The sequence below is a fragment of the Theobroma umbraticum genome, unplaced genomic scaffold (genome assembly GCF_002168275.2).
Source record: "Theobroma umbraticum cultivar Fairchild unplaced genomic scaffold, ASM216827v3 scaffold_86.0, whole genome shotgun sequence".
NCBI classification, from domain to species: Eukaryota; Viridiplantae; Streptophyta; class Magnoliopsida; order Malvales; family Malvaceae; genus Theobroma; species Theobroma umbraticum.
This window is the reverse complement of record NW_018397263.1, coordinates 3,090,563-3,160,921: the sequence shown is the minus strand read 5'-3', so window position 1 is coordinate 3,160,921 and position 70,359 is coordinate 3,090,563. Positions and strand designations below refer to the sequence as shown.

Sequence of the window (70,359 nt, the reverse complement as noted above, 5' to 3'; positions counted from 1 at the left end):
TTTATATTGAATGTCAATACAAAATGATATATAATTTTGATTTGAAAATGATTAAAATCAGTGCTACCAAAAGAATAGCAAGTTGTGAACCTGTGTACGCGCTCGACAACCATTTGTTTTTGTAAGCTTATATATCGTCGTGTACTGTTTTGGATTTTTCGGAAAAATGGTTCATTAATTGTTGCCTTGTGTTTTACTTGTTCTTCGGACGTTTTTTGAAAAGTAATTGTTCTTCAGACTTTTTTTGAAAAGTACTTGTTCTTCAGACTTGTATGCAAAAACTACGGCCAGCAGAGTACGTAGGTAACTGTGTTGTGTCGATCAAGATATTATGATGTTGCTTTCTTAGGGACCATTAAAAGGAAAAAGAAAAAGAAAAATTGTGGAAAAAAAATGCAAATTAAATAGATGTAGAATTCAAAAGAAGTGTGTTTGACGCAGAAAAGACCAGTTCTGGCTTCCAAATTTTTGGCATTAGACTCATTCCACTATGTATATACCCCAGAAAATCAAGGCGTTAATTAAGAACTAATTACCAGAGACATATATTGAACTTTTACGGTTGACAGTGAAACTGGTGTAAAAGTCATTAAAATTGTGGGTATTGAGGAGAACATGTCTTTTTGACCAAGATTAAAGGTGGTAGTAATGATTATTCTCTGAAGGAAGTAGAAGGAAGAATATACAATGGAGAAAACCCAAAGTGGTAGATCAAATTTCGTAACTGAAAAGAATTAAATAAAGTTAAGAAATCATAGTGACCAAGATTAGAAAGGGACCCTACTGACGATGAGCTGCACGCAAGAAGTCAGAGCCATGAGGCAGGAAGGGAAGTGGAGAGGGAGAGAGGCAGCTTCATATATCACCAAAGGTAGGGCCTAGCTAATAGGATATTAAGAAGAGAAAGTTAATGCCATTGTTTTCAATGGTGAGGAAACGAAGGATGGCGTTCTCCTAGTCCCTACCTTCCTTATGATTTGACTGACTATTTGTCAACGGTTTTTGTTTACATAATGGAACCAGTCAGTTCCTGGGATTCATATAGCCGAAACCAGTTTCCCTAAAACTTGCTTCTGTTTAAGTCCCTTGATTCTTTCCTCCTATAAATAGATTAGACACCAAAGCCCTTCTTCATATCCCTGACCACTTGCTTAATTTCATTCTCCTACTTGCAAATCTCACTGTTCTATCCTTTCTTTTTCAGGTTTTTCACCAAAACGGTAAGGTGGGTAGTCAGCTCTTCTTATTGAAGACTATCTCTCTTCATTTCTTTCATAAAACATGCAGACATTAGCATAATAAACTTTATATATAGTAATTGGTTTTTTCTCGTAAATGTTTTCAACAGGAAGTTGTGTATTCATGTCTCCCCCTGCAATGGCAATGACTGAGGATGATGCAAGGGAAACCGAGTTCCAGAAAGGAGTGAAGCATCTTTTTGAAAATGGAGTTAGCAAACTTCCTAAAAAGTACGTACTGCCTGTATCTGATCGACCCAATGTAGATAATGAGAAGCCAAATGCGGCTAGGTCTAGTCTTAAATTGCCCATAATCGATTTTGCTGAATTGGAAGGCCCAAACCGCTCCCAAGTCCTCAATTCCCTCTCCTCTGCTTGTGAAGAATATGGATTTTTTCAGGTAGCTAGCTAGGCCTCAAGATATAATGAATTGTAAAGAACAAAAAAAAGGGAATTCAGAATTGTAATATAAGCAGTTTCTTCTTTTCGATGCTTTAATGCAGGTGATAAACCATGGCATCCCCATTGAAGTTATAAGAAGCATGATCGATGTGAGCACCAGGTTCTTTGGGCTCCCATACGAGGAAAGAGCAAAGTACATGACCTCCGATATGGCCTCACCTGTTCGATATGGAACTAGCTTAAACCAGAGCAAAGATGCTGTGTTCTGTTGGAGAGACTTCTTAAAGCTTGTCTGCCATCCATTGTCGGATGTTCTCCCTCATTGGCCCTCCTCTCCCATGGACTTCAGGTAAAGGAAAATAACCTCAGCTTTGTTTAACAATAAGGCCTGTTTCTAGCCACATTATTTGCCTACACTATTTCTTTACACTATTAAAATATAAGGCATTTTAATGACTTGTTCATCAATATGACATTAAATTAATTGTCCCATTTTTATATTTTAACAGGGAATTGGCGGCTACCTACGCAAAAGAAACCAAGTACTTGTTTCTAAGGATCACGGAGGCCATCCTAGAGAGCCTTGGCCTGTGGGGTGCCACACAGGAAACGACTCCAGAAGATGATGAAATTATAAAGCAGTTCCATGATGGAAGCCAGCTAATGGTGGTTAACTGTTTCCCTCCCTGCCCTGAGCCTGACCTTACCTTAGGAATGCCCCCACATTCGGATTACGGATTCCTGACCCTTCTTCTCCAGGATGAAGTTGAAGGTCTACAAATTCAATACAAAGGAAAATGGATCACTATTGAACCAAGGGCCAATTCATTTGTCGTAAACGTTGGTGATCACCTGGAGGTGAGTTGATTTTTAAGTTTGGGGTGGAATTTTAATGCCATGTATTGTCCTCTAAATGATACTGCGTGCAAAATTAACCAAAAGCCGAGACCGATTGCTGATCTTGACCTTTGCTTTCTTTTGTTATTATATTAGATATTTAGCAACGGGAGATACAAAAGTGTGCTGCACAGAGTTTTTGTGAATCCAGCTAAGCCTCGCCTATCGGTGGCTTCATTGCATAGTCTGCCTTTCAATTGCATGGTTGGACCGTCGCCTAAACTGGTCGACGAAGCAAACCCAAGGCGCTATAAGGACACAGATTTTGCCACTTTTCTTGAATACATCTCATCTTGCGAGCCCAAGAAGAAGAATTTCTTGGAGTCCAGGAAATTGACATGAAGATTCGGAAGGCGGAACCCATATATATATATATATATTTATATAGAAATGTTTTGTGTTGACTTATGTATAACATCTATTATAGATGTAGACAGCATTAGTTGGAATACTTGTAATTGTTTTTAATATTCCTTCTTTTTTTTCCCCTAGGTCAACAATAAAAAAAATAAAACCCACAAATCTTAGCTTACCTCTTCTCCTACGTTATAAAGCTACGTTCCCAAGACAAAGACAAATAGGCAGTTGTGAAAAACGTAGTATTAATCATGATAAACTGTATTCGAGAAGCATAGATAGTGAAAGCTTTAATTAGCTCAATTCTTCTGTTTTCTTTCTCTTTTTTTATTTCCCCCTTTTATTAGGATAAAATGAAAGCTTGATTCACCATAGATAGATAAGCAAAGCAACCCTTTGGAGACATAAGCCAAGTAAGTAGCCTAATCGTAAGCACTATTTCCCTTAAACGAGGAAGACTTGAATTCAAATCCACTTGAGTTAACTTAAAGGAGGGAGTGGAGGATATTGTCGGTGAACAATTTATTTGGATACATTAATTATTATCGCTGAAAGTGATTCACTCCACACAAGTTGGCTTGTTTGTATATATTTCTTGTTAATCACATTTTTTTTGACATAATATTTAAAAAGTTTTTAAATTATTTAAAAAATATAAATAAGTTGTTATTTTTTATTATGTTTAATTAAATTTTTATAATTTTATTTTAAACTAAACAAGTATTTGTTATTAATGATTAATTAATTTTTATTAATTAAAATATTATTTATCATTTTATATCATAATGTTGACTTGATATATCATAATACATGATGATATGATATAATGACATGATTATGTATTTTTCACTCATCACGTTAGTGTTACATGAATATAAAAATGATAAATAACATTTTGGTTAATGACAATTAATCAATTGTCAACTCAAAATAAAAGTATAAAGATTTAATTAAACATAATAAAAGAATAAAATTTAATTTAAATTTTCTTAAATAGTTCAAAATTTTTTTGAGTAATAATTTTTTTTCTTATAATTTCCTTTAATTCAAATTAAATGTGTCAAATGCAAACCTTATACTTAATTTTGTTGATTAACTACATACACATTAAAGAGTTCAAGAGGAAGATCCAAACCTTATATCTTTTTTTGCTTATAATTTCCTTTAATTCAAATTAAATATCAATTGTAAAATTAATATAAAAAATATTATTAATTTCGTTGATTACTTTTTTGATATGCATATTGAAAAAGTTCACCTTTTACAAATATATATATGCTCAAAAAAAAAAAGAGATAATAACGACTAAACTAAGCTTCATTATTAAATTTTGTGGATTACATGCATGTGTTTTCTCTAAACACTCTACATCTCACGAAATCAAAGCCAAAACATTTTATATGTTAGTTGGTATTCGAGGAGAGAAAGTAAAAACCCCCATCTACCACATTTGGGTCGAAATCTAATGTATAAGAAATTAGGAGAAGACTAGATTAACTTCACTGTGTATATAGTCTAAACCTTAGACCGGGACCACTTAAATAGAGATGTTATCTCTGCACGTGGTGGAACTCATCGTATAAGAAATCTATAATCCAATTAGATTATGCAAACCAAATACAATTGTTAATTCAATTAGCATGCATGAAAACATAATAATATAGCATTTTAAATTGTTTCCAAATCTTCCGCCGTTATAAATTTCATACCTTTGTATGTAAAGTAAGTTCCGAATACAGCCCCCCTTCAACCTTTGAAATGGTTATCTTATCATATTAAATATTAAATAAATCTTTTGTTTTGCCACACAATACACATGAAAAATTATGTTCCAAAGACTACGCTTGGCAGCGTCAGTGTAAAATTATAGAAAAATGTTGAGAGGAATGGATTCTAGCCGCCAGCTGTTCCAATCATGCAGGAGAAGGGGTGGAAGTGGTGATGGTTTGTAAGGACGGAGTTAATTAACTTTTATTCGTAATCAAAGTTGAAAAAAAAAATAAAAGTTAATTTTTTTTAAAATTAATATATTAAATTTAATTAATAATTAAAATATTTATAATAAATAATAATTTTATATAATGAGTAAATTAAAAAATAAAAAAATTATGTTCGATGATGCTTTTTGAATTTAAATTCGTGAATTATTGATTTTATATTGAAATGGTTAATAATATTTTTTTAATATAAATAATTAAATTATTTATAAAAAACTCATTATTCATTTAATTGTAGAGTTTTATTTTCACAATTTTTATTACTGAAAAAGATTTCTCTATAGTTACTTTGTAATTTTCATAATGATGGTGAGTGGTTTTTGTCTTTTCTTGTTATAGCTTAAAGGCTGATAAATCTCTTCTAAATAATAAAATGTGTTTTAGTGATTAGTTAAAAAAAGTAAAATAAAAAAAACAATAGAGAAAAGAAAGAGAGAAAGAAAGAAAAGTGAATAAATTTAAAAATTAAAATAAAATTGAGTAAGAGTTGTGAAGTTATTTTATTATTTTTTATTTATATTAATTATTAAATTAAATTTATTTTATTAAAATTATTAAAAATATAATAAATAAATAATTTTAAAAATTTCGAAGCTACGATTCATAAATTCATTACCCTCCATCTCTGATTCAAAAATATAATAAATAAAAAATTTTAAAATTGAAGGGGCCCTTACTACCCTCGGGCCCTACTGAGACGGGGTTCTACATGATTTGTTAGTGTACGCCAACCTGTTTTTCCTTGACTTTGGACCCGTGAGAGAGAACTGACTTGGCTTTTGCGTTTACCGACATGTTAGTCGTAGCTGCCATTGACTTGGACATTCCCAGCTGCAGATTCAGTCTCAAGTCTTTTACGATGGGCTTTTTCACTTCACAGCTATTTATTAATACGTGTTTTCCACGTTGATATTTATTTATTTATTTATTTATAAATAATAATTATATATAAGTACAAGTGTTTTTCAAATATGAATAGTTAAAATTTTATAATAACAATACATGAATCCAATGAATATTGCTAATAAATAAGCTTGCAAATTGTTGGAAAATGAATGTAAGAAGTTGCATAAAGATTTTTTTTTTATGCATAAGTTGAATCCAATTTAAAATGGGAAAAGATGGAATATCGATCTTTGCCATAACATTACAATCAATACACAGGTGACAATATAAGAAAAAAATTGATTAAATAGAATCTATCTTGTAATGCCACTCATATACAGCAGCCGAAGAACGAGAGGGATTATGGCAGTTGTAAAATGTCAAAGTACCTCCTGTTCCTTATTGTGTCTACCTTGGCTAGACCATCTGCAAGTGAGTTGGCCTCCCTTCATTAGGGTGTGTTAGAATTTTAGATTGGAACATCTCCTTTTTGCTGCTTCAAGCTGGTTGGAGAAGAGGCACAACCTCCATGGTACACTCTGGTGGTTTCCAACCCAAGCAATGGCATTCTTTGAATCACTTTTCTACAATGAGTGCATGGGAGTTTGCACATTCAGAGGATAGGAAGAAAAACGAGACCCTCTTTTTATGGCAACGAGTTTTTGCATAGTTTAATTCTTCAATCCCAATGTTAATGGCAAGAACTCCTGGAATGCGACAAGTATGATCATGTAAGGCTCCTCCAACCGTAGCTGGAACCTGGTTTTCCAAGAGCCGAACCATCCAAGTTGAGCTTGAGAGAGCCATACGGGGGACCGGGGACATGACCAGTTTTCACCTACTCTTTGGATCGTGAGATGTGGATGCATGTGTTGTCCCTTTGGAAGTCCGCAATAGACAAGTAACTGACATGAAGACCACTTCCCTTCATACCATATGGCCAGGCGGGTTTTGATATAGCGTCTAGTAGTTCCAACTGATCAAAGAGTACTTTATTATTGAAAACCATGCTATTATATATGTTGGAGCCACAAGGACTAGATAATCACTTAAAACAGCAATTGTCATTTTCTAGCTGAGCTAGTTTTCGGTACAGCGTTTTGCTAAACATTAAAGAAGGACTAAGTGTCTTTGGGGCTGACCCATTGAACTCCCCAGTGGCTACGTTAGTGCATCGCATCCAAATTTTCCTTGAGAGGGGGTTGGAGCAAAAGATGATAAATCATTTTTGGACTTTCCTTGCAAATGGTACACAGAGAGGCTTCCACGTTCAAAAGACCTCACTTGGCAAGCTCGGTTTTAACTGTTATTTTACCTTTGGCTGCTTGTGTTCAGAAAAATTAATTATATTCAATTTTTGGTAGAGCTATAAGTTAGACCATATCAGTTTCCAAACATAGTTTGGTGTGTGAGTGAACTCAAGGAAAGTAAAACCTAAAATTGCAAGTCTACCGTTGCTGCCTGGCAGCCAATCTTTGCTTGGAAACCCCCTTTCGCTAATTGTTTCCTCTAAAAATCCTCTCAAACCAAAAAGAAATTGTTAGCCTAATTAAAACCCTATTCTCCCTTCCTATTTTTGTCACCTTTTCCTTTATGTTTTTTTTTTTGGATTTTATTTTTTCTGTATTTTTGTAATTGCTATTGCATTTATATTTTTGGGGTTTGAATTTTTTTTTTCCTTTTTTTACTTTGCTTGTGTGGGTTTTGATTGAGTTGAGATTTAGTGATTGGTTGTGGTTTGGGATTTTTTCGGCTACTGTTTTAGTCTTGATGGATTTTTTTGGTGATGATGGAGATATGGGATAATCTAGTATTGGTATGACTTTTTGAGCAGTGGGTACTTGGTTTTGGAACCTAGGGTCCCAAGGGTGTGGGAAATGATGGTTTCTAAGGAGCCAATTGGGGGAGGCTTCATCTAGTCACGGTTTTTTTTATTTTTTTTGTGGTAATTTGGACATAAGTTCATCTATTTTGATTATAATGATTCTTTTAACTGTTTTGACAGCATAATTTAAAAATGAGTTGACATATTTAATGAAATGATACTAAATTCGATAAGATTATGTTACTCTACTTGCTGAAATATTGTGATTTTTTATCCCTTCATTTACATTTTGAAGATGATTAAATATAACATCTTTAGACTTCAGGGAGTTGAGAGATCAATTTAAAAAAGTTACTTTAGTATCATGACATTACTAGTTATGTCGAAACTCTTATTAAACACTTAAGTTTACATTTTATTTAATTTATCATTTTTGAGATTTTAGATGAGTTGTAATAACTTATACATACGAACATGATTTAAGCAAATTGTCAATATGACTTTAATTGAGGATTTTTATATGAATAGTATATAGAAAAATTTTGTATTAGTTTGGACCATTGCTTCATAATGATATGATCGTGTTATGTTTGGGTTATGAGACTTGATACATTAGCCATTGATAATATTTTCAATGACATATAACAAGTCAAGCGTGTGGTCAATGACAGAGTCAAGATTTTGTGTTTAAGGGAGGCAAAGATAATGTTTATAAACATTTATACTAAAAGTTCAACATTTGACAAAAATATAAAGTAACTCAGATAAAATAAATTCATGTGAAAATCACATAAATAACTTCAATTATGTGTTAAGTACAAAATAAAGAATTAAAGGAAAAAAGATTCAAACTATACTCTTTAAGTAGAGAGATCATAAACTAATCAATGTGCCAAATGTTCATATATTAAATATTTATATATATATATATATATATATATACATGTTTAATAAATATGCAAAGAAAGCTAAGTTGGTATTCTCGAAGAGTCTAGTTAAATAAAAAAGTGGATCACATGAGATAAATCTTTGCCGTTGTCAATCCAAATTAAAACAAGATTAAAATCTCATAATGAAAATTACTAAATTACTGAATTACTAAAATAGTTATACTACGTAATAAGCACCCGTAATTAATATTATAATACGAACCCTAAAAGTTAAAACTCCACGTTAACACAGACGAGTCTTTTGTGGTATTAGGAATTATATTACAACAATAATTGTACTTCTCATAATAATAGATAAAATAATTAATTTATGTCCAAGTAATTAATCCACGTCCAGCACTCCAAGTCCTCTTTGTAATAAGACCCTGTTCCCATGGCAAGGATTCGGTAGGTTTTTAGATTCAGTCGCTAATCACTATACATGGATTTCATTCAATCATTATATACATATATATCTTAAAGATGGCTTTTTCATCCACATGCAGGTAGAGAAGGCTTCCATGGAATTGAAGGACATGGAAACTGTTGAGAGTAAAGATTTTCCTCCTGACCTCATATCTCAACGGCACCCTTTGCTTACTATATCTCATGGAAAACAACACCAAAAGAAAACATTTTTCAGTATATCACGTGATCGGCATTACCCTGGAATCATGCCCGAGGTTGAAAACAAATTAATATGCACCTCTTCTTTTGGATGGTTAGTTTTGAAGGAGGACTCCCATGAGTGTTGCCTTCTAAATCTTGAATCCAGGGAAAAAATTCAGCTTCCTCCTCTAGACATGAATAGCTCCTTTTGCATTCTCACAGCATCACCTAGTGATTGCAATTGTTACATTGTCTTCATCCGAGGATAAAATTATCTTCAAATTTTGTCGTCCGGGTGATCAAGAATTTTCTTCACAGACCTTTGAAGACATTCCTTGTTGTTTGTCAAGTGTTGCATTCTTTGGAGGAAAGATTATTTGCTCATTATATCCGGAATCGTCTTTGCTTACAGCTGAGATTGTAGGACCAACTCTTCAATTTTCAGACTTGATCACGAAAGAAGTTCCGCCATTGTTTTCGGTTCCTAAATTGTTTTCTCAAAGTCATCTGGTAGACTTTTCAGGAGAGATGCTGCTTGTTTACAGGTTTCGTTTTATCAGTGGATCATGTTGGGACATGGGTTTTAGAGTTTTCAAACTTGACTTCTCTAAAAGGGCGTTGGAGGAGGTGATCAGCATAGGAGAAAATGCCATCTTTCTTGATGAAGATCATGGCATATGTTGTCCAGCCACTGATCAATCTGAAATAAGGTCAAACGCAATATACTACACTGAACGTGGGCAAATATACCTATATGTCTTCGACTTGGAAGACAGAAGCATCACAACGTATTTGCCTCGTCGCGATGGAAGGAAACCCTACCCTCTCTTTAACTGAGTTATCTTGCCTGGAAAAGATTAGTTGTAGGATTTTAAAGTCTTGTTTATTTTCCTCTTGGGCATCCAGGCTTTGTTATTACTTGATGCTTATGTGCATCTGTTGACAGTTATTGTATGATTTCACCAAGTGGAGAGATAAAATTTTGATCGTCCTTATATTTACTTTCTCTTTTTATTTTGTGCCTTACTTAGATATGATATGCTCTGCTTTTACGCTATGTTCTGTTTCGGTTTCGAATGACCTCTATTGAGAGAACAAACTATATGCTTTCTGAAAAAAATGCGTTTGCTTGTAATTGCAGCAAACATAAATTAGAAAATTAACATTAATTTCATTCACAACCCAAAAATCATTATATTTCTTTCCCCTATGGTGCATTACCATAACATGAAATGATTCAATACTAAACAAATTTACAACTCACTTAGAAGAAGTTGGTGAACTAATATCAAATTTAGACCTCCGTTCGCTGAGTTTCATGTACAAACCCTGCAACAAAAAGCTCCTTGTCAACAAATCTATGTGATGAGTTCATATGCTTAAGAAACAGGTAGTTTATCAGGAGAATTACATTTGTTGTATGTATTGTGGCTCCGGTGGTCATACTAATGTTTTGATCAGGAACCAGCTCAAAATTCAGGTGTTGAAGAAAAATTGCAAGAGCCACAATAGCTTCCAGTAAAGCAAACTGATCACCAACACACTTACGAGGCCCTCCGCTAAACGGAATGAACCTGGGGAACACGTTTTAATATATTATCAGCATATTGATACAATAGACTAATGTAAAGCAAATGAGAAGAGGACACCAGGGAACTGAACTAGTAGAAATTTTGAGTACCTGTAATCTGTATTTGTTTCATTAGGGACTGGGCTTCCCAAGTCAAACCTTTCAGGCGCAAACTCTTCAGCTCTCTCCCAGACCTGGGAAAGAAAGAGAGAGAAGTGACACACTAAGTATAACATAGCAATATGCAGCTATTGATGCCAAAGAAAATGGAAGATTTTAATAATAAATCTCCCTGATTTACAGGCGAACATATTGACTGGATTAGAAATTTTAAAACTCAAAATGTTTACAATTTGAAGGAAACAAAAATTTTTACAAGATCAATATGCACTCTACGAATTGAACAAAAAGAGAGGGCAGGTACACTTTGAGATGTAGGATGCGAATTAGGGGAAATGAGGAATTTCACATCATGGAGCAAACCTGTTTCCTTCTAGCAAGTTGTGAAGGTGAAAATTTACTGAATTTCAAATTTACCCAAAATAAATTAAGTAATTTGCATCCTTCAGTCAAGCAAAACTTCATGAAATTAAAAAGCAACCGGCACATCTAACTAGGAAAAAATATTACAAAATGCAGAACATAAGCTAGAACCTGTGAAGAATGATGTATATTATATACTGAAATCATTATGTCTTGACCAGCTTTAACTTTATAGTTTCCAGGAAGAATGTCATCAACTTGAGCTCTTCTTATCAAGACCTAAGAGTACATCAGAAAAAATTAAGCCAATTAGTAAAGAAGATCTAATAGTAAAAAAGTTACTAGGTCAGTCTTTATTGTCTGTTTGGTATCAAATTAATTTACTTTAAAGGAAGCTAAAGTACAGGTTAAAACTTACAGGAGGGTGTGGGTATAGACGCAATGACTCAGTTATGCATCTAGTTAGAAACTTGAGATCCTTTATGTCTTCATAGGCAGGAGGCCTTCCCTTCAAGACTCTGTCAACTTCTTCTTGTGCTTTGAGCAATATGAAGGAATCCTGCATTACAAGATGGAAGAACGAAGTAACGTTCGTCACATTCTCATTTTAGATAACATCCCTCATCAGCTATATCTATGATTTCTAAGCAAAAAATTGATAAAACATGCATAGTCATGATTCATTAAATGCTAGACGCTAAAGGCTTTCAAGATTTTTGGCAGATGCCAGGGAATGTAAAGCTTGAAAAGGTTACTAAGAAAGTTAGAACTGTTCTAGATTTTTAATTGTGATGCATTTTAATGGTAGAATGCCATTATGTTACCAATTGTTGATAGTTAAGATACAGGCCTGATACTATTTGATGACCGCAAAAGATACATCTGTCATGTGCATTGTTGTAATGTGTAATTGTGCGCTCCCAGAGACTTTTACTACAACCTAGCTGCCTCTCACATTTGCCACATACAGGATGCTAAGAACACATTGGCCTCTGGGCTTATCCAGCAGATGGGGAAAGTTAAAATAGGGAAAAAAAGCAGATGGGCCTTAAGTGAATTATGCTAAAAGCAGTTTACTGTCACTTAACATAAAACTTTAGATTTCTGGAAATGACTAGAACTGCAAAAGAAATCCTTAGTAATGTGATGCATGGGGCAATGATAGAAGTCAAAACCCCATGTTAATCTGGCTATCATAAACATTTGGCTCCCAATTTACTCTTACCAGCAAATTTCATCAATCCCTGCAAACAAAGGAATCTTCACAAAGCACAAGCAGGATATCGACGACAGAAGCCAAACATGACAAAACCATTGTTCAACTTACGAATTTCTTTTCATATTCTCTGACATTGTTATTTTGAGCTAGTTATATTTCCATTATGAAAGTACTAGCCTGGACTATAAGCAAATATGCAGTGTGACATAAACCGGGGAGAAGCAGAAGTACTTTCACACTGTAAAGGACAGAGTTTTGCTTTGCAGCTAAACTCCAAGATAGCAAATTGAACAACAAATTAAGCAGACAGAGGAAAAGTACCTTACTTAGAAGATACAGTGTCCATGTCAGTACTGAACCAGTAGTCTCATGACCTGCAACTAACATTGATAAAAGGTCATCTCGTAATTGCATGCTTGAAACCTGTAACAGATGGAAGCCATCATCATAAGACCATCAAGCAAAGTGTCCACAATAAAGGAAAAGAAGGATTGGGGTAAGATTCCTTGAAAATTTACAATTAAAGTCTTCTATATCAACAAAAAGAAAAATTGTAGTTAACAGCTAAACCACAGGCAGATCTTATACACATGAATTTGCTGTCCAATATAAAAAGGTTGTGGCCAAATAATTCCTTGAGTAGGATGCTCTCTTAATTACATAAATGTCTTATTATTATGGTTTCATAACCAAGTATTTGGAGAGTTGTACAAAAATTTATCTGATTATTATGTACATCACTCAACAAACAAGTCCAAAAAATATCATTGAAGCCCAATTTAAAATCTTATTTAATTGTATATTAAAGTAAAAGCAAGATCTAGTGAAACAGGAAGCTACCAATGATAAGCATTTTACTAAACTAAGATATGTAGGTCTCACATATCGGTCATTGTAAATGTCACACGGTATAATGTTAAATGCTAAATGCTTTACGAAGAAACTGATGTGATATCCTTTACATATGACTTATTACTCCTGCTTAAACAGGACCTCTGCAACTTGTAGTATGCTCAACATGAAAGCAAGACCACAATTCATTATCAAAAGCAAAAGAAATCAGAAATAAAGAAGTAAAGAGTAGTGTTAGACCTCTTCCCTGCTTGCAAGCAAGAAGCGAAGGATACTCGGATCAGCGTCATTTACGTATTCCTCCTCATCAATTCTTTCACCTTCCCTTTCCACAATCTCTTTGCACTTTATTATAAGTTCTTCAACAGTTCTCCTAATGACTGTAACTGCTTGTTCAGCCTTTATTTGTCTTGGAATTACCTTGCACAAAGCTCTAATCTGCAACAAACATAAATGACAGTTTGTCATCAAAACAACAAACATGAAAAGCTAAACAAGGAAATGAAGAGGAACCTACCTTCCAATAGGGTAAAATATCTGTGGATCGTAACTCTGCCTCTTTCAGTGCAGTGTAAACTGCATCAATGACAGGGCTGTCAGATGTCAATGAATCAAAATTATAATTGAATACTGACAGACCAATGACATCAAGAGTCAATTGAGAAAACTTTTCTTCCATGTTTACAGCAGTGCCATCTAATGCAAAAGGTTGCAACTTCTGTACCAATCTCTCAGCACATTTGCAAAATACCCGGTCAACCATAACAGACAAATACTTCTTGTGAAGAGATGGAACCACAGCCCTGCGCCTCACCTATTACAAATCAGATTTTTCATGCTCAAAGTGAAAGAGAAATTAAATTTAACTAGACTACACGATAAAACCAGTTTCTAATAGTTATACATAGATTGATTATTTGTAGAAGTTAATCAGGACAATGAGCCCTCACTTTGACAAAAGAAGTAGGCCGAGCAATCAACGTACAAGGGATTTCACTCCTTTTTCTTAGTATGTAATAGTTCTACACCAATTTGCTAACACTCTATTTAACAAGATCTAGATTACAATGTAAACATACTACTAACACATAACTATCAAAGCTTGCATCAAAACGCATGATGAAGGAATGATATTTAAAATATTCACCCTAGTAACAAATGTTTAAGCTGGGAAACAAAAAATCTTCTAGTTGTAACAGAGAACTTGCACAGCAAAGAAGCAATCTAAATTTTCGTAAAAAAAAAAAGAACACAATTACATTCACTCAAATAGCCAATTCTTTGCAATGCAGTAAGGGAAACAGAAATTACCGTCCAAAGAGAACCTTCAGCAATGGCAAAACCCGATCCGAAAAGAAATTCGGAGACCTCAGAGACAAGTCCTTTAGCATACTTGCCATAATTCCTCAAAACATGCTTTGCCATGGCAGGGTCACTAACCACCACAAAATTCCTAGGACCAGCAGCAAGCCGATAGATGGGTCCATACTCATTCATCCACTTAAACAAAGGCAAAAACAAGGCACCACCAAGAAGTTCAGAGACATCCTCCAACTGAGCACTGGCTATGGGTATCCCTGAATCATCGTTGGAGCCAATCGTTAAGGACTTGGTCAAAGAAGTAAGCCAATTGGGGCTGACCCAAGAGGTGGACTTCGAAGGGCTTGTCGGTTTGGGTTTGGTGGCGGGACTTTTTTCAATGGAGGATTTAACTGAGAAAGATTGAAGTGGAATATTGATGGTTAGTCTTGGAGGAGGAAGGGAAGGGAAGGTTATAGAGCTAAGAGCAACACAAGAGTGCATGGTTTGTTGGATAACTTTTAGGATGAAACACTGTCAAGTTCGTTTGAATTGAGTTCAGTTCCGTCGCTCCCTTTCAAGCTAAACAACCCAAGATGTCTGGTTTGTGGTCAATTTTAACAAAAACAAAGAACAAAAGCGTATCCAAGACAACAGCCGAGGCTTAAACAAGTCAAGAGCTTTATTAATGACAACAAAACAAAGGTTAACGAACAACTAACAAGCTTTTCTTGATTGGGTTTTAGCCTTTTCGGCGCTTGACGGCTAGGATGGATTCAACGTTCACGTTGTTGGATCAAGTTTTTAAAGAGGCCCCGTGATAATGGCTTGCCAACCCAAGCTGCAATTTCCATTTTTGGGCTTATGGCAGACTTGTGCGACAGGGATTTGTCTATGTATGGCCACAAAACAATCACAAAGGTCTTAACAAAATTTTTTCTTTTCAGTGAAAATAATTTTGGTAAACCTTTATTTTGTCCAATTTTTTAAAAAAATCTTATTTTTTTATTACATTTTTATTAATCTTTTAAAACAATATTATTTTTATTTGAAATATCTTTTATTTTGAATGAAAACTATTGAAATCGCTCGTCTCTATCATATTAGAGTTTACATGACAAACAATGAAAGGAAAATAAATTTTTTATAACAGATTAAAGAAAAAATTTATATAAGAAAGAAAATAAAATTTTCACACATGAAAATCACTTTTTTTTTAAATTTCAATTTATGATTTATTCACTTAGCAAAATAATCAATATAACAACATGAAGAAATAAAAAAATTAAAATATTATATATATAATATTTTTAATATTAAAAAATATTTTAGATGTTTTGTATAATTGATGAATGTTGATATTTTTTTGGTGTCATGGTAATAAGATGGAAAATTTTCTAACAATGAGTTATAAAGAAAAATATTTTTGACAATTTATCTAAATAATAAAAAATATTTTCAAAGGCTTTTCTAATAAAATATTTTTACAAAAAAAAATTCTAGGTCATTTTTTTATTATTAAATGTAACCACAATAACAAGTTTGGTAATGGGACAAATTTTTAAAAGGGACAAATTGGATTTATATATATATATATATATATTCAATGAAACACCTATGTTTTTAATATTGTCAAAATATCTAAGAAGTCCTTGTATTAGGGCACTTTGTTCAATTTAGTCAGATTACATAAAATAGTAATAATTTAGTCTCTCAATTTTAAAAATTACTTCAATTTAATTCATCATTCTAATAATATCTAATTTTATAATTAAAAGAGATAATGTCAACGTTGACGTAATGCTAACGTGGTATATTTTGATGACATGACATCAACGTAATATCATGGTATGTCACGTGGTACAAATATGATGATGTTGTAGTACCATATAGCATTAATATGATGATATGATAATGCTGACGTGACATTGATATGTTAGCGTGTTAATGTCACGTAATTGATTAAACAAATATTCAAAAGAAATTTGTGTCATGTTATAGGTATTAAATTGAACAAAAATATATAGTATATGGACTAAATTGAACAAAATTAAAATATTAAGAGACTAAATTAAAAAAAAAATTAAAAAATATAAATATTCAAGTAGATGATAGGTATACTTATTAATAAGACAAACAATTAAATATAATAAATTTATGATATTAAAAAATATATAAATTTTTTTATTTGATTATTTGATTTTAGAATATATATATTAATTTAATTTTTTTACAAAAATTGAGTTTGAATTCTCCCATTATAAAAAAATTTCAAGAAAAATTTCATATTTAAAACCAAATTTTTAGATGAATAACTTGTATTATATTAAAATAAAATACTATAAAAGAATTAAATAATTTTTTTCATTATATTAGTGTCATATCAGCACTAACCTCCTTAACACTAAAATTAGATTCTATTGGGAGAGAGACTAAACCAAAATTGGATGTTATTGAAAAATAACATAAATTAAAGTAATTTTTAAAATTAAAAAATTAAATTATTACAATTTTAAATAAAAAATTTTAATTGAATAAAATACCTTAATACAAATACCTTTCAGATACTTTAATTTTTTTAATATTGACAAGCCGAAGGGTGTAGCCCCCGGCAACCCTGATTTCACCTTATGCATACTATGTAAATGACCATAAATAAAGAAATTATTCACATGATATATTACTTTTCAATGCCCACATGACATGCATTAAAAGTCATTGATAGACTTCAAATAATTGCCTATGCGTGGGATAATACTATGGCAGATGTTATTCGTCCCAATAGTTTTATTTATATGATAATATTTTGTTAATTGAATATTAAATATTTATTTATTTATGAATAAATCGACGACTCATAAATTGGTAAACCACAGCTTCAATTTTGTTCAATATATAATTTTTAACAAAAGATTAAGACAAAAAGATTAAAACAAGTAGCATTGCCGTATCCAATACCCATGTTATAATACCTTATTGCATCGCCAAGTACAAGAGAAAGAGTTTGGCAGATACAAGAATAAGATAAAGACAACTTTTCATAGAGATGGAATGCATCGAACAACACTAAGTTGGGAGTGAGCAAACTTAATATCATATTGATTTCATGTTTCTCTCGCTGTCTAATGATTAGGCAGTTGAATCCTGTTTAATCAACCAACCTTTTGTTGTACTTTTGTCTCACGGCAGTTATGTCCAGCTTGTTTCGACGCCTATGAGAACTTTGGGGACCAGCCAATTATTTTGAGCCATCCCAAAGTCTTTACTTCAAAGTTGACTTTTGTACATGTGTCAGTTTCAGAGTGGTGCAAGGGTAGTTGTATGACTTTTGGTACACCATTGTGTTTCTGCGTAGGAAGGAAATAAAGTAGACGAGTATGCTTCACAACAATGACCAGCAAGCTAACAATCTCCCTTTAGGTGGTAATACAATAGAAATAGTGGCAGTGTTGTTGCTACGTTATCTCCAGATTCTCCTAATTAATTCAGAAAGAAAAGATTCAGAAAAAGCTGAGAAAACAATGTTCAGGTTGCACAAAACAAGGCCAACTACATCAGGGGAGAAGATAGATTTTAAATTCTCCAACTTCAAAGCGGTTCAGGTAATTCATACTGCCATTTTCTTTCGTTCTTTTCCCAGTTTAGTGCTTTCGTTTGAATATTAAACGAGTGGAATACTGTGTTTTTCTGGGGTTTTGTGATAGGTACCGAAAGGATGGGACAGGTTGTTTATGTCCATAATCTCTGTGGAGAATGGAAAAACCATTGCAAAGACAAGCAAAGCAGTGGTCCGAAAAGGGACTTGTCAATGGACAGAGACTCTGCCAGAATCTATATGGGTCTCACGAAACGAGGCTTCCAATGTGATGGAGGATTGTCTCTTCAAGCTTGTTGTTGCCATGGTAAATGCTGATCATAGTTTGCAAGGATCGTTTTTCTGTTCCGTGATTGAATTTTGAACATCCTTCTTCTTTTGCTGGGGTGACGCATTCTTCTGTATATTCGTTCTTGTAAGCTTGATCCGGCCATGTTTATCCCTGGAACATGTCCGATTGAATTGAGTTGAGTAATAGATGATAACATTGCAAATTGAATGTTGGATTGTAGGGATCAGCTAGATCTGGCATTCTTGGAGAGGCTACAGTGAATATGACTGACTATATAAGTTCAACTGCCATTGTTCCAGTTTCATTGCCACTGAAAAAATGTAACCATGGGACAAATTTGCAAGTGAGTATCAACCCTCTGAGTTTCTCTACTTATTTTTCTCTTCAGTACAGATGTCTTGTTTGCTTATACAGCATCTCTTCTTAATTTGTTAGAAAATCTTTTTTTTCCCCCTCATTTTTGCTTCTAATTTTGCTTTTATTTAATTTTCCCTCCTATCTTCCTTAAAAACTGGCTATAAAGAGAAATTTAAAATGTCAGCCATACAGAACAGATGATATTCGTGATTCCTTGGTCACAAAAATGAAAAAATTATGGTAACTCGTTGTACCTGGCCCGTTGTAAAGCAGTGGGGCTGCCATAGGAGTCAGGGTCCTACGAGTAAACCTTTCTTTAATGGCTAAATCAATCATTCATTATACCAATATGTTTAACTCGAAAACAATATGGTTAACATTGCATTAAGGACATATGCCAGCAGTTACAAAGATTATTTGATGAAAACTGTTGCTCACAAGTAAAAAATTTCTCCAACGCTCTTAATTAGGGAAACCTTAGCCTTTATGAATGTGACTTGTTAGTAGTTACAATTGACGTTTGGAAAGAGATGAAGTTAAACTAAATCTTAGAAAGACGATCATTATGAGTCACTTACCAAATTTACTTCATTTTTCTAGAAATGAACAGTGTCTAAATTATTTCCAAAAACACTTTCACCTACTTTCTGTTTTTGGGTACAAGGGAGGGGCAGTGGCCCTAATCAAAGCTTTCACCTACTTACTTCAAAGCAAAACAACTATTTTCATCATGCCCTGGAATGATTTCAGGTCACATTAGCTGTGGGAAGCATCCTGTCAAACATTTCAGGTGCCCTGGTCAATAGCAATGGCGTTCAGATAGAAAATCAAGCCTACACATAAAAACCAAATCAAAATTTGATTCGATCCTTGAAATAAATCTAACTTGACTTAATAATTTTATATCATTCCTTAGTAACATGAAAGCGAGAATGCAGAAGCCAAAGCACGTCGCTAATCTGAATGAGACATAAATTGAAGCGAAGTTTTTGTTTCTAACGACATTGCACCTATGGTTTTGATATGCAGGTCAAAATTCATTGTTTGACACCAAGACCAAAACTCATGTTTGTATCATCCAGTGCCCTTGGGTCAGATTTTTCTTTCTTTTCTCCTCTTAAATGTTATATTAGACCATAAAGATTTGCTATATATGGATTATTTTAGGGATGAAGAAGCAAAGCAGACAAATTCCCATGGTGAAGGAAATAACACCGACCCTAGTCATATGAGCTTTAATTCGGATGGACCAGAGAGTGTCGAATTGCCACCTAGTCAAGATATGGTCTCTGCCCCGCACCAAGGAGAACTTGAGAGCAGGGTACGTTATGGTCTCATTTTCTCCTTCTTGAATTATTACATGAACAACCAATATGATATAGACTCAATAACTTAATCCATATAACAACTTAATATAATTAGCTTTAATATATAGTTTATTTAAATATAAATTTGTTAATGGATTTGATGAACCAAAAAATATCTAGAACTTCTCAAATATGTGCTTTATGCATTATCGAGTTTAATGAGATTCATCATAAACTTTTGGTCATCAGTCCTTACATTGTTGGTGGAATAGAATTGCAGTTTTTGTCGGACAAAGTATACAAGCATTTAGGTGATTAGTCTAAACAATCGCCAAACGGGAACCATGCAGGATTCTATTCCTGACCCACAAATTATTTGTATCTAATTGATGGCTAAAACAGAAATACCTATTTTTAATTGATTGGAGCCACCAATTCTCAAAGTTTCATGTTGTTACTTGAGTGACTAAAACTATATATCTGGTCTTTTATAAATTTTCTATAGGAAGTTTAGGACATCTTTTGTAGGTTTGTCATCTTGTTTTCCTTTAAACTTACAGAATTTGTTCTTTCACTGCAGGAAGCAAGTTTCTCTACTTCAGATTCACATCACAGCTATGATTCAGCAGAGAGTTCTATAGGGAGGGAAAGTTTCACTACTGTAAGCAACTTGAGTGGTGATGCACAGAACCTGATACAAAGAGCAGATTCTACCACCTCCCAAAATAGTTTACCTCTTGGGAATTGTCATCTTGATGATCCTTCTCAATCAAATGATCCATCAATTGATTCACAAATTATGGGTTCAGAAAGCACTTTTTTGGATAATCAGCAAGAGTTTTCTGCATCATCTTTGAGAGTCACAGATTCTTCTAAGAATCTTCTTGAAGCTGCAGAAAAAACGATTGAAGAGCTTCATGCAGAAGCAAAGATGTGGCAGAGGAAGGCCGAGAAATTAATGCTTGACTTGGACGTATTAAGGAAAGAATACTCTGACCAGTCCAAGAATCAGGTAACTCTGACCATGGAGCTGTCAGCAGCAAATACAGAACGTGATGGACTAAGAAAAGAAGTTGAACAGATGAAACTGTTGTTGGAGAAGTCAATGGCGAAACACACAACCTCGGAAGATTCATCAGTTCGGGACGAAGGTGTAATCCAAATTCAGAAGGAATTGGAAAATGAAATTAGGTTCCAGAAAGAGTCCAATGATAACCTCGCTTTGCAGTTGAAGAGGAGTCAAGATGCAAATATTGAGCTTGTTTCAGTTCTTCAGGAGCTGGAAGGGACCATAGAAAAGCAAAGAATTGACATGGAGAATATTTCATCCCTGCTGTCAGAAATCAGTAAATTGGAGAATACCATCCAACTAAATACGAAGGAAAATAGGAACTTAGTGATCCAGCTGCAACAATCAAAAGAATCAGAGAAGAATTTGCAGGCCAAGGTACAACTTCTTGAAAAGGCCTTGAAGGACAAAGAAGATGACCTGGAGAGGGGAGTGGCTCAGAACAATGATGCCCTTTTGAATATTGAGGAAGAATACAGAAGTAAGTTAGCAGCTAAAGAAAGAGAAATTGTTAGTTTGAAAGTAAAGCTATCCGAGTCTCTCAAGGAAAGACATTCTTTGAAACTGGAGTCCAGAAAGGGAGGTGATGCACATCTGATCAGAGAAATTGAGGCGTTGAAAGCAAAACTAGAGGAGTTAGAAAGTGACTGCAATGAGCTGACAGATGAAAACCTCGAATTACTACTCAAGCTAAAGGAAACAAAAAACAATTTCAAAGGAGGAGTTGCATCCACTGATTTTTCATCTGATGAGCTTTCAGCTAGTGCCGGGTCTGAAATGAGTGAACACAGGTCACAAATGCTTTATCTTGAAGAGAAGCTAAAAAAGAAAATTCTCAGGGAGATTCAAAGTGATTATAATAATTATATTCAAGAACTTGAAAGTCAGAAAATGGAATTGGATGCTGAAGTAACAGAAGTAGGAAAGGAGTTAACTCAAAAATGGACTGAGACACAAACACTTGAGGCTACTATGCGGTCAATGGAAGTGGAGAATGTGGAACTGAGACGGAATCAATGTAAACTAGAAGCTGAGGTGTCTAATCTTCAAATAGAAAAGGCTCAACTAGAGGATAAACTGGATGTCCTCCAAGGAGAAAGTGATACTGCTACCAAGTGCCTGGATGATCAGCGAAATGACACGATGGTGCTGAGAAGCAGCATGGATTCTGATGTTTCCGCTGATAAAATTCTTGAGGGCCAGCCTTCAGAGCTAGAAAGAGTAAAACGTGAACTTGAAATACATTTATTAGAGCTGGAAGATGAAAATAAGCAATTGTCGTTACGCCTGTCCCTTTTGGATGCTCAACTAGAAGATTTGAAAGAGGAGAGAGATTCAACTCGAATGCAACTTGAGGATTCCGTATCACTTGCCACAGGTCTGAAAGATGAGATAGCTAGATATAGAAATGAGATGGAAGCTCAGAAAACAGATATGGAAGAAAAGCTTCAGGATATGCATGATCAGTGGTTAGCGTCTCAAGATAAGTGTGAATATCTGAGAAGAGCAAATTCAAAGTTACAAACAACTGCTGAGACACTCAGAGAAGAATGCAATGCACATCAGAAGTCAGCTGGAGAGTTGAGGAAGGAAAAGTTAAAATTGGATGAGCATTGTGCACACTTGGAGGCAAAATTAAAGGATTCAGAAAAAAACTTGACTGATTGCAGCAAAAAAATTGAAGTTTTGGAAACAAATCTTACTTTGACGATGGAAAAGTTTGCATCTAAAGAGGAAAGTCTAACTTTGGAATTGGACTCAATTCATGATAAAAACAAGAAACTTGAGGCGAAACTGAAGCTTGAAGAAAGCTCCTGGAATCAAATGTATTTGGAGAAGACGAATGAAGTTGAGAATATTCGACAAGAGGTAGAAAACCTTGCAATGCAACTCTCTGCAACGCATCATGAGAAAGAGAAAACAGCTAATGGTGCTCTACATCAAATGTCTGGTTTACATGCAGACAAAGTTAGACTGGAGTCTGCTCTTCAAGAAGCCGAATCTAAAATGAAAAGTACGGAGAATGAGTTGAAGAAATTGCAAACTGAAGATAAAACAAAAATGGAAGACCTGTTGGATGAACTTGCAGCCTCCAGAGAAAACCATGAAATACTGATGACGGAGCATGAAAAAGCTCTGAAGTTGTTGGAGAGTTACAAGTCCAGGGAAGGGAAACTTAAAACCTTTGTGAATGACGTTGAACTAAAGCTTACTGTTTCTGAATATGAACGGCAGCTATTATCAGAGCAATCTAGCAATATGAAGGTTCAGCTGCTGAAAATAGAAAATCTTCAGGAGAACATTTTGGCTCTCAGAGATGAGCGCGATGCAATTAAATCTGACAAAGAGAAACTGGAAGCTTCATTGCGAATAGTATCTGGAGAATGTAGTGATTTAAAGGCAGAGAAAAATTCCATCGTGGAGCAGATTTCTACCTTGCAAAAGGTTGTATCAGAGTTAGAAGACTATAAACATAAAAACGTAGCGTTAGAAGAAAAGCTTGTGAAGATGGAGGGTGACCTCACGGTGAAAGAGGCATTACTGATGCAGGATGCGGAGCTTAAAAATGAGCTTCACCAGATCAAGCGAGCAAACAGGCAATTTCAGCAGCAAATAGAACAGCTTCAAGAGGAAAACGATGAGCTTCTAATAAAAGCTCAAACCCTCGAAGAAAAATTGAAACTGAAAGTGGAAGAGAAACAGAAGCAGCATCAGTCCAATTCTCACAGGAACCAACATAGAAGAGAGGTAAGGAATTTAATTATGAAATCATATAATTGCTAGATTTAGAGTTTGAGTTTTTGTTACTGCATTTACATCTTGCTGATTCCTATATGAAATCGTATAATTGCTAAATTTCTTTTCGAAATGCTTCCATTCCATCTCCCCTTTTGAGCATTCTATTACCTTTTCATCTTTCAATCCAGGATAATAATTACGATTTCCATGATGGAAGTCCTCAAGCTGTTGGAGTTGATCCTGCCTCTAAGATTCAGTTGCTTGAGAATGAACTTGCGAAGGCTATGGAAGCCAATAACATGTACAAAGTTCGTCTTAATAGGTGAGAGGAAGAGGAACATGTTAAAGTCCATAATTTATCTTTGCATGAGTTCTGCTTATAAGCCTCCTTTATCTTTGGTTAACTATACATAAGATACTTTTCTTTCCTCTTTTGATGGATAATCCCACTGCCATTATCTTCCAGGTTATCAGAAGGTCGAAAAAATCAATCAAACACACCTAGAAAATCATCTATCGAAGGTGAAGTTGTCGCAAAAGAAAAATATGAACGAACAAAATCATCTCTAGAGGCAGAGCTGAGAGACATTCGCGAGCGTTATCTCCACATGAGTCTTAAATATGCAGAAGTAGAAGGTCAGCGTGAAGAACTTGTCATGAAGCTTAGAGGAGTCAAGAGTATGAGGAGGTGGTTCTCAGACCCTTCCAATTAAGCAATTCTTTTTCCCCTTCTAATTTGAAGCAATTTTCTTTTTCCATTTTTTCCCTGAAAAATGCTTATAAAAAATACAGTGCTAGATTCAATTTCCATGGATATTCAAGAAAGTGTGTTTTCTAGAGACAAAGAACAAAGTGCTTATCTGGGTTTGTAGCCAATAAAAATACCCCAGGGTTGGTACTTGACAGACTAATGGAAGGCAAGATTCCTAATATCTTAATGGCAAATTTTTGGTCCCTTCATGCCAGCAAAAAAATCCTGAAGCACATTCTCAGGTCCGATTTAGAACTAAATCTTGTCTCACCTGTTGGCACAAAAATAAGGCATGAACTTTAGAAATTATTGTACTATAAAAGATTAGATGATGAATAGGATCTGTGACAAAAAGTATCAAAGCAGGTAACTATAGGAAAAAGTAGGCTATTTTGTTATGGATGCCAGTCCAGATAACCAGATATACAGTCAATTGCATCGTTTCCTTTTCTGAATTGGACCTTCAATACTTCAGTTGCTTCGCAAACAGTATAAGGGGATGCACGGTCGAGGGGCTTCCATCTACCTGTGCTTAATTCATTGAGAACACCAATTCCGTTTTCGGCCGTAAGCAAAGACACAGTAACTTTATAATGCTAGTTAGTTTACAACTCCGTTGTTAACCCTGCTTTATTTGGTAAAAATAAACAGCTGCTTATATAATTTGGTACTACACCATGTACTGCATGACTCAACAAAGTGAAAATTGTCCTTCAAAGGCATTACGCCATCGAAGAAAAAGAGTACCAAAGTTCTCTGTTCCAGAGAAGAAAAGAATGATACTGCTGGTGTCACGTACAACATGAAATCTCACTCAGACTAGAAAAGGGCTGAAGGACAATAGAGAAAAAGACGTAACTCTATTAAATAGGACATTACTTTTTGTGAGGTTTTTATTTTGTGCAAATAAAACTAGAGAATGCTTTGTGATCGTGGTATAATGTGATGCTGCCTGCTAAATATAGAGTCACTGATGCTGATATTACAAGCTCTTGAAGCCAAAAGTTTCAATCAAATCCTTAATTCGGTTTTTCCTTTATTTTTTATCAAAACCCAATTCGCGGTTAGAGATTCATCTGTTGGACTGTTATTGGGCTGGCACCATGTGAGTGGTCAAAAAGTCCCAATCTTGAAACGTGACTCTCGAAGGATGGAAGGAGCTATCGCCATGTGATGGGTAGCCATCGCAATATAAAATCTAGGGGCTTGGAAAAAAATAAATAAAGGAAACAAAGAAAAGAGAGCTGTCATCATATGTAGTGCAAACTTGGGCTGGTGGCAATGGTATATCCTTTGGAAGATGCTGAAACTAGCAACCTCCATTTCACTCTTCCCACTTCTCTTTTTTGGTTTCCTTTTAATCAAAAAGTGACAACACACTTATACATAAGTCACCTTACCCTTTTATTGCCCTTACGACCAAGAAAGAAGAAACACCAAGAAAGAGAAAAAAAAATAAAACCTATATCAACCCATACAAACCTTCAGTCTCAAACCCTCTTAATTCTGCACCATCACTAGGCCACCCCTGCAAATGGCCTCAAATGCTCAAACCACCCAGGCAGGGGGGGCCAAGGCTTCTTGTTTCTTGCTGATGGTGATGCAGTTTCTTTCATTTTTCGTTTTTTGTTTCTATCACTTCCCACCAGTCTTTTCCAAGGTCAGTGGGTGTTAATGGAGATTGTTCAAACTGAATCTCCTTCCTTAAGGGCGGTTTCTGTTGTAGGGCAACTTCGATCCTTTGGCATTTCAGCTTCCTCGTCATCTCTCTTCACTTCATTATATGATTTGCAGGGCTCGAGGAAACTTTCACCAGGGCGAATCAGATTATGCTGCATCCATTTTCTTGTTATCTCATGTTGTATTTGGTACTTTGGTATCTTACCTATGTATTTGTAGGCCAGTGGCCAAAGTTTCTGTGTGCTAGCTGCAGCCTGGTTGAACGGGTCTTTTTGCAGAATAAATTTGCTTTTGAGTCATGACTCAGGAGCTTGTAAGGTCAACGGAATTCGTTCTGTGATGGAAAGGCTTGCCATAACAGCTTTGATTCTTATCCATTTTTCTTTAACAGTTATATCGAAATGACCACATCTGCCCTACTTTAGACAAATAGGATCACCCCATTTTTATGTTTTTCAACTTTTTCAGAGAGAAAGAGAGGCCAACCACGTGCTTAATATATATGAGTTGTTGGTATAATGTTACGAGTACATATTTGTTGTCAAATAGGGCAAATTAAACATCTTTGTTTAAGGGGCCTAAAGCTGATAATGATTTAGGAACAAAGCAGAAAACATCATGATAAACATACAGATGGTGAGTCATTAATGCAGTGCTTTCCAAGATTTACAAACACCTTGCGCATAACTTCACGATGGCACACGTTAATTTCTAGCTAGATGCTCCTCATGATGTACACTGCTATAAGCTTTTCAAGTGATCTGTCTCAAGCTACTTAGACAACAAAAGCTGAATCACCTCAATTTATTAATTGGTAACATTTTTCATTGCGGATTGGCTCCAGTTGTAGCAGTTTCCCATCTCATGGATGTGGACGGATGCCAGATTCAGCTTGATTAAACTTAGCAGTACTCTTGCTCTTTTGCACGCATGGGATACACTCAAATTGTTCATCTGACTCATTGTTTTGAGAGCTTTAAGTTGCACACAAGCAGATAGATGAGCTGTGTCTAGAATAACTGGTAAGGGACATAGTATCTTGGGGGAATTCATCGGTATTATCACTTAAGTGGGATACCATTTGGGAAAGATTTTTAGCACAAGTATAAGGAGTTTGCAAGCAGCCGACATCCTAACGTTTGCCTCATCTTAATCTCTATATGTGCAAGTCAGATGTGCCTTGCAACATGCCAATTCTTAATTAGGTTGAATGCCAACCTGCCCAGGAGAGAGAATATTATACTGCTGCAACTATTATCGACAAAATCTAAGAAAAGGCCGCCGATTATATATGTTAATGTTTAATTAATAAAATAAGCATGGTTGATATAATTAATTACTTTCTAATTACGTTTAAAAATTTAGCACTTGGGGTTAACTCATGATCAGTTGGTGGAGTACATGTGAGACATTAAAAAAATAGAAGTTTGACCTGCAAAACTTCCTTTTGTTTCTATTTATATTTACCACAGAGTACTAAGACTTTCAATCGTTAAGCACCTTAATATTATTGATTAGCTCTTGAATTAAGCAATACTAGAACAGTACGCTGTAAAAATATACATAGTCTTATTTGACAAATTTGATTATCATGAATTTGGTAGAGATGTATTTTTAAAAATAAATTTTATTATTTATTAGATAAATAAGTTAATATATTAATTATTGCTTTCACATAAGGTATTTTATTCATTTATCACATATATACTATAATCATAAATTATTTGGTGGCATTGTAGAAAAACTATACACTAATAATTGATAAACTATTAAGTAAGGTGTCATAATTGTTCAGTTCCTTATTTACCAAAACCTTTTCTACACCATAAATGTGACAAAATGTTTAAAACTTACACTTAAGAAAAAATATATTAAAAGATAAAACGTTTTAACTCTGCTATTGAGCAGGATTGACTCTAGGATAAAACAAGCAAAGCCCTTGCTTTAGCTCCAAATTATAAGAATATAATTAATTATGTTAAAAATATGTAAAAATTAAAATAATTAATAAAATATCTATCATCCTCTCATGCCTAATAAATATCTATTTTCTCTCATTTCACATATCTCTATTAATCCTTAACTATTTATTTATTTTTCATTAAAAATATGTAAAAGTTAAAAATAATTAATAAAATAATATATTTTCTCACTTTACTAATTATGTGCCTAACAAATTTCAATTCTTTATCACTTTTCAATTTTTACACTGCTATTAATCCTCTGCTCTTTTTCACATCTGATTTTTCTTATTTTTTTAAAAAAATGTCTCATTTGAATGTTTAGTTTTAAGTTTTAAAGATTATTGAGCTACCTCTGCTATTGAGATGGTAATTTAAAGCAAATAAGTGGATGTGGTTTATGAGATACATATATTAAACATGATCTTGTCATTAAAAAGATTTATTACGATTTATTAATTATCTTTAAACATTTTTTTAAAAAGAATTATCCTTAAGCTTGAGAGGTCAATATATTTTATTTGGTATTTATATAACTTTAATGTTGTCAACAAGTGATACTAAATTTAAAGTTTATACCCTAGTATATTGAGTGATGGACATACTAAATAAATTATATTTAGTGCTCAACAAAGAATTCACCATTCTCTATTGAAAAGGATATTCAAGCAAGTTTCATAAGATTGTTGGATTCAAAAAATCATGACACGGTTTGCATTTTAAGTGTTTTAGAATTATATTATTATTTACATTAATATTATTATATAAGAGATTTTGAAAAAATATATTTTTTAAAATGTAATAAAAAGGAAAATCATGAATTGGTATTAAATGGGTTGAATGTGATAGTGAAAATTATTTATCCATCGAGCCCTTGATGAATGTGATACGAAGAAATGACTTATTAGTAAAGAATATAATGAGACCTCATTAATAATTCTTTTCTCTAAGGTTATTTTGATGTGTTGATTTACATTATTGTAATAAGTGGCTAAATAAGGTTTTTTAATTAATTTAAGAAATTAAAATGATAATATTAGATTAAAAAATTCTAAATAAAATACTAGTCATGGGTTTTATATAAGTTTTGTTGGAATATGGATACGTCAAATGGATCCAAATCCATTAGTATATTTATATAATAGGGGTTATTACTTAATTAGTCATCAAAATTAATTAACATTAGGTATTAAAAAACTTAGAAAAAAATAGAAACGTGAATCCCTTTGGAAGCTACGCCCTTGAATCACTCGTGAAATACCTTATTTTTTTTATCAATATTAGATCCTTGACTTTTATCTTAAATAATAACTGTTGTTATTGAATTGAAAATTAAAATTTCGTATCTTAGAAACTTTAAAAATTTTGTTTTAAAATCACAAAACCTTTGCTTTTGAAAACTTATATGATAAGTTAAAAATGGTTATCCATGGAGAATTGATAATTAGAAAAATGAATCTTAAATATGTGCTTGATTGGCTACATACAAAACTAGCAATTCATATTTTAAGCGTTTTAATCATTAAAATATATAATATTAAAAATTATATGAGTAAAAATGATCACGACACGATTAATTAAATATGTTTGAAATTTTAAATATGTACACAGATACGTAAAAATGTTACATGATATGACATGATTACTGCATTTTTTAAAAATATTAGATTAAATTCTATATGACATAATTTAACACTATAAACCCATTATATATAATCAACATGATTAACTTGTTTGATTTGTTTAAGAAATAATAACTATTTAAAAAATTATTTTTATTTATAATTTATTTTTAATACTTAAATGTAAAACTAGAACTCCATTGTTTAATTTTAAAATTAATAATCATAAGATTAGTAAACAACTTATGAAAATTCAAATGATTTCCATTATCATTAACCATAATAAAATACAATTATTATGAGTTATTTGTTTTCCATAATCAAAGGAAGATAGAAGCAAAACAGGTTAAGCATGTCATGTCATACAGATTGATATGATTACATGATTAATTAAACAAATTGTATTTAAGTGACTTCATCCATGTAAGATACAAAATTATCATGTCTTGAACGTATAATTGCGTTTACGACATGAAATACAATTATCTTCAATACGAACACAGTTAACTTTGTATGTTTTAATTGTATTAACAAGTTATGTTTGAATCATTTTCAATAGCGACATATTTTTTTAATGGTATTAACTAATCATTCATGAATGAAATTGTAATTTATTTGCTTTTATTTAGTGTTTATGATAACTTTATTAAGCTTAGAAAAATGATATTTTTTTTCTACCATATATTGAAAATCAGTATTTGCTTTTATGAGGTCATGAATTTAAACTCCTGAACCTTTTACGATAATCGTATATATAGCCTACTATATGTACTCCGAAACATTACCTTTTAAAGGAGTAATTTTGGGTCATTACTAGCCAAAAATTTGGGCTTTACTAATTTAAAATGGGTAGAAGGTGCCAAATCAAATTGAATTGAAGAACCAAATTGAACTGAAGTAAGTTTAATCTTTTTGATTTGGTTAATTTGCTATTCGTTTATTTTAGTTAATTAAGTTCGATTGGTATAGTTTAATTTGTTCGGTCTTCGGTTTGAAATTTTTCCAATTGGAGCAATTGAACTAATTGAAGTGAGTAATACTAACTAACCAAAGGGAATTTTAGTATGTTTTATTATCAATTGATGTATCAACTCCATGTTTTTCATATGCAAAGTCTAAGACCAAGTATATAATATTAACTCCAAATAATTTTTATTGACAATGCCTTAATTAAAGGAAGCAATTATATTGAGTGCAGACACTATGTGTATACATTTATTTGAAGAAGATAAAAAAGCTTTAAGTTCAAAAAACAAAAGAAAATTATTCATTTTTTTGCTCAATATTATTCATTATTTATTATTCAATTAAGAAAACAAAATAAAAAAAATCTCAACAATTAAAAAACAAAAAAAAGAAAAAAATTCTCAACATAAAATGCAATAAAAAAAAGTCACATTCTCACATTTTTTTCTCTCCATTTTTATAAATTTGATTTTCAATAATCGAACTAAACTAATTGAAGAAGTTTGATTTTTGGTTTTTTAATTATTAGACCTACTTTGATTTAATTTCGATATTGTTACAGGAATAGTTTGGTTTTGAGATTTTCAAAACCGATTTCACGAACAAATGTTCGCACACCCATTTTGAATGGGTAATTGACATCAGTTTTGGGTTCAGAGATGATCGACAGCCCAAATAGAAGCCCAGAACACTGGGCCTCCAAATTAAAAAAGGTAAGAGGCCCGGACTAGACTCCACTTGAATTGATAAGGGCTAGGCAACGGGGAAATCAAGTAGGGCTAATATCGTCAATTCAGATTTCCTTTCCTACTCTCTTATTTACGTATCCTGCCATTTGCCCCCTCCCCTTAAAATCCCAATCTGACTCTCTCTCTCTCTCTCGCTAGCTGGTCGGTTTCATCTCCCAACGACAACCCGAAAAAAGGAAAAGAAAAAGCCCCAAAAATTTGAGATTCCTCTTCAAATCCAAAACGATTCAATCAAAAACCCTAAATCTGCTCAAGTCCGATCCCCTAACCCTTCATTTTTCTTTCGCCTCCCAAAATTTTCACTTTCCTTATAATCTGTCATGGCCCTTATCTGAGCCTAATCGGTAAAATCCTTCACTTCGCCGTAGAAAAATGGTCGAATTTTCGATTTTTTATTTGATTAATATATTTTTAATTTTTTTTATTTTTTTTGTTTGCAGAATTTTAGTGGATTTTGGGAGTGAAGTAAGTGAGGCATGAAGCGAGAGTTGGAATTCGGATTGGAGGGTTCACTCGGTCCAACTCGGGAGTCATTGACTCAATCTCAAACTCAGGCGAGGTCTAGTACTAGTTGTAAGAGAGTTAAAGTTACTCAAGTGAATGGTTACATTGTTTATACTCGAGTTAAAAAGTCAAGAATTAATTGCCGTGATGAATTTTCGGAAAATTTAGAAAATAAGAAGTTTGAGAACTTTAATGAGCCGATTAATGGTGTTAAAGAATGTTTAGTTGGTGAGGATCAGAAGAATAAAACTCTGATTGAAGTTAGTCATGGGAACAATAATGTAATTGAAGATGTAATTGGAAGTAGACCGGGGAATGAGAATGTAGCTGGGGAGAATGTTTTGGTTAAAAATGTGGTTGATGAGAGCTTAGTTGATCGAGATATTGGTGAAGGCGGTCCATTTGTAGAGGCTTCAATTGAGGAGAGCCGTGTTATTGGAGAAAATGCCATTGTAGGGAACCTTGTAGTTGAGGAAATTGGAAGAGATGGTAGGCTTGTTCTTCAAGCTAGGCTTGGTGAAGGGTCCAGTTATAATTCGGCAATGGTCATGTCTAAAGATGAGCGAAGCAATGAGCTGGGAACGTGTCTGGTTAAGGAAGGAGGTCTTGGGGAGGCTTCCATGCAGATTGTTGACAGTAGCGAAGGGAAGACTGATTTTCTCTTGAAGACCCTGCGGCGGTCTAAACGATCATTATTGAGACCTAAGGTTGAACCACTAGACAGTTTGGAGTGCGAACAGCACACTGTTGAAAATGTGTCAGTTTCAAGTTTTGGTGGAGAGGAAGCCGCTGAAGGAAGTGATTTGACTACTCCAAGGAAGAATTTGGAGTTGAAAATGTCAAAAAAGATTGCACTTAATAAGTGCCCAATGACAGTTAAAGAGCTCTTTGACACTGGTTTACTTGATGGGGTTCCAGTGGTTTACATGGGTACAATAAGTAGTAAGGTAATTCTTTGATGCCTATATTATTTTTTTTTTCTAATATAAGGTTTCTGTCATTTGTTTCTTTTAGTTTAGAATTCAAATGTAGTGCATAGCTGAAGGCTTACTGTTAGTGGTATTATACTTCCAGACAGCTGGTCTCCGGGGCATCATTACAGATGGAGGAATTTTGTGTTCATGTTCCTTGTGCAAAGGCCGCAGAGTAAGAAATTTCTTTTCTACAATGTAAATCTGTGTAACTCCATGACTTAATAAATGCTGTTTTTTCTGCTTCTTGATGCTGTTTTTATTTCCTTAATAATTTTAGGTTGTTCCACCTTCCCAATTCGAGATTCATGCTTGTAAACAATACAAACGTGCAGCACAGTATATCTGCTTTGAGAATGGGAAGAGCCTGCTTGAGGTGTTGAGGGCATGCAGGAGAAGACCTCTGCATACATTGGAAGCAACAATTCAAAATATACTTAGTGCTTTACCAGAGCAAAAGTGTTTCACTTGTAGAAGATGCAAAGGTGACCTTTTCTCTTATTAACTATATTATTATTGACAGGGGCAAGTAAGTAGAACGGTTTTGATTGTATTTGAATCTTATTCTTTTTTGTCATTCACTTATTTCTAGGTTCATTTCCTGTAATACATGTTGGCCAAATAGGGCCGCTATGCAATTCATGTGTGGAGTCAAAGAAATCTCAGTGCAGTACAATGAGTGCACCCAGTGCAGTTGCTAGGTATGCTTCTTTAAGTGTTGCTTTCTTAAAAGATTAGTAGCATGATGTCTCTTCTACTATAAAGTTTACTTGGTTAGGGATATTAATGTTAGTCATTAAGTTGAATTTTCTATTTGTTTTACAATTGCACTGTTCAGGTGTCTGAATTTTGTAGTTTTATCATTGGATGTGCTAAAGTATTTGTAATATGCACTGTCTGTTACCAAGCATTCACTATAATTCATTACCATGTAATACCCCTTCAGGGTGTTGGATTCAAATCTTTGTATGATATTGATGGCCTTTTTGACTGTCATTCAGCCATAATTGATTGGTATATAATAGAAAGAAGGGGCATGTCAAGTTTATTTGACTGATATCTATTTAATATGCATACTGCTTCATAGAAATGCAACCTATTCATTTTTACTTGGGAGGATATTAAACTGAATTCAGTATGAAATTAAACATAATTGAAGTTGTAAGGAAATGCTAGAATGATGTTTGTTTTTATATTTGAGTTAGTTTCCAGTATTAATGTCTATATACATTATTTTATATGGTTGTATTGTGTTATTTCAGATCGCAAGAACCAGTATTGATTTCACATTCCTCTGGAAGCTCTTCAGTGGGTATTGTTCCGCAATCAACAAGTCAATGGAAGATGGCAAGAAAGTTAGTAAATTTTATATATTGTTTGCAAGCTAACTGGTGTGAAATGTTTCCAGATATTGTTAATATAATCTTTTCTTAATGCTTATTAGTTAGTTCTTGGTTTAACATCTATTTTACTTCTTTTATTTGTTTTTTTGCGTTTTTATTATTTCAGATCACAGGAACCACTTCTGATGTCACAGTCTTTTGGAAGTGCATCATCGAGTGTTTCTCCACAAAATAAAAGTCAATGGAAGAAAGCAAGGAAGTTAGTATCTCTTAATATCTTTTTGATTATGTTTTTTAGTGGCATCTTTTACCATCCTTTTTGGCTCATAAAATTATTTGTTTTATAATGATATGCATTATTGATTTTTAATGCCTTCTTTTCATGTGCCTCCTACATTGTTTCAGGTCATCAGAGCTTGATGTGACATCAAATTCATCCCAATGTGCTTCATTATGCTTTTCTTTGCAAAATAGGAGTCCATGGAAGACAACAAGAAAGTTGGTGACCTTTTATGTCTTGTTGTTGTCATGAACTATAGCATAATTTTTTCTTTAATTATTTTCTTTTCATTTGTGTGAATTAAATGGTTCTATTTGGAAGTAGTTTAGTCCTAGATGGTAGTTTAAAAGTTAAATAATGTTCCTTTTTTTTTATATAGTTTTTAATTGGTGCATCATGCTTCCATCTCTATGTTATTTCTAGGTTAACAAAACCAGGGTTATTCACAAAGTCCTTGAAGAGTGCTTCAGTGCATATTTCCTCACAAGATAAAGCCCAATGGAGAATAAAAAAGAAGTTAGTATAATTTTTATCCTTTTTTTTGGTCATTTTTAATGATGGTCGGTTTCTCACTTCTGTTCACTTCCTATGCCTGCAAAGTTTGGCCTCAAGACACAAGGACCTGTTTTTAGTGAAGCTTCTTCTCATAGTCTTTTTATTTTTTCTTCATACTTATTCCCTTTGTGTGCTTTTGTTGGAATTTCTCAGGCCAATAAAACCAGTTTTGATGTCAAAGACCTTGAAAGGTGCCTCATTGCCTATGTATTCACCCAATGGAAGTCAATGGAAGATGACAACAAAGTTGGTACCTTTTAATATATTTCTGGACTAAGGTTTTACTTCCTTTTCTGATGTAATCTCCTTATCTTCTTGGAATTGTTAATTTCTATAGAGATCAGCGATTGCATAAGTTGGTATTTGAGGAAGATGGATTGCCTGATGGAACTGAAGTTGCATACTATGCCCGAGGACAGGTAATTGAGACAAAAGTAATTTATTTTATGCCTTTGTATCTCAGTGGTGTGTAAAGTGTGATTAGTTTTAATGGGCAGAGATTGCTTGAGGGTTACAAAAAGGGCTTTGGGATATTTTGTCGTTGTTGCAATTGTGAGGTATTGTGCTTTTATTGCTTGAGCTTCAGAATTTCTAAATTACATTGGGTGTCTGTTTATGCTCTTTCCTTTGTTATTGTGCAGGTTAGTCCCTCACAGTTTGAAGCTCATGCTGGTTGGGCTTCTCGTCGAAAACCGTATGTTTTCATAGCAGATGCTTTACAGTTTTTTTCCGAAGTTACTCTATCTTTGTTAAGTATATCTTGATTATATTTGTGTCTTTGGGCAGCTATGCATACATTTACACATCTAATGGGGTGTCTTTGCATGAACTGGCAATATCTCTCTCAAAAGGTCGTCGTTATTCTGCCAAGGATAATGATGATGCATGCATCATTTGTGCAGATGGTGGAAATCTTTTGCTCTGTGATGGATGCCCAAGGGCTTTCCATAAAGGTTTGATTGTAAATATCAATAATTTCTTTAAATTTTAAGTAGGAAATGCATGGGTGGGTGGTTATATTGGTTTCACAGCTTTACTTTGTGGTATAGTTTGGACATTGTAAGGTTTTATTTATTTGTCTTTGGGATTTCAGGGATTGATATGAGCATTTACTGTTTTCTGTATTGTCAAGAAGGATAAATGTGGCAACCTGAGGTCTCTAATCCCTGTACCTGATATGCATGAGATTTACTGTACTAGACTATTGGCATAGACTATGTAGATGATAAAGAATTTATATATTTTACCTAGAGAAGATAATAAGGAGAAAAAAAAACAAAGAGAATAACAGTTTCTCAAAATGTGCAGTATGATATTTAAATGGAATGTTTTATTTGAAGAAAAGGGATAGTGGAAAATAAACAGGAGAGGTGGAGTTTGAGTTGTATGAAAGACCAAACTCTGTTAAATTTAAATAGAGACTTGAGTTGTTGGAGACCAACTCAGTCAATGGTGTTACATATTAACATGGATGTACTCTCTCTTAGTCTCTCTGGTGCATGTTTAGATGTTTTATAGTAATTTTTCTTGGCAAATTTTCTTTACCTAGACCTATTTATTTTATTATACTTCTATAATTTTTAAACTTTAAGAAATTCAAAACTTGGTTACAGGTGTATCCTTGTGTATTTCCACTTATTGAGATATACTCTTCTGTTTCTAAATCTCAAACAAAGATGGTTGTGCTTAAAGTCATTGTTTTGTTTTTGTGGTTTAGCTTTCTGTGGCATGTCAAAGAGTATTGTTGTTGCCTCTGAAGATTAGTTTGATTTATCTAATTGATATTGAGTAGTAACTTACTTGATATATGCAGAATGTGCATCTCTACCAACAATTCCTCGTGGTCGCTGGTACTGCAAATATTGCCAGAATATGTTTATGAGAGAAAAATTTGTGGAGCATAATGCTAATGCTGTTGCTGCTGGAAGGATTTTAGGAGTTGATGCTATAGAACAAATAACCAGCAGATGCATACGTATTGTGAAAAACATTGAGGCAGAACTTAGTGGGTGCTCATTATGCAGGTGATGGATACGCACTAGGATGAAGCTGATTGAAGCTTATAGTTTTAATAAGGCTATTTTTATACAGTTTGCTTGGACTTTATTTTTATTGTGACATTTCCATAAATTTTTTTATTTCTGTCCTCGATACCCTTTGATTTTGCTTGAAATAATTGTTTTTTTGATTTTATAGGGCGTGTGATTTTAGCAAATCAGGATTTGGTCCTCGGACAATTTTACTGTGTGATCAGGTATGATCATTTTTCATTTCATCCTGTTATATACATTGGCTCTCAAGTTGCTAAACATGTTTTTCTTTTTAATTGTATTTCCACTGATTTGGGCACCCTTTTTTTTGTGTGTTTTTATTTTAAAAAATAATTTTGGATCAGTGTGAAAAAGAATATCATATTGGCTGTTTGAGGACTCATAAAATGGCTGATCTAAGGGTACGTACTACTGTTAATATTGTTGTTGTACCTTTGATTATTTGATATGAAACTCTTCACCCCTGATGCCACTTGTACCTTTGATTATTGGACGTTATCCTATAGAGGATGAAAATACTGATGCCACCTGTACAACAGGAAATACCAAGAGGGAAGTGGTTTTGCTGTTCAGATTGCAGTAGGATTCATTCTACACTGCAGAAGTTGCTCATTCGTGAAGCTGAAAAGCTTCCAGACTCCCTTTTGGATGTTATACGGAAGAAATATGTGGAAAAGGGTTTAGATGCTGACATCAATATTGATGTTAGATGGAGGCTTCTTAGTGGCAAATTTGCTTCTCCTGAAACTAGATTGTTGCTTTCTCAAGCAGTTGGTATCTTCCATGTAAGTCTTGTTCATGTTGTATTTAGATGTTTCATCCTATGAAAAAATGGTTGTTGCCACTGTTGATAAGCAGTTCCCATGCAATGTTTTTCTGTAGTTACTGCAATTATCGTATGTTTGTTTTTAAGTATTTATTTTGAAAATATGCTGTTTGGGTTGAATGTGTTGTATAGAAACGTCAGAAGCACTTTAATTAACCTTTATGCTTCATTTTCTCATTCTTTTCTCGTTTTCTTTATCTTTTAATTTTCATTTTAACTTCTACTACAGTAATAAGGAAAGGCAATATACTGAGTTTATATAGTTTATATATGTTTATCTTTTACTTTCCTCGAATATACTTCTTTTATTTTTGCTAACATCATTAAAATTAGGATGCATCTCAATTTACCTTGCTTTGACATTATTATACTGGAGTTTGTGGCATATTAATAATATTTATAGAAAGAAAGTGATTGGAAAAATTTAATTCATAAGAGTAATTTATCCATGAGGCCAAAGCTATTGATAAATGGATGCATTTTGTTTCTCTGGCTTAAAAACATCACACTTTATAGCTACTTTGATGCGTCTGCATGGGGACTGCTTTAATGGCTTTTAGGGGATATGAGAAGGTGAAATCCAACTAGATTTATGTGAGCAGGATTTTATCCTGCCAATCTGAAACGTTGCTTGGCAAAATTCACTTGTGATTTGTATGTTTCATTTCAAACTGCAATTTTCTAGTTTAAGACAATTTTACTTTCTGGGACTCTGATTTAATATGCTAATTAAGTGATAGGCTATGTTCTATTTGTCAAAAAGTAGAAGATATGTGAAGCCATGGCTTGCCTCATTTTTCTGAAATTTTTCTGATTTTCTCTCTTTTTTCCTTTTTTTAAAGGAATGTTTCGACCCTATAGTTGATGCAACAACTGGGCGTGACCTTATCCCATGCATGGTTTATGGGTAAGCTTGAGACTGTTTATTGTGCTTCAATAGCTGGTTGCACATTAACACGAGTGCACTGTCCAATTTTTTTCTTTGACAAATGTGCATCTTTCTTTCTCTCCCTCTCTCAGAAGGAATTTAAAGGGCCAAGAATATGGGGGAATGTACTGTGCAGTATTGACAATCAAGTAAGGCATATTTGCATAAACTTTAAAGCTTTATATACTTTTGCTATTAGAATGTTGACAATATTCTCTTTTGCTAATGCTGCAGCTCATTCGTTGTATCAGCTGGAATAATTCGAGTTTTTGGGCAAGAAATTGCAGAACTTCCTTTAGTTGCGACAAGCATTGCTAACCATGGGAAGGTGAGGCTAATGTATCCCAACTTTTGTCTTTATGACCTTTTCCTACAATTCCCACCTCTTCTAGATGGTTCTAGTCAGCTGGATTTCCAATTGTCTGCTATTGTCTGGCTATGTAATTCTTTCACACCAGTGGCAAGTGGTAAGGTTTTCAAATTTGGGATTGTGGGTGCAGGATATAATTTGTAACGTAGGATTGAATATTAAGGTTCTTAGGACCTAGTTTAGTTGGGAACACACTGGCAATGACAAAAGCACAATGTAAGGAATACGGTTATTTGAGTTCCTTATAATGTTAGGAAATGGTTAATTTCAAAGTATAATATATATACTAGGCAGGTGCTGCATCTTTTATCACCTGTTTCAATATCATTCTTAGCAATGTTGATTTAGTGGAGCTAAATTACATTACAGGGCTACTTCCAGTTGTTGTTTTCCTGTATTGAGAAGCTACTGGCATTCTTGAATGTCAAAAACCTTGTGCTTCCAGCTGCTGAAGAAGCAGAATCAATCTGGACAGATAAGTTTGGTTTCAAGAAGTTAAGACCAGATCAGGTTTGTTAATACATCATAATGTGCTTATATTCTGTTGTGCAAATTGGGTGCCATTTTTTTTTTTTGAACATTAACTTGGGTGCTATTGGTACTGAAACTTTACATCTGCCTTGTCCTTCAGCTTAGTGAATATAAAAAATCCTGCTGCCAGATGGTGATTTTCAAAGGAACTTCCATGCTACAGAAAGAAGTTCCTCCCTGTCGTGTTGTTAATAGTGCTGAGCCTACAGTGACGTATAATGAAGTGGAGTAAGGCAGAGCTATTTTTGTAGCAAAAGGAAGTGCATTTCTGTGTTTCTTGTTTCCTTTTGTTTTTTTTTTAAGAAATATTTAATTTGTGCAAGAAAGTAGACATTGAGGTACATAAATGTGTTATTCTGTCAGTTTTAAGGTGAAGATAAAGAAGTGAGCTCAATTGTGAACTGGAAGGAGCTCCAATGTGAAGTGCTGTGAAAATTTTTCTGATCCTAGTACTATTAGCAAAACAGCCGGGCAAAGGACTTGAATTTGGCAGAATAGTAAATAGGTATTCCAAGTTATTGGGTTTATATTTTGATGTCTTTGGATCTTTCTGTAAAGTCCGTTAGGACTAGAGTGGGGTTGGATCTCTTAGTTTGTTTACTAGCTTTTTAGCAGAAAGGAAAACGGAACGACAATGGATGGAAGTCTAACTTCAATGTTAAAGCTGCTTTTTCCTTCATTATTTTTTTTTATTTTTTTTATTTTTGTTGGTCTCACACAAATGTTGGCCATGTCTGAAAAAGGATATAAACAAGCAAGAAATTGGCTGGATAACTTATACGACAGTGTAATTGATTTTAGAGTTGCAAAAAAAGCTGTCGGTTGTAGGTTCCCTCCCACCTTTGTGGTCTAAGAAACAATGATTTCTCTGAACCTCCGACCATGAATAGGGTAGTGCTCATGTGCAGTGGCATAAAATTTAAGCAAACCATCAGATTTCGTTTTTAGCCCAAAAAGGCAAGCAAGTTGAGATTTTAAAGCAGTTATTACCGTGTGAAGAAACTCTCCATCTTTCGGCTAGTTGGTTAAAGCTTAATACAGGCGTTTGCATTCTCGATTATCATGGCATCGGTTACTCAACACGCCAGTGGTTTAGGTCGTAATTATATTAAGCATTTTCATATCTTATATTGCTCAAGGAGTATCTGGTACTCAATAAACATGCAAATCTTGCACTTCCCGTACTGTCATCATTGCCATAATCTGTCCTTCTCTCTCATGGCTTAGCGTATGCAGTTTCCAACCTTTAACCATCTTTCAAGTCTTCATCTCTTTTTATTTTCTAGCACCGTTACTTTTAAAGAAGAAGCTAGAATCATCAGTAGACGCACAAACATCACTATTGACAAGGCCCATACGTATCTTGCCTCCCACGCCAATCACCCCTTCCCAAGGGAAGGGAATCATGTAGCCATTCCTTGCCCCTCCTCTTTTAGCTCAAGTATCACATCACGCTCTAACTAACGCCAAACCATTAACCATGAGGATCAAAACAATCTCCTTTTGGCTTTTAGCCTTTGTCATTGCACTGATCTCCATTCTAATTGCTCTGTATACCGTCCCTCCTCCCTCCAAATCAAGCATCACACCCAGCAGTCATAATAGTTTTGAAGTTGCGGGGCAAAGTGGTGAATTCCTATCTCTGCTAACGAGGATGGTGTCTAGACATCACCACCACCACCACCATCATCATCATCATCACCACCGCCACCATCGAGGGCGGCGTAAGCACAAATGCGATCATACCAAATGGACGTCTAGCCTTATTTCTCAGTGCAAAGTGTCACTTGTATTGACAGTTGACTGGAAAGGTTGCGCGAATTTTAGCAGTGTGCAGCAGGCGATAGACGTTGTTCCTGACTCGAGCCCGTCCAAGACCTTGATCGTTATTTATTCTGGTATATACAGGTCATTATTAAAACGGTTTCGAGATTCAACAACTTGTTGATTTCTTTGTTCTGTATCTGCACATGCACCATAAAAACCTGACGCTATTGATTACACATAATGGAATCTTGTGCATGGAGCCTCGCTGAATGAAACTAACTACATGGTGACAGGGAGAAGGTAGTAATCCATGCCAACAAATCCAACTTGATAATTCAAGGTGAGGGTTTTCTCAAGACAGCAATAGAATGGAATGACACTGCGAATTCCACTGGAGGGACCGTGTACAGCTCTTCAGTTGCCATCTTTGCTCCTAACTTCACAGCATACAACATTAGCTTTAAGGTAAGTCGTCACTCTTATGTGTTTTTTTTCGGTTGAGAGGCAGATCACCTTTAAATCAAATAATAATTTCTGTACTGTATTTGGAGTATAAGCCCAAACCCATCTTCTGAATCGGATTTGAGGCTCGAGGCCATAAAGAGGGCAATCTTGACGATGTGTATCATGTCTGATTACCATCAAACTAGCTAAGGTTGAGCTGTATTTAACCCTCAATTTTTTTGGCCAAAACCAAAACCTCTCAATTTTAAGTCCATAATCTATCACCAAAAACTTAGTAGCTCAAATCCTTTGTTTCATACATGTAAAACCTCAAGTTGTTCATATATTTACTGAGATTTAGTTGTTGATTAAAATTGATTTCTTATTCATTTTACGTGGCTATTTGTTGGGCTGGGGTTCCAATTTTCTCAAAAAGAATACAGCTCCAGAGCCATCTCCTGGTGAAACTGGAAAGCAGGCAGTGGCACTAAGAATAGCAGGTGATCAAGCTGCGTTTTACAATTGTGGATTTTATGGAGCCCAAGACACCCTTCTTGATGAGCGGGGTAGGCATTATTTCAAAGGATGCTTCATACAAGGTTCCATTGATTTCATATTCGGAAATGCTAGATCACTCTATGAGGTACAAAATCTTTTTTGATCATATATATTCTCATAAAATTAATTAACAAAATTTGCTTCTTCTTTTTACTCATATATATAATAATGCTTTGTTTCGGCCAATTTCTGGATTGGTTCTCCAATAAAACAAAGAGGACAAGTTTCCATTTGTGTCACATGCAATGACCAAGTGGCCAATTTCATACCTTGTTCTCCATCTCCATCTTGGAATATCATATACAATACCTGCCTTTTGTTTGTTGAAAAAGCTTTACCATCCGCGTCCACCTCACCTTCATCTTTAAAATTATAGCTTCATGATTCTTTTTGGGGTATAGAGTATAATAATTCCAGGTTTTTTTTTTCAAAAACAAAAAAAAAAAATTTTATCATATGAATAACCCCTCGGCATAAGCATTAATTGACAAAATTATCAATATAAGATATATTCATTTATATAATAAAGTAAAAATAAAAATTACACTCTCAAAATATAAAAAGGGGAAATGAGATTGTCAAAATCAATATTCAAATTTGATGCTATGTTAATTTGAGTAATTAATTTAATAAAAAATTTAGACTAATAAAAAGAACCCAACTTTTATATTTAAGTTGACTTTGAGCATTTTCGAGTGTAAAACTCAGCATGTGTTCTCTTACACACGTGTAGAGGTGTTACTTGTCTAGGCCTGTGGGCCTGACTCGCTTTGAATAGAATTTAGATATGAATTTTAAATTTGAATTTGGCCCAACTTATTTAGATTAATTTATTTAAGTATATATACAAAAGAAAAATATTAAATTATTTAAAAAATTTAAATAAGTATTTATATTTTTATTACATTCAATCAAGTCTTTATATTTTTATTTTGAGCCAAATAAACTTTTGTGGTTTTTTATTTTGAGTTAAATAAATCTTTATGATTAATGATTAATTTAGTTCAAATGTTATTTGTTATTTTATGTTACGTGACACTGATGTGACATGTCAAAATATTATAATTGATTATGATGTGGTATGCTAGCATATTACAATTGATGATGACATGATATGTTAATTTGGCATGATAACATGATCATGTGATATTTTTCACCTTTTGCATAAATGTCATGTTAGTGTCATGTGGATATAATAAAATGACAAATGACAAATGACATTTTTACTAATGATAATTAGTCAATTATTAGTTATAAAGATTTATTTGACCCAAAATAAAAGTATTGAGACTTAATTAAACGTAATAAAAGAATAAGGATTTATTTGAATACTTTTTGACTAGTTTAGGGGTTTAAAATAACTTAATTTTATCATTTTAATATTAAAATAATAACTAAATGTGAGGACACACAAATAAAAGTCGAGTTTGGCTGAGGACATACAAATAAAAGTCGAGTTTGGCTGAGGACATAGACACCTCACTACACACATGTTGTGTGTTATGAACTACGCTCTTTGGCTTAAGTATAATATAGTCCGTGTGACGCTTAAGTGGACACTTCCATGCAAGCCAGTCAATAATGTGTTTATATATGAACAAACATCAACAATAACCACAAATTAAATTAAGGTAATGCACATCGAAATCATAAGGTATACCGAATGCCATATACACAACCAATAGAACCATATAAAGAAAAATGTTTTATTGATATGAAAATGAGTACAAAGGGACCAAAACACACCATTGTCGGGGCCATAGAAGCAGTTTTAGATGATTTGCTATAATCATACCGTTACCAGTGAAGCAGCCCAACAATTTGTAGATTACTCACCTCCTATAAAGAGTTTACGAGGATTTACAAGTATCTTACCAATAGTCATTACAAAGTGTGAGTTGAGAATGTGTGAGATGAGAACATTCCCTTCTTAAAAGGTTTTCCTTTTAAAGACTTAACAAGTGTTTCTAAAACAACCACTAAATGCCATTATAATGTTTAAAAGGGAGACATCTCCCTTGCGAGTGCTAAAGTCTTAATCTCCTATGTAATTTTACCTTATCATAACCTTATACAAGGTTGACTCATGATATCCTCCTTTACTCAATTTATCAACATCCTCATTGACTAGTTGGCTTGAAATTCTTTAATCTTCTATTTAAAGGCGTGAAGATCGACTTCTTTCTCCTAGGTGATTTCATTTGGCCCCAAACCATCTTATCTCACTAGATACTCCTGTGTTGGTTGTCAATTGATTATCGTCATCTTCCCTATTAGAATCCCTTCTACTCTGCTCTGTGATGGTGGCTTGGTGTTGATGGCGGCTCTCGTGGCTTGACTTTTGCTTACATTTGTTGAATTTGCATGGAACGATTTAAGGTTGTTAATGTAAAACACGAGGTGTACCTTCATCCACTTAGGCAAATTAACCTTGTAGGAAATCTTCCCCACCTTGGCCATAATCAATATTGAACCTTTATACTTTCGTATTAGTCTTCAATATTTTTTCCTTAAGAATCGAACTTGTTCGGGTGCTAGCTTCACTAGCACCAAGTTTCCCACCTTAAAGTGTTGCTCCCTTCGACCTTTATTTGCCAATTTCTTCATGTGACTGGAAGCTTTCTCTAAATTGGCTTTAGTGATTTTAGTGTTTTGTCTCCACTCCTTAGCAAAGTTGAATGCTCAAGGGCTTTCCCACTATCTGATTCCACTGAGGTATAGGGAAGTCTAGGTTGCTGTTCGATGATGACTTTGAAAGGAGTTTTATTAGTGGTTGAGCTTTTTGGCGAATTGAAACATAGTTGAGCCATATTTAGTAGGTTAGGCCAATTTTTTTGGTTCACCTATACAAAATGTCGTAGATATTCATTTAGCAATCCATGGAAGCATTTTGTCTGGCCATCTATTTGTGAGTGAGAATTGGAAGATATGTTAAGTTTTGACCCCAATAACTTGAAAAGCTCATTCTAGGAAAAACTAGTAAACTTTGGATCCTTGTCACTAACAATGCTCTTAAGAACACCTCATTATTTTATTACATGTTTAAAAACTGTATGAGCTGTTTCTTTTATAGAACAAAACTTTTGCATTGGGATGAACATTACGTACTTGGAGAAATAATCTACCACTACTAGGATTGTTGTCATATCTCCTACTTTAGAAAGTCAAACTATGAAGTCCAAAGAAACGCTTTCCCATGATTTCGTCAACATTGGTAGAGGTTCAAGCATTTCCATCTATCTTTGCTTGTCCACTTTGTCTTGTTGGCAAATGAGGCATGTCTTGGTATAGTTTATCACATTTTGTCTCATATGAGGCCAATAATAACCTTGTTTTAGCAGTGTAGTGATTCGCTGTTAACTTGAGTGTCCCACCTAAGAGTGTCATGACATTCCCGCATCAATTTCTACCTTAGCTTTCATACTTTTGGAATAAATATGCATGCTCTTTTTATTAATAGGAGCCTATTTTTTACCAAAAAGTATTTTGACTTTCCACTTTCCATCAATTTCATAATGGCGATTACTTAGGGATCTCGATGTAAGTTTTATTCAATAAGATTACAAATATTTGTGGTCACTTTGCTGACTGTCATTGACTTGATCACCTTGAGAGCTGTGAACTCGATCTTTTTGTTAAGGGCGTTTACTACACGATTCATCTTTTCGACTTTGTGTTTGAAAGAGAAATCAAATTTGGCCAAGAACTCCTACCATCTTGTCTACTTGATGTAAGTTTTGGTTGTTTGAAGAATTGATTTACAGTAGTGTTGTCGGTCTGAACTATGAATTATGATCCTAGCAAGTAGTGTCGTTAGTCCTGTAAATTATGAATCATTGCTAGTAGTTCTTTCTCTTATGCCGTGTATCTCCTCTAAGCTTTATTTAATGTATGCCTTTCAAATGCAACCGAGTATCCTTCTTGTAACGACAATCCTCTAAGGGCCAATTCAAATGCATCCATTTGTACCTCGAAGGGCTTTTTGATATTAGGGAGTGCTAAAACAAGATCCGTCATCATTGCATCTTTCAAGCCTTTGAAAGCTTGTTGGCATTACGATGTCCAACTCCACTTCTATCCATTTTTCAACAGTTTGTGAGTATTGCCAGTCTTTTTGAGTATCCCTTCATAAATCTTTGATAATAATTGGCTAATCCTAAGAACGAACGAAGCTCGGTTGTATTCTTAGGGTGGCCCACTCTTTGATAGCCTTCACTTTTTACATATCCATGTAAATATGCCATTCTTTGATAATGTGACTAAAGAGCTGAATTTGGGTTTGCACGAATGCACGTTTCTCTTTTTTCACATATAACTGTTTGTCGAGTAACCTTTGGAAGATCCACCATAAGTGCCTTTGATGCTCCTCTAAGGTTGAATTGTACACCATGATATCATCCAAGTAGATTATCACAAACTTGTCTAGATAATCATGAAAAACCTGATTCATCAATGTGCAAATGGTGGTAGAAACATTGCTTAGTCTAAAAGGCATAACAAGAAATTCAAATGCACCATACCACGTCACGTAGGTGATTTTCAATTCATCTCCCTCAACAAGTCTTCCTTAATGGTAGCTTGATCTCAAATTTAATTTGGAAGAGATCTGCTATAAAGGGAATTGGATATTTATTCTTGACTGTGACTTTGTTCAAAGCTTGGTAATTTACGTATAATCGTAAACTCCCATATTATTTCTTTTGAAAGAGTATTGAAGGTCCCAAAAGGTGCCTTTAATGGTCGGATGAATTTGGCTTTAATTAGTTTGTCTAATTGCTTCCTTAGCTTTGTTAACTCTGAGAGAGCCATTCTATATATCTTTTTTGCAGGTAGCTTGACTCTTGGAAGTAATTCTATCTAATGATCAACAGCTTGTCGAGGTAGTAAAACTTTAGGTAGCTATTCTAGCATCATATTTTGAAAATTTTCCAAAACTAGCTTCACTCCCTTGGGTATTGGATTTATGCTATCTTCATCTTTGTAAATAGGCATGGCCACATAAGAGGGCTTTCCTTTTTTGATTCTTTTCTTGAACTGGATAACTGATATAATCGTTTTCCCACATTTGGGTAAAATTATAGTCGGTACTACACATAGTTGTTCTTTGAAAAACATTAGACAACTTGTAGCACAAAATGGGATGACCTGCGCTTTCGTCATAAAATCCAAGCCCAAGACAAAATCAAAGTTATTTATAGTGGCTACAGTCATGTTCACTTTTCCCTCTCAAGAATTAATCTTAACCTTTATGTCTATGGAGTTCTGCATAAAAGTTGAAGCCGGCGAATTGATTGCTTTCATCCTCTCGAAGCCTTTCTCAACTTTAAAACCACATCTTTTTGCCTCTTTCCTAGTGATGAAGGTATCGGAGGCCCTTGTGTCAAGCTTGGCTTTGGTATTTTTATCATTAACCAACACATCCACAGACATAAGACTTCGTTGAGGTTCTTTCTTTATCTTTTCTAATTGCTCTTACAATGCACTAAGGAACTGAATAGAACTTATACGTGCTGGCTCCTCCTCGACTTCTTCAACTGGGGTCTGAGCTCGAGGTTCTTCTACATTAGCCATACATATTGCATTGAGAGTTACTCGATGTGCACATTTAGCTACCCTATGAAGTTCATTACAGAGAAAACAAAGTATTCAAGGTTTGAAGCCCCATAGCTTAGTTGTTCTTGGTTGTGGTGTTTCCCCAGTAGGTGATCTTTTTTCTCTTCCCCCATTTAAGGGTCTGCTAACTCCTAGGAATTTTGTCCCATTGTTAGAGCTCAAGTTACTAGTTCTTGATGGAGAGTCCTTCCGTTTATGGGAGTTTTCACTATAATCAGTAAGATGTTCTACAGCTGCCATTGCTGAATACCTTTTCTCGCTATAACTCCTTCTTCACCCACAGCTTCAGGCCTTCGAGAAAATAGAACAATTTATATTTTTTGGTCATGCCCTTAATATCTAACATTAAGGTAGAGAAGTTTCGCACAAATTTTTGTATTGACATTATTTGTGTAAGCTCTCACAATCTCTGCCATGTACTCTACATTCTAAAGAAAAAACTAGTTCTTCAATTCTTACTTCAGATTCGCCCAAGTGTTGATGCGGCATTCATCATTAATGAATTTGGAATGCCACCACAACTTCGCGTCCCCAATAAGATGCATTGAAGCCATCGCCACTTTGTTTTCCTTCGACTTTGTGCACATAGCTTGAAAATACTACTCAATATAAAAAAGGAAGTTCTCCAACTCCTTAACATCTCTGGCCCTTTCATATCACTTTGGTTTCGGTATTTTGACCTTTTTACCTTGATCTCTTAAGTTTGCATTGGTATTATTTCCATCAATAACTAAAAGATTTACCCGAGCTTTCAGTTCTTCAATATCGCCTTGGAGAGTGCTCAATGTATCCTTGCTCTCATTGTTTAGGGTATTAATCATCTCAAATAGTTCCCATTGGACTATCTTAATTTCATCTATTCATTTGCACGGGACCATTTGAGCTTTTATTGCGGCCACTGCGACTTTTAGCTCATCAATCCTCCAATGGTCCTCTAGTGAACTCTGTGTGGTCACTATGTTTACTCTTTAGCTCAACTCATCTCGCTTGTGCTCTGATACCAACTGCCATAAATTACGCTCTTTTGCTTAAGTATGTGATAATCTGTGCAGCGCTTGAGTAGATGTTTCCATGCAAGTTAGCCAATAATGCGTTTATATTTGAACAAACATCAATAATAGTTACAAATTAGATTAAGGCAATATACATTGAAATCATTGGGCATATCGAATGCTATATACGTAATTACTAGAGCCACATAAAGAAAAATGTTTTATTGATATGAAAATGAGTACAAAGGGACCAAAATGTGTCATCATCGGATCATAAGGGCAACCTTAGATGATTAGTCACAAATATACCTTTACTAGCGAGGTAGCTCAACAATTTGTCGACTGTTCATCCCTTATAAAGAGTTTACGAGAATTAACAAGTATCTAATCAATAGCCATTACAATGTGTGAGATGGGGACATTCCCTTCATAAAGAGTTTTCTCTTTAAAGACTTAACAAGTGTTTCTAGAATTGTCACCAAATGCCATTACAATGTTTGAAAGGGGAACATTTCCTTTGCAAGTACAAAAGTCTTAATCTCCTATGTAATTTACCCTATCATAGTCTTATATAAGGTTAACTTATGATACTGTGCATCGGCATCGTAATGTTCTGGTAGTGTTAGCTATATTGCTGGTTAGGCTAAATCATGTCACGCGTGTAGTTATTTTGGGAGTTTTAGACTTGTAGACTTGTCGCCCTTAATTATTAGATTCCAATTTAGGTAAGGATTTGAGTTAGGTTTTGCAATTTTGGTTTAGCTTCTCCTACCGTAATTGATGATAGCATTTAGATAAGACAGGGCTCATGAGTGGCAAGGAAGCTTTTTTGTCACAAATCACATGGATCTCCGCATGCTAACCTGCTTCTGCCTTCTACCACTCCACATTCAATTGTTGAGTGCAAAAACTTTTTGTCCCAAAATGTCAGAAACTTACGGTGGTAATCAATTAATGACAGGGGTGCGTTATCCATTCAATTGCTAAAGAAGGGACGAGTGGGGTTGGCGGATGCATCACAGCTCAAGCAAGGCAGTCGATGAATGAGCAAACAGGGTTTTCCTTCGTGGATTGCATCATCCGGGGAACCGGGACCGTGTGGCTTGGAAGAGCTTGGGGAGCTTATGCCACTGTGGTCTTTTCCAGAACTTATATGTCTGATGTTGTGGCTCCAGACGGATGGAATGACTGGCGAGACCCCACTAGGGACCAGTCTGTCCTTTAATCCATACCCTTTATACATATATTTTCTCAAACAATTTACAAAACCTTTCTATAACCTTACATTCAAACTATATTTTCTTCTCCTGTTTTCAAAATTTACAACCTTTTTTTCTTGTGATTTTTGCTGATTTTCGCCACGTTGCATCCTATATATATACGTTGTTTTATGTTCATATATTGCAATTATTTTATAGCATTGCTTGCGATTTTTTCATTGATCAAGCCTTTTATATGTATTTCCTGTAATATTTAAAGTTTCTATTTCCAGGACGGTATTTTTTGGAGAATATGAGTGCTTAGGGCCTGGAGCAAACTACACGTTCAGAGCTTCTTATGGGAAGCAGCTAATTGAATATGAAGCAGCTGCCTACATGAACATTTCATACATTGATGGAAATGAATGGCTTCAGGACTAGACCTTGTTCTGAGGCTAGAACTAGATAGATTATAGAAAAAATATACACATACCCACTAGTTTATGTAGATTTTATGGTTATTAATTCATATGTAAGAGGGGAATTTTTATATGTAGATGAAATAAACTAGAGTAATTAATCATGTCATAAGGGTATTTAGTAAACGTACACCGGCAGGGGTAACTGTTTGTATGATGTTGATCAAATCCCTTCAGTCATAACAAAGGAAGTTCATGTGATTAGTTCTTGTAGAGTTTTGAAGTTTCAAATTTGGGTTTTAAAACCAAAGTTTTTAATAAATTAATGGAAATCAATAGTTAAGTTCCCTTTGGTTAAAAGAGAGAGTGCAATGCGCAACACTTGCATATATGTACGAATGAATATAATACTTCATAAAGAGGTGTTTTTAAAAGCCGAATGATCCAAGAGCAGCCTTCAAGTGCAAACTACAATGCCACCAAGGCATAGTCCTAGCAATTCATCTTGTCAACAAAGGGCATAAAAAATCCACTCTTACGTTGGCAAAGTACAAAAGCATTTGGAAACAAAAAAGTACGACCAGAAAACGAGCTTCCCCTTTATTATTATTATTAGTCTTTATTGAGTCGGGCAATTTCAATCCTATTTTTGAAATTCCAAGACAGTGTAGAAGTAATCAACATAGAATGCTCGAAAATGAGGGAAGCCAGCAGAGAGGCCAAGCTGTTTGAATTCTTCGTCTGTCCTATGCTTACCCTTGGCCCTGTAAATTGTCATGACGAAAATGTCACCTTCCAGGAGAGCACGAGTCCGATGACTATCATCTGAATCCTTGGGCAGCACTGGCTCACATGCAATCAGTTTGCCTCCTACAGGCAGTGCCTTGTAACAATTCTCCATTATAAGCTTGCATTCATCATCTGTCCAAGTGGTCAAGATCCACTGCCAGGCAAAGTGAAATGAAAACCATCAGCTTCATTAAGGCACTTTAATTACGCCAAACAGGGCTTTAAACTTTAAAGCCAGCCTAGCTAGTCAATGCATCAACCCCAGGCACAGTTGCTAACGTGTCAATAATTAAGTAGCTGAACGACAAGGCCGGACAGAGGGCGAATGACATAATTAGCCAAAAATGCAGACCAAAGGGCATCTGCTTGGAAAGCAAAGCTTTGATTGATTAAAACTGGCCGGGCCATGTTTACGGATCCTGGTCAGACGGGTACCCCGGTACTTAGTGCAAGTTGGCTTTAGTACACTTGCAACCACAATTTTCATAACTAAGTTAACCCTGCAACCAATAATCTAAAGTGCAGCTGCAAATAAAAGCGCCATAGCCACAAAAAAAAAAAAAACCAAATCTAAATTGAGGCTCATACGAGTATGTTATAAGAAGAGGCTAAACCTAGTCGTTGTGCAGCCTAAAGATCCTGGATTTCCAATCTAACAAAGACAAACCATGCCTAGCTAAGTGCTAACCATGAATATGCTACGGCCTGTATATACATATTATCTAGCCAGTTATAGACTATATCTTGACACCAAAATTTAAAAAAAAGGCAGAAGGAAGCCATGAGAGAGACGGCATCCTTTTTTTTTTTTTTGGATACATTTCCGTAAATAAAGCAATGATTCCTTGTAAGCTCAGCATTTTAATCACTCCCCAAAACTAGAGACTCCTATTGAGAAAGAAAGGAATCCCACCTGTGGAACCGGTACGCAGGTCAGGTGATGGGTCTTTCTTTCCTTGTCAAATAGCATATACAATATTAAGTAAAAAGATCACTTACTTAAATTATGATTTTTGAATAAAACAAAGAAAAAGATGCTTTCAATTTCCGAGATGGATCATTTGTCTGATAGGTTGGAAACAGTCCATTTAATTAATGCTTAGGACAACACCAAGATCATTGAAAAGAAAAAAAAAATTATCCTCCTTTCTTTTTTTAGATTTTTCATATGATTTTTTTTAAAAAATTAATATTTTTATTTTTATATTACAAATTTATTTTTTGTGACTCTTTTTCTTTAGTTTTATTAATGCTTAGGGTAAAAGTCTAGTATTATTTAAAAATAAAACAATGAGATAAAGTGTTTTCGGTGTATTTTGTCTTATTCGGATGAATGTTTACTTTTATCAAAAAAGGACAACCAAAAGACCAGATTTAGATGATAGGATCCTCGTGGCCACTAAGAAAAGCAGTTGATGAACTTACTTTTCATTGTTAAAATGAATATCAAACTCACCTTCATGAAGATTGCATCACCACCGGGAATGGATTTGAACATGTCACCTCCAACGTGGCTCACGCCTTCAACAGTAAATTCCACAAGAAAATCAAGATTATGTTAAACGAACCCATTCAATCGAGAAACAGGGAACACATCAAAGTCCTCACCCGGAATGACTGGAGCTTTGGCAATCACCTCAGGCAAGTCAAAATTGATGCCTTCTTCTACATGGGGATGTTTCTGTAAAATCATTCTCAGGCAATCCCCAGCACTCCCTCCCACGTCAACCAATCTCTTCACGCCTTTAAACACATCATAGTTGTTGAGTATAGCTCTCATGAATGGCACTGATACTCCAGACATGGCCTTCTGCATCAGTCCATTCATTTCTGGCTTCTTCCCATAGTAACTATAAGCTGCCTCGCCATTCGCCTTCACGAACGGCTCTGATGTTGGATCCAACACCGCCTCGTGCACCAATGGCCACGCCCTCAGTAAAGCATCCTGAATTGTGTAGTATTACCGTAAGCAATCGATTGTCAACCACTTTCAAACAAAGTTGTAAAATCAGAAAGATTGCGATGTCCAATATTTTACTGTACAAGGCAAACAGTTAATGCGATGATTCCAATGCTGAAATTTTCTTAAATGATTAAGAAATCTCAATTAAAACATCGACAATAATAGTTACACACCTGGTGGTGCTGTAGCACGTAAGGTGCATAGGATAGACCGTCGGCGTCGGTGACAAGTGTTTTTCCGATGTCAGTGAGCGAGTATCTTCTTTCACGGGACTCACTGTCGAGGTTTTCAGCGAAAACACCGTAGCTGGTAAGCATACGGAGGATACGCTGGAGATTCTCAGGGTCTCCGCCGCCAGAAGGGAGGACTCGTGAGAGAATCTGGGCAGCGGACAGAGGGGTGTTGGCGCCGCCTTGCCAGATGGCGTCTGGTACGTTGAGGCGGACGACGGCGTTGAGAGACATGGGCACGCTTATCATGTTTGCCAGTTCCACTATGGCTAGTCTTGCTTTGTTCCTGCTATCTGCTGTCTCGTCCTCCATGGCCTTTAATTAGATAGCTCTGTTATGCTTTCTTTGTGTTAGTTGTCTCAAAGCTTCGCTGGTTGGAGTTATGTATTAAGGTTTTAAGTGGGTAAGACGGTGGATATTGGGGGTCGGGGGTCGGTGGTCGGTATGGGGTACTTGTGTAATTTCAATGGCTTCTCGCCCCTTTAAGCCATCATTAGATGTTTTCTTACAATTAGTTGAGAGATATTTGATTTTGATTATTAATTATTTTTTAAAAAATTATTTTATGATAATATAATATTATATAAAAAATAATAAAAAAATTAAAATAAGTGAAACAGTCTTTTATCAAAATAATTAGAATAAGTGAAATATTACTTTATGAGAAACAATTAGAATAAATAAAGCACTCCTTCACATGCACCCGAACATTTGACTTATTGGTTAGTATATAATCCCCTTACCTAAAGAATAGGTTTGAATCCTTCCTCTCTCAATTAAAAAAAAAAAACACCACTTTACATGGAACAAGCATAAGAAGTGAAATAACTACTTTATACGGATAACAATATAAGTGATTGGGTTTATGGGAACCTAAAGGTTAACTCCCCTTTGGATGTTATTGAGAGTTTGATTTTGTGCTTCTCTTTTACCTTGTTCCCTATACTTTCTCAAGTATACTTTTTTTATAAGTCTTATTATATTATTAATAGTTATAAAACCCATTGCTTCAATAATCACATAATGATTTTTAAACTATTATCATTATATCCAATAAAATTATTATTTTAATATCTACATAATGACTCTTAGTAATAATTACCCATTATACGCATTAAAACTTTTCTCAATAAATGTTACCCATTATATGCATTATAGCTCTTATTGAGTAACTTTTTCGTCTAGCTCTAAAAATAAAGTTTTCACAATTCATTTAAGGGAGGGATTTTCAGTTTTTTTTTTATTATAATTGAGGGAGGGGGGATTCAAACCCTACTTTTTAGGTAAGAAAATAATATATTAACTAATGAGTCAAATGCTCGGGTGCAGGGAGGGATTTTCAGGTTGAGTATAACATATTTTCATGGAGAGCAATTCTCACTCTAACCCTTTTCTGCTTAGTCTTTCTCAGCTTCAGTTTACCGTTTGTCTATTCTTTACCTATTCACAATTTTACTCTACTACTTTAGCAATACGTTTACTTTACTATTTGTTTATTCTTTACTTATCCTTAATTATTACTCTACAATTCATCTATTCTCTTTCACTTGTCACAACACTCAGTACTTTAAGAATTGCTCCAATTTTCCTCTCCATCGCTTCTAGTGCATCTTTTTATTTGTTTGCAACACTTCCTTTCTCTATCATAGGCACTTTTTACATACTCTATTATGAACATTTTAATTTAATTAATTATTTTGTAATCTAATATGACATTACTTATTATTTGAACTCTTTGATATCCTTAATGATAAAATTACCCAAAAATTAAATGTATTCTCACGTTTCACCGCTGTAGCACTGCCAAACAAATCCTCTTCAATGTGCATAATATTTCGAGATGAATTTTTGTGTTACCTCAAAAAGTTATTAATAAATTGTATAATACCTAAAAAAGCCTTTGAACTATTTAGAAAATTTTAAATAAGTTTTTATTCTTTTATTGTATTTAATCAAGCTTTTATATTTTTAGTTTTAGTTAAATAAGTCTTTATGACTAACGGTTAACTAACTGTCGTTAGTCAAAATAACATTTGTTATTTTATATCATGTAGTGTTGATGTAACATGTCGACATGTTGTAGTAGATGGTAACATTGCGTGCTAGTATGATAGGATGATATGGCCACATGGTAGTTTCACCTTCCATGTTAGTGCCATGTAAGCATAAAATGATTGATGTTATTTTGAATAATAGTAGTTAGTTAACCACTAGCCATAAGGGCATATTTTCCTTGAAATAAAAATATAAGGGCTTAATTGAAAGTAATAGAAGAATAAGAACTCATTTAAAATTTTTGAATAGTTCGAGAGCCTTTTAAAGAATTATGCCTTAATGAAATTATCCAATTTTATATTCTATCATATTTACTTTTTTATTAAAAAATCAAATAAAGGTTTAGCTAGAGGTGCAAGAATTAGTTGAGATTTCTTTTATCAACCTAAGTTAAAGGAGGTACTAAAGGCTTGAAAAAGTTTAAAGTTTGAAATGTTAAAACTTCATTTTTAAAATGGCAGAGAATGAGAGAAAAGATGTGCATAAAGTAAGAGGATGTCAGTAAAATTTCATTGAATAATAGGGTTCTCATTGAATTTAGGAGTTTGCCATTAACGAAATCTACCTCAATGACCTCTAGAACGTGTTTTTCTTGTGTTTATTTTATTTATGTTATTTTGTTGTGTTTTTATGTTTTTTTAGCAAGTATCAAAAGCAGTTATGTGGTTGTAGTGGGCAAGTGGTATCTCGCAAATTGATAAACCACTACCCCATTAGGATGTCATTGTGTGACATGGCACTAGTGTGTCGTTATCTAGTGTCTGTAAATATAACCCACTGTTTTCATTAAATGAAGTGTAGCGTATTTTTTTTTCAAAATCTAACATGATATCAGAGCTTCATAAAGGATTTTAAAGGACCTAGAAATAAAAAAATCACTAACAATTATTTTTTTTTGGCAAATCTTCATTCTCAGGCTTTTTAAAATAACGCACCTTAACCATGGCTTCCTCAAGCTTTAATGTTGTTGCTTGGCCTGTGTTTACAAGTGAAAATTATGCCATTTAGGCTGTTAAGTTGAAGGCATATCTTAGAGCCTTTGATTTATAGGAGGTTGTGGAGGTAGGAGGTAAGCCATAAAAATAGAGACCCAACCCCACAATAGAGCAGATGAAGCAGTACAGTGAATAAGTGATGAAAAGATTTAAGGTTCTCTCCTGCATCCATTCAATTGTGTCAGATACTATTTTCACAAGAATAATGACTAGTGAATTGCTTAAGGATGCTTAGGATTGTTTGAAGGAGGAATTTCATGGTAGTGATAGGACTAGGTAGATTCAAGTGCTTAATTTGCTTAGAGCATTTAAAGTATTAAGAATGAAAGATGATAGGAGTGTCAAGGATTATATAGACAAGGTTATGAAGCTTGTGAACCAATTAAGATTTTTAGGCGAGAATTTGTCAGAGAGAATGCATAAAATCCTTGTGAACCTACCAAAGAAGTTTGAAGCCAAAATTTCTTCGTTGAAGGACTTAAAGGATATCTCAAAGCTCTTAGTTACTGAGCTAGCTAATGCTTTTCAAGCTCAAGAGCAAAGAAGAGTTCTCAACCAAGAAAAGCATATCAAAGAGCACTGATAGGAAAAGAGAAGGGAAACAACAATGGACATTACAAGAAAAATGATCATGATAGAAAAGATAAAGAGCAAAAAAAGGTTTCGTTCATGTTTTTATTGTAAGAAGAAAAATCATTCAGAGAAATTTTATTGGTTTAGACCTAACATTAAGTGCAGATCTTGCAACAAAATGGGCCATGTGGAAAAGATTTGTAAGGCTAAGGGCGTTCAAAATGATGAGATAGCTGTAGTGATGGAACAACAAGAAAAAGAAAACATGTTTCTATTTACGGTGAGGAAATCTAATGAATCAAAAAGAGCACAAGGCTTATCGTCAATGTTTGTTTTAATCATATAACTAATGACGAAGAAAATTTCACTAGCTTGGACAAAAGCTGCAAGTCGTTAGTTAAGATTCTAAATGGTGATTTTTTGAGGATTGAAAGAATCGGGACAATAAGAGTTCAAATTGTGACTAGCATAAAGTCAATTGCAAATGTGATGTATGCTCTAGAGGTAACCTCCTCAATGTAAGGCAATTGATATAAAGTAATTATATTTTATTATTTAAAATAGATGTTGCAAGATTTTTTATGTTAATGGCAATGAGTTGTTTACTATGGAAATGCAAAATAAGTGTTTTCCTGTGATTTGGATGAAAGTAAAGCAACAGGCATATAAATGTCCACCTACCAATGTAGAACTGAGGCATAGAATTCTTGATCATGTAAATCATGACTCATTAAGTCTTATAGCAACCTTAAATCTAGTGGAAGGATTGTCAAGAGTTATCAAACTAGAAAAAATTTATGGAATGTGTCAATTTGGTAAGAAATATAGGACATCATTTCCAAAAAAGAGCAATTGGAAAGCACTAAAGAAACTATAACTTATCCATTTAGATGTTGGAGGCCTATGGTCATTACATCACTTAATGGAAGCCTATATAACCCACTATTCATAGATGAGTTAACTAGTAACCCAGTATAGTATGGTTGTACCAAGCATATTCATGCGAAGTATCATGCTATAAAAGATACCAATAAAGGTGATATTTTTGTTCAATATTGCTGATATTCTCACAAAAGTGACATTGAGTGTGACATCTTCACCCACCCAATTCGATGACACCCCTTGTTGTCGTCAACCACTTTACCTGCCTCCCCCTAAAAGTGCTTGGTGTGGAATCAGGTCAAAGTTGGGTTTGTTTTGGTACCACTTGTGGTAGAGCCATTACCCTCTTCCTAAAAGGGTAACTAGATGGGATGTGAAGCACCATCGTTTATAAGTCACCCAAGACTCCCTTATATGCTCGATATGGGATTTTTGGAACCACGATGCCTACTTTTTTCCTAAAGCGCTAAGCATGACATCATCACTTATGGCAATATGCTTCTTTTGGGCTCTTTGTTGAGCTCAAAGAATATTGATATCTAGACCATTTTCTAAAAATACACAAAGATCTTTGCTAACTTAGTGAAGGCTTGAGCCACTTTAGCAGTAATTCAATTTATGCATAGTAAAATGCATGGCATTTGATTGTAGTCAATGGCATAAAGTTCTACAACTGTTGGATTTTGAAACTAAGCCACTCTCAGCCTCATCACTTCATACTGTCTCAAATCTTCAAAGTAGAGTTTGCCATCAGGAGAAAAAAGATGTCAAAGGGAGAAAACTAATCGCTAGTAAAGTTATCCAACTTTATACTCTATCTATTTTACATTTTTATCAAAATAGCAAACAAAGGTTTAGCTAGAGGTGCAAAAATAAGTTGGGATGTCATTTACCAACCTAAGTTAGAGGAAAGCGGTCCAAGCTTTAAGAAGTTCAAAGTTTAAAAGCATAATACTTAAAAATGCTCCTAGATTATTCAAGAAAATTCAAATTACTCTTTTATTGTGTTCAATCAAACTTCTATATTTTTATTTTGAGTAAAATAAATCCTTATACTTTCATTTTTAACCAAAAAAACTCTTATAACTACTGATTGATTTAATCAAAATACCATTTATCAATCTATGCCATGTGGCATTGATGTGGCATGTTAACATGCTGTAAGGAATGATGATGTGGTATAATAACATGGTTCTGTGATATTTTTTACCTTTCATATCAACATTACGTGGGTATAAAATGACAAGTGATATTTTGATTAATAGTAACTAGTCAATTGTTAGTCATGAAGGTTTATTTGTCCCAAAATAAAACATATAGGGATTTGATTGAAGACAATAGAATAATAAATGTTTATTTGATTTTTTTTTGAATAGTTTAAGGGTTTTTTTCAAGTATTATGCCAAAAATATTAAAGTTCATTTTTAAAGATGTTAATTAATTTGGATTTTTTATTTTTATTGACAAAGGGTTAGCATTAATCAATAATAACGTTATTAATAAAGTTTCCAAACTTTATTGGGAAAGTGAATTAAGCTTTAGTTAGACGCACAATAATCATTGTAGTTGGGATTTTGTTTACCAACCTAAGTCAAATGAGGGTGATTTAGGCTTGAACCAGTTTAGAGTTTGAAATTTTAAACCTTCATTTTCTAAGATGTTAATTAATTTGGTTTTTATTGACAAGGGATTAAGATTAATCACTGATAAAGTTATTGATAAAATTATTTAACTCTATACCTATTTTACTTTTTTACTGAAAGAGAGAATAAAGGTTTAATTGGAGGTACAAGAATTAGTTGGATTTCGTTTATCAGTCTAAGTCACAGGAAGGTGGTCAAAGCCTAAAAAAATTTAAAAGTTTGAAATGTTAAAGTTTTATTTCTAAAGATGTAAATTAATTCGGGTTTTATTGTCAAGGAATTAGCATTAATTGATAAGAAAGTTATTAATAAATTATATAACTTTAAACTTCACCTATTTTAACTTTTTATTGGAAGTAGCGAATAAAGGTTTAGTTAGATGGAGGTGTAGGGATTTCATTTATCAAATTAAGCCAGAGGAGAATGGCGTAGGCTTGAAGAAATTTAAAGTTTGAAATGTTAAAGCTTCGATTTTAAAGAAGTTAATTAATTTGGATTTTATTAGTTAAGGGTTAGCATTAGTCAGTAATAAAGTTATCCAACTTTATATTCTGTCTATTTTATTTTATTTTTTCATTGGAAGAGTGACTAAAAGTTTAGTTGGAGGTGCAAAAATTACTGACATTTCATTTACCAACCTGAGTTAGAGGAGGGTGGTCTAGGCTTGATAAAGTTTAAAATTTGAAATGTTAAAATGCCAATTTTAAAGATATTAATTAATTTGAGTTTTATTAATAAGGGGTTAATAATAATTGATAATAATTGAGAAAAACAAAGATGTTGATGAATCGAAATGGTTTTTTGATTCAATTCGGTCAATGACACAATTCAATCAATAGGTTTTTAGTGTTTGATTTGAGGAATCAAAATGAATTGAAAATCAATGTATTGTTATTAGTTTTAAACAAAAATATATTAAGACATATTAATATATTAAAATTGTTTAATTTATAGTTTCCTTAGGGCTTTTAGACTTCATGTTTTTTTTTTCCTGTATAAACACCTTCTTTCACTCTTTCTCTAATTCTCATTGTGACAGCCTTTCATCCATTCTCCCTTCTCCAGTCTCCATCCTTCCTCTACCACCACTTATGTGGCTGTCTTCTCTTCTTTGCTATATCTCAATCATGGCTTCACTCTTAATTTTGGAAAGTTTTACTTGCCCTTTCTTTATTATTCTCCTCGGTGTTTTCCATTCTTGGCTTTCTATTTCCAAAATCTATCATCCATGACTCTCATCATGGGCCATCATTCTTGTACTTCTCCCCCTTCCTCTTTTCAAATTTTGTACATCCTTTCTTCTTTTGTTATGGGCTATTCCTTGTTATTCTCATGGGGTTGTTCTTTTTTATTTAATAGACATGAGCTTTGGGCTCCTCACAAGAACTCGCCAAGCCCATCAAGTTTAGAATCCACCTGTTAGTGCTTTGTATTGCTTAATTTGTTTTCCTCCTTAGGAAAAAGGATTGGATTGGCTATTGACGCATCCATTTAATGGAGTCAAAGTTGAAGTCCTCTCTCCCTTTACACAGACAAGACTAATATCTGAAGTCATAACTAGGGTTGGTGTCACCCAAACCGGTGTTATCATTTAAGTGGACAAAACAAGTTTTAAGGCTTTTTGATCAGCTTGATAGTGATCCTCATACACTTTCTATTTTTCTTTATTATTTTATAAAATTTTTTTGTTTTTTTGTTAAATTATAAGCTATTCTTATATTCAATTACTAAAATTTTACTTTTTTTTTGGTTGAAAGGAAGAAGTTTTATTAATTTCTAATCATCCGTGGATTCTCAACATATCATTAGATAATATAGCTCTAATTTCCTTTGGTTGAGAATCAGAGAAGCATAAACTAACATATAAGTTGAAGCTTATGTTAGCTAAATATTCAGAAACCTTATTCCTTTCTCTATAGATGTGGGAAATTTTCACTTCCCATTCCTTGTGGAGCAATCGCTTAATAGCTTCAAGCAAATCTGAATTTGCACATGGGTGAGATGAACTAGTAGAAATTGCCTAAGCCACTATTTTGTTATCTACTTTTAACCATATTTTATGGAACCCTTTATCCCATGCTAGCTGAAGGCTATATAGTACACCCTATAACTCATCTTGGTATGAAGAACATTCATCCAATCTAGCTGAAAAATCACCAAGCCATTGGCCACCATGATCATAAATAACTCCACCAATAGATGCCAAGTTAAGCTTATGTCGAAGGGCTCTATCAGAATTAATTGTTACCCATCTTTGCAATAGGTTCTACCAAACTATGAGCATCTCTTTTATAAAACCACCTAGTTCACTATGTGTGCATGGTATCATTATGGCATTATACGATGCAGCAGGCCAACTTTTTAACTCCATTACTTTGCTTTCTACTGGTATTGATTTGTCCTAAAAAACCTTGGCATTTCTCCATTTCCAGATGTACAAGCACGTGAGCCCGAATAGAGTAGACCAAGGAATATCCTCCATGTGAACTTTATAGTTCTTTAAGTTGGACAATATCCACTCCTATAGAGGTGACTTAAAGAATCTCCCATAATCAATTTGGTTCCATAGCTTCATCCAAATTGTCTTGGCTTGTGGGCAATCCGTTAGCAAATAAAGAATGGTCTACTCATCAAAAGCACAAAGAGAACATATAAAAGATGAGGTCATAATCCTTTTCCTTCATTCCGCATTGGTTAAGAGCTTGCCAAGCAAACATTGCATAAAGAAAGTGTGGACCTGTTGGGGTCCCGTCCATTTCCATATGTGCTCCATTTTTTGCTAGGTTGATGATGATGAGTTAGGTATCCTTTCCTTAACACCTTATAAGTGGACGCCATTGTAAATCTATCTGATGCTAATGGAGCTCAATAAGGAGCATCTAGTTTGTAGATCAGTGCAAGAGGCGTGAATGCTGTAATCTTGCTCACCAAATGCTCTGGTAAACAAGCAACTAACTTTTCATGGTCCCACTCTTCATTAGCTTGCATGAATTCCTAAACACAACAGCTCTCATCTATAACTGTATTAGGAAGTGACCTATTATCAATGAGAGGAGAGTTCTCCACCCAAATATCTTTCCAAAACCATATTGATAAGTCATCACCACCGTACATTTTCCTTAAAAGAGCCCTACAATTTGCTCAAGGAGTTCTAAAGGTGAGATATGCCATGATGAAAAATTGAAGTAGGTTGTTGATCAACATGAAAATCATATTTGCCACTGAGAATACAAACCCATAAGGATTTAGGACAAGCCATTAAGTGCCACACTAATTTCATAAAGAAAGCCTTTTTCATTAAGTGTAGTTTTTCACCCCCATACTTCTCTTCTCCTTTGGTCTGCATATCTTATTCCATCAAATCAAGTGGACTCTCCCATTATCAAATCACCACCCTAAAGAAGATTATGACAATGTTTCTCAATTTGCATATAGCACTCTAGTGGAATTGATACTAGTTGCACCACATAGTATGGGATAGTGGTCAAAACTAATTTCCTAGTGTGATTCTTCCAGTAAACGAAAGTGAAGAAGCCTTTTAAGCAATTAACTTCGCACTTTATCCTCTAAGTAATTAAAGGATGTAATCCCCTTTTTTTTCTTGGAATAGAGGAACCTCAAGATAAGTACCCAAAATTTCAGAATAATTAAATCCTGAACAAGCTTTTAAATTATCAATGCACTCACTTGACACATTTGTAAAACAACAAAATAAAGATTTCTAAACATTAACCTTTTCCCCTAAGCAGCCACAAAAATCATCCAACACTTCTCTGATCACCTCTATCTGGGACACTGAAGCCTCTACAAAAAGAATGAGATCATTGGCAAAGAACAAATAAGATAGGGGAAGACATTGTCGACCCAGTTTAATCAGTATCCATACTCCTTAAGTCCTTGTGACATTGCTTCATTAATACCACTTGATAATCTTTCAATGCATAAAACAGACAAATATGGAGAAAGTGCATCTCTTTGTCACACCTTTTTAAAGGGAATAAAAAACTCAAAAAGGACCTCATTTCATAGGATTTGAGAATTGGAAAATCTCCAACTATTAATTAAAACATCAACAATCTTAGCAGGTACTCTTGCTTCATGTAATGTGTCATAAATAAAATCCCAATAGAGTCTGTTGTAAGCCTTTTCCAAGTCAATCTTCAACATCATCCAACCTATTATATCTTTTTTCTTCTTGAAGGAGTGCATCACTTCTTAGGCCATTATGACATTTTCAATGATTAAGCACTTCAGTATGAACCTAGCCTATGTCTTTACAATTAATGCATTCATATATGGTTTCTACCTATTAGTAATTACCTTCATTAAAACTTTGAAAATGACAAGTAATAAACTAATAAGCCTGTATTGCAAGATATATTCAAGAGACACCATTTTTGGTATTAAGATAATTGAGGACCTGTATAGGTTATTTCTAATCGTATAACCTTTAAACACATTTTGTACATACCTAACAATACTCTAACCAACCACATTTTATTAATTTTAGAAAAATAAGGATGCATACCATTAATCCCAAGTGTTTTCAAAATCTTCATTTCAAACAAGGCATCATGTATTTCTATTTCACAAACCGGCTTAGCCAAGGTTTCATAATCTATGGGTGCAAAAGTAGAGAATTTGCCTATAATGGGATATACTATGGCACTATCAACATTCTTAATATAAAGTTGTCAAAAAAAATCAACTGCATGTAATCTAATTGCATCATGACCCTTAAGCTCAATTCCATTCATACCATGGAGCTGTAAAATTTTAGCTTTATTCTTTCTACGGATTACACAAAGGTGAAAATACTTGGTATTCTTATCACTAAGTTTGAGTGAGTCTGCTTTGGATTTTTGCATCCAATATGCTTCTTCTTGTTGGAGGATCAATTCATACTCTTTTCTCAATTTCAGTTCTAGCTCCCTTAATATCTAAAGCGTTGAACGTCCAAAGCCTTTCCAATGCCTCTTAATCTTGCTAGAATCCTTTTTTTTTTTTATTGAAAATGTTCCCATAGACCTCTTTATTCCATTGTCCAGCCATGTTAGAGAATTTATCCATAAAAACTTGAATATCACAAGAAAGATCCCAACTCTATTTGACAAAGTTGCCAAACCCTGCATAAGAGATCCAAACTGCTTGAAACTAAACCCTTGAGATTCAATTATTTATCCTTTCCACCTTTGACGAAATCATTAGTGGCCTATGGTTAGATTTGATTCGGGGTAAATGTTGAACAATGGCTTCATTGAACTGTAATCTTCAATTAGTATTACATAGCGCCTTATCAATCCTTTCAAAAAACCAAATCTCTTTGCCAAGTGTATTTTGGCCCACTAAAACCAAGATCAATTAAATCAAAATCACTAATAAATCTTTTAAAAAGTTGATAAGGCTTGCTGCCATGTATTGAGCCACCTATCTTCTCATGAGGAAAAAGAAAAAAAAATTCGAAGATAATAACCAAGGTTTATTTATGCTTTTTGCAAAAAGAATAAGTCTATCCATAAAGCTCTAAGAAATTTGTTATCAAGATGTTCATATACTTTAATTAATAATCAAGAAAAACCTGAAACATAATTTACAACTAAATAGATACATTGAAGATGATTATGGATCATTGAAACCTACAATTAGTCATTCAACAATGATCAAATGCCCCTAGAGAAATCAGAAACTTCAACATTATGTGATCTGTCAAAACTGAGAAAATCAGTAGCCTTTTCTACTACTATGTCACTAATCTTTTGGTCTAACAAATCATAATTGAAGGGTTATATATTTTAACAAAATCATTAACAACTCAAGGAAAACCTTTATTTCCAACACTTTGACAATCTTAAACGAAAAGCTTCAAATTCATAATAATATAAAATAATAAGAGCTAAAGTTCAAGCAACCTCATTATTAGCATCAACCAACATATTGGTCAAACATGCAACACTAATCCCTAAATTGTATGTGGGTTCAAACTTCTCATCCTTTGAGTGATTACCAACAATTTTATTCTCCTCCTCTAATAGAGAAAAAGTAATCGAGTGGCTTAAAGGTCCGCAATATTTTGCTCGAGCTTTTTCTTCAAAGAAGATTGTTGCAAGCTAATGGGGCCACTTTTATCTGGTGGCTTATTAGTTGCTTTTGATAAAATGATTCCTCTAGACATTTCTACTTTAGCAATTCTTGTATTTCGCGTATGGGGTGGTTGAATTGTTGCATTACTTAGACCTAAACTATTAGTAGGTTTGACCACTGAATGCTTGTTTCAACCCAATGTGGTAGCAGTTGGCACACATTTATACACTTGCAATTAAGCCAAGCTAGTTTGAGACAAAGACCCAGCCATAATATTAGTACCATCGTGCACCAAATCTCCATGCACTATATCATACTACTATTTTCCTCCACATGATTATCCTTCTTAATTAAAACATCTTCATTCAAAAAGTTGGTTTGCATTGCCATTGATTAGGTCTCATTATTGGCCTTATTATTTCTTAAAATTATCATAGATTGGATCAATTCCTCATTAAATTTGGCACCACTAAAAGGCACCTTATTATTCTCCTTTGGCCTAGTCACATTTTTATGGTTAGCTTCATAAATCCTTTCAACTTAACAACTGACCTAGATTTCTACATTGCTTTTTCATTAGGCACCAGTGCCGCACCATTATCATTAAGCTTAGGGGCTTCCAAATTCTCCTCCTCCAATATAGAAAATAAGAACCAGAGCTAATGTGTCCTTTCAAGCTTTGATTTCTTATTGATTGTTTTTTATCCAATCCTCATGGTTTTCTATGAGAGACAAGCATCTAAGGGCCATAAGGAGATTCGTCTGTTTTCTTCTTGGTCTATTGTGAATAACCTTGTTTTGTCACTTTTGGGGCCTTATTTTGATTAGTACAGACTTTTTTAGTGTGCCCATAAACACCATATGTGAAACAAATCCTAGACAATCTTTCATAAACAATTCGCTGTTCTTTACCAATCAGGAAAATTTTAGCACCAAAGGCTTTGAAAAATTAAGCTCTACAACCACCGGGGCAAACTTACCTTATTTTTTAGAGCTTGTGTTATAATCGATTTTCAAAAGATGTCCAATCAAAGAGGTAATTCGCCTAAGAATCGATTTGTAATACAAGTGAAGTAGAATGTGAGGAAACTGAACCCACGTCACCACTACTGTGAGTTCTTGCATATTGTTTGGAAAAATTAGGCATTTAGAGATTGACAATCAGGTAATGCCCTATAATTACCCATGGTCCAGCCAATAAGGCTCTCAAGTAATCCTCCTTTCTCATAAAGTGGACAATAAAACAATTATCATCCAAATCCACAATAATATATCATTTTATTGGTTTCCAAAGATTAGCAACTTTCTCACAAAGTACTTTTTATGAAATTGGGCAACCTAGCAGCTATACAATAATTGAGTTATGCTATGTCTTTGTAATGTATCTTGCCTCAGATTAGAAACCGTGATTAAAGGGAACCCTTCAATATTGAATCCATATTCAAAATCCTCTTCATCAGATGCATCTGAGTTACAATCCATCTCAGACTCCTTATCATCCTTAAAATCCTCAGAAAATTCACTGTCACTTTGGAAGTAGGCCTCTTCACCATCTGAAGTAAGGAATGCGTCCATAAAGGAAAGGTTGTTGTGAACAACCAATGGAGTATTGTTCATAGAATTGTCCAATCAAAGAGGTAATTCGCCTAAGAATCGATTTGTAATACAAGTGAAGTAGAATGTGAGGAAACTGAACCCACGTCACCACTACTGTGAGTTCTTGCATATTTGTGGAAAAATTAGGCATTTAGAGATTGACAATCAGGTAATGCCCTATAATTACCCATGGTCCAGCCAATAAGGCTCTCAAGTAATCCTCCTTTCTCACAAAGTGGACAATAAAACAATTATCATCCAAATCCACAATATATATCATTTTATTGGTTTCCAAAGATTAGCAACTTTCTCACAAAGTACTTTTTATGAAATTGGGCAACCTAGCAGCTATACAATAATTGAGTTATGCTATGTCTTTGTAATGTATCTTGCCTCCGATTAGAAACCGTGATTAAAGGGAACCCTTCAATATTGAATCCATATTCAAAATCCTCTTCATCAGATGCATCTGAGTTACAATCCATCTCAGACTCCTTATCATCCTTAAAATCCTCAGAAAATTCACTGTCACTTTGGAAATAGGCCTCTTCACCATCTGAAGTAAGGAATGCGTCCATAAAGGAAAGGTTGTTGTGAACAACCAATGGAGTATTGTTCATAGAATTGTCCAATCAAAGAGGTAATTCGCCTAAGAATCGATTTGTAATACAAGTGAAGTAGAATGTGAGGAAACTGAACCCACGTCACCACTACTGTGAGTTCTTGCATATTGTGGAAAATTAGGCATTTAGAGATTGACAATCAGGTAATGCCCTATAATTACCCATGGTCCAGCCAATAAGGCTCTCAAGTAATCCTCCTTTCTCACAAAGTGGACAATAAAACAGTTATCATCCAAATCCACAATAATATATCATTTTATTGGTTTCCAAAGATTAACAACTTTCTCACAAAGTACTTTTTATGAAATTGGGCAACCTAGCAGCTATACAATAATTGAGTTATGCTATGTCTTTGTAATGTATCTTGCCTCCGATTAAAAACCGTGATTAAAGGGAACCCTTCAATATGAATCCATATTCAAAATCCTCTTCATCAGATGCATCTGAGTTACAATCCATCTCAGACTCCTTATCATCCTTAAAATCCTCAGAAAATTCACTATCACTTTGGAAATAGGCCTCTTCACCATCTGAAGTAAGGAATGCGTCCATAAAGGAAAGGTTGTTGTGAACAACCAATGGAGTATTGTTCATAGAATTGTCCACTATAAGCTTGCGTATTCAGACTTTCTTGCATGATCGATCGTCGAGCAATGTTGGTTTAAGGTTTTTGCAAAGAGCACCCTCAGCCATCCTAAGAATTGTTCCTTCCAAAAGTTTTCATTAGCATACTAAAATCTTACTTTATACTAATTAAAAAGATCAAAATTTAATAATCCTTGAACGTTGTAGTAAAAAGTTTTTGAGTCACTCCTATTTTATTTGTAGCTTTATCTCATATCAAATCATATCATTTAAATAATGTTGATGAGAATCTTACTTTATGCTAAGGGTACATGCATGTCTCATGTTGGTATTATTGATAAATCTCCCATATCAAATCATAAGTTATAAAATTGATATAAATTATAAACTTGAAGTAGAGATAAGTGAAAATTTTCAATTATTATATATTAGTGCTCATGATCAAGAATATTTTACATTATATTTTTTTAAAATGTTAATAATTTGAAAGATTCAAAACAAAAACGTTTAAAAAAAATAAAGTTTTTGCATAATATGGTGAATTTATGAATATTTAATTAGATTTATAATACAAGAAAAAAATGCACATAGGGTAAATATATCTTATAATCAAGAGAAAATTGCACCATACATCCACAATCTTTATGTAATATTCATTTTGATTTTTGACTTTTAAAATTTAATTTTTGAATTTATGATCTTTTTAAAATATTTCAAATTCATCAAATCTGTCAATTGTCATTAAAATCTGATAAAATATTGTATCTCAATGTCATTGGACATCTATGCGGATGTCCATGTTGCAAAAAAATGTAGACTTGGACAATTGGATGTCCACTTGACAAAAAAAGGTTTGATACATTTGACATTTTTTAAGCTAAGACACCCATGTAGCACTGAATTGGTATATTTTGTTAATTTTTAACAGTAAGTTAATGGAATGGATGAATTTGAAATATTTTTAAAAAGTAATGAATTTAAAGATTTCAATTTTAAAAGTCACAATTGAAATAAAATATTGATAATTGGTGTATTTTATTCCATAATAAAATTGATATTCCACTATGATAAAACTCATATGTAACACATGGGCTAATTAGATATATATATATATATATATATATAAACTCAATCGTTAATATTTATTTAAAGAAAAATTATAAGTGGACAATTTAAGAATAAAATAATTTTAATGTCTTTTTCTATATATAATATTTTTAAAAAATCACGAATTTAGAGATTTTCAATTTTAAAAGTCAAAATTGAAATAAAATATTGATAATTGGTGTATTTTATTCCATAACAAAATTGATATTCAACTATGATAAAATTCATACGTAACT

The 70,359-nt window shown here is 34.0% G+C and overlaps 6 protein-coding genes across 8 annotated transcripts; 4 read left to right on the top strand and 2 right to left on the bottom strand.

The window, feature by feature from the left end:
- Positions 1-1,040: 1,040 nt before the first annotated feature.
- Positions 1,041-3,197, top strand: LOC110420395 (2-oxoglutarate (2OG) and Fe(II)-dependent oxygenase superfamily protein). 2 transcript variants are annotated; one of them, XM_021433686.2, is made up of 5 exons: positions 1,041-1,220; positions 1,349-1,638; positions 1,742-1,989; positions 2,150-2,498; positions 2,634-3,197. In XM_021433686.2, exons 2-5 carry the CDS (start codon positions 1,363-1,365, stop codon positions 2,877-2,879), a joined length of 1,119 nt encoding a protein of 372 aa, XP_021289361.1. In that variant the 5' UTR covers positions 1,041-1,220; positions 1,349-1,362; the 3' UTR covers positions 2,880-3,197. The 2 variants fall into 2 exon arrangements, with proteins under 2 accessions (XP_021289361.1, XP_021289359.1); XM_021433684.2 differs by having other exon boundaries at positions 1,042-1,225.
- A 7,093-nt stretch (positions 3,198-10,290) lies between these two features.
- LUT1 (Cytochrome P450 superfamily protein) lies at positions 10,291-15,211 on the bottom strand. The gene is made up of 9 exons (XM_021433745.2): positions 14,575-15,211; positions 13,781-14,077; positions 13,504-13,701; positions 12,733-12,834; positions 11,611-11,751; positions 11,364-11,471; positions 10,821-10,903; positions 10,551-10,713; positions 10,291-10,468 (listed from the first exon to the last, which is right to left on the bottom strand). The coding sequence occupies exons 1-9, from the start codon at positions 15,064-15,066 to the stop codon at positions 10,400-10,402; spliced, it is 1,653 nt and encodes a 550-aa protein (XP_021289420.1). The 5' UTR covers positions 15,067-15,211; the 3' UTR covers positions 10,291-10,399.
- A 2,771-nt stretch (positions 15,212-17,982) lies between these two features.
- LOC110420947 (uncharacterized) lies at positions 17,983-24,881 on the top strand. Its single transcript, XM_021434379.2, has 8 exons — positions 17,983-18,164; positions 18,267-18,464; positions 18,670-18,792; positions 19,836-19,873; positions 19,974-20,127; positions 20,694-23,930; positions 24,110-24,243; positions 24,388-24,881. Exons 1-8 carry the CDS (start codon positions 18,084-18,086, stop codon positions 24,632-24,634), a joined length of 4,212 nt encoding a protein of 1,403 aa, XP_021290054.2. The 5' UTR covers positions 17,983-18,083; the 3' UTR covers positions 24,635-24,881.
- A 6,886-nt stretch (positions 24,882-31,767) lies between these two features.
- LOC110420467 (Acyl-CoA N-acyltransferase with RING/FYVE/PHD-type zinc finger domain-containing protein) lies at positions 31,768-40,688 on the top strand. 2 transcript variants are annotated; one of them, XM_021433788.2, is made up of 23 exons: positions 31,768-31,994; positions 32,091-33,101; positions 33,229-33,300; positions 33,406-33,610; positions 33,718-33,826; positions 34,388-34,480; positions 34,635-34,727; positions 34,874-34,966; positions 35,172-35,264; positions 35,457-35,549; positions 35,641-35,722; positions 35,801-35,860; positions 35,945-35,997; positions 36,090-36,256; positions 37,117-37,327; positions 37,500-37,557; positions 37,699-37,755; positions 37,894-38,139; positions 39,023-39,087; positions 39,201-39,257; positions 39,343-39,436; positions 39,848-39,988; positions 40,110-40,688. In XM_021433788.2, exons 2-23 carry the CDS (start codon positions 32,127-32,129, stop codon positions 40,239-40,241), a joined length of 3,249 nt encoding a protein of 1,082 aa, XP_021289463.1. In that variant the 5' UTR covers positions 31,768-31,994; positions 32,091-32,126; the 3' UTR covers positions 40,242-40,688. The 2 variants fall into 2 exon arrangements, with proteins under 2 accessions (XP_021289463.1, XP_021289464.1); XM_021433789.2 differs by lacking the exon at positions 35,801-35,860.
- Positions 40,689-41,335: 647 nt separating this feature from the next.
- Positions 41,336-51,243, top strand: LOC110420710 (putative pectinesterase 15). The gene is made up of 5 exons (XM_021434082.1): positions 41,336-41,917; positions 42,070-42,241; positions 42,657-42,863; positions 50,345-50,595; positions 50,876-51,243. The coding sequence occupies exons 1-5, from the start codon at positions 41,490-41,492 to the stop codon at positions 51,021-51,023; spliced, it is 1,206 nt and encodes a 401-aa protein (XP_021289757.1). The 5' UTR covers positions 41,336-41,489; the 3' UTR covers positions 51,024-51,243.
- Positions 51,244-51,576: 333 nt separating this feature from the next.
- Positions 51,577-54,377, bottom strand: LOC110420711 (O-methyltransferase family protein). The gene is made up of 4 exons (XM_021434083.1): positions 53,927-54,377; positions 53,399-53,735; positions 53,247-53,311; positions 51,577-51,944 (listed from the first exon to the last, which is right to left on the bottom strand). Exons 1-4 carry the CDS (start codon positions 54,293-54,295, stop codon positions 51,645-51,647), a joined length of 1,071 nt encoding a protein of 356 aa, XP_021289758.1. The 5' UTR covers positions 54,296-54,377; the 3' UTR covers positions 51,577-51,644.
- Positions 54,378-70,359: the final 15,982 nt, after the last annotated feature.

Excerpts from the sequence above, each read along its gene's own strand:
- LOC110420395 (XM_021433686.2), top strand. The coding sequence starts at position 1,363 with ATGTCTCCCCCTGCAATGGCAATGACTGAGGATGATGCAAGGGAAACC. Across the intron at positions 1,639-1,741 it reads AAGAATATGGATTTTTTCAG|GTGATAAACCATGGCATCCC; the intron begins GTAGCTAGCTAG and ends GCTTTAATGCAG. Across the intron at positions 2,499-2,633 it reads ACGTTGGTGATCACCTGGAG|ATATTTAGCAACGGGAGATA; the intron begins GTGAGTTGATTT and ends TTATTATATTAG.
- LUT1 (XM_021433745.2), bottom strand. The coding sequence starts at position 15,066 with ATGCACTCTTGTGTTGCTCTTAGCTCTATAACCTTCCCTTCCCTTCCT. Across the intron at positions 13,702-13,780 it reads ATATTTTACCCTATTGGAAG|ATTAGAGCTTTGTGCAAGGT; the intron begins GTAGGTTCCTCT and ends TGTTTGTTGCAG. Across the intron at positions 12,835-13,503 it reads TGCTTGCAAGCAGGGAAGAG|GTTTCAAGCATGCAATTACG; the intron begins GTCTAACACTAC and ends CATCTGTTACAG.
- LOC110420947 (XM_021434379.2), top strand. The coding sequence starts at position 18,084 with ATGTTCAGGTTGCACAAAACAAGGCCAACTACATCAGGGGAGAAGATA. Across the intron at positions 18,793-19,835 it reads ACCATGGGACAAATTTGCAA|GTCAAAATTCATTGTTTGAC; the intron begins GTGAGTATCAAC and ends TTTGATATGCAG. Across the intron at positions 24,244-24,387 it reads TACAAAGTTCGTCTTAATAG|GTTATCAGAAGGTCGAAAAA; the intron begins GTGAGAGGAAGA and ends ATTATCTTCCAG.
- LOC110420467 (XM_021433788.2), top strand. The coding sequence starts at position 32,127 with ATGAAGCGAGAGTTGGAATTCGGATTGGAGGGTTCACTCGGTCCAACT. Across the intron at positions 35,723-35,800 it reads CATACTATGCCCGAGGACAG|AGATTGCTTGAGGGTTACAA; the intron begins GTAATTGAGACA and ends TTTAATGGGCAG. Across the intron at positions 35,861-35,944 it reads GTCGTTGTTGCAATTGTGAG|GTTAGTCCCTCACAGTTTGA; the intron begins GTATTGTGCTTT and ends GTTATTGTGCAG.
- LOC110420710 (XM_021434082.1), top strand. The coding sequence starts at position 41,490 with ATGAGGATCAAAACAATCTCCTTTTGGCTTTTAGCCTTTGTCATTGCA. Across the intron at positions 42,242-42,656 it reads CATACAACATTAGCTTTAAG|AATACAGCTCCAGAGCCATC; the intron begins GTAAGTCGTCAC and ends TTTCTCAAAAAG. Across the intron at positions 50,596-50,875 it reads CGAGACCCCACTAGGGACCA|GACGGTATTTTTTGGAGAAT; the intron begins GTCTGTCCTTTA and ends TTCTATTTCCAG.
- LOC110420711 (XM_021434083.1), bottom strand. The coding sequence starts at position 54,295 with ATGGAGGACGAGACAGCAGATAGCAGGAACAAAGCAAGACTAGCCATA. Across the intron at positions 53,736-53,926 it reads ACGTGCTACAGCACCACCAG|GATGCTTTACTGAGGGCGTG; the intron begins GTGTGTAACTAT and ends TACACAATTCAG. Across the intron at positions 51,945-53,246 it reads GTGATGCAATCTTCATGAAG|TGGATCTTGACCACTTGGAC; the intron begins GTGAGTTTGATA and ends TTTGCCTGGCAG.